At 43.3% G+C, this 72,089-nt stretch overlaps 1 protein-coding gene across 2 annotated transcripts; it reads left to right on the forward strand.

The window, feature by feature from the left end:
- The first annotated feature begins 22,779 nt into the window (after positions 1–22,779).
- On the forward strand, positions 22,780–45,429 carry LOC117545910. 2 transcript variants are annotated; one of them, XM_034215941.1, is made up of 9 exons: positions 22,780–22,808; positions 39,180–39,226; positions 39,308–39,333; positions 41,725–41,914; positions 41,995–42,106; positions 43,900–44,102; positions 44,316–44,475; positions 44,925–45,070; positions 45,232–45,429. In XM_034215941.1, the coding sequence occupies exons 5-9, from the start codon at positions 42,076–42,078 to the stop codon at positions 45,337–45,339; spliced, it is 648 nt and encodes a 215-aa protein (XP_034071832.1). In that variant the 5' UTR covers positions 22,780–22,808; positions 39,180–39,226; positions 39,308–39,333; positions 41,725–41,914; positions 41,995–42,075; the 3' UTR covers positions 45,340–45,429. The 2 variants fall into 2 exon arrangements, with proteins under 2 accessions (XP_034071832.1, XP_034071823.1); XM_034215932.1 differs by lacking the exon at positions 22,780–22,808 and having other exon boundaries at positions 38,698–39,226.
- Positions 45,430–72,089: the final 26,660 nt, after the last annotated feature.

The following is a 72,089-nucleotide window of genomic DNA, read 5'->3' on the forward strand; positions in this document are numbered from 1 at the left end:
CTCTGTCTGTCTGTCTGTCTGTCTGTCTGTCTGTCTGTCTGTCTGTCTGTCTGTCTGTCTGTCTGTCTGTCTGTCTGTCTGTCTGTCTGTCTGTCTGTCTGTCTGTCTGTCTCTGTCTGTCTGTCTGTCTGTCTGTCTGTCTGTCTGTCTGTCTGTCTGTCTGTCTGTCTATCTGTCTATCTGTCTATCTGTCTATCTATCTGTCTGTCTATCTGTCTATCTGTCTATCCATCCATCAGCCTGTCTCTCTCTCTGCTCTTCCATCATCCATCCACCTCAGTCTGCCTGCCACCCAGCAGAATATGCTAATAACATTAGAGTGTGTTAATAATTGATGGTCATATAAGACTTTGCTGTACTTTGCTGATTCGGCAGTATTAGTGAAGGCGGCTGGCCGTGCTAAATGATTTATTGTGGCCAATATTGTTCCTGGAGGGATTTTAAATTCTAATAAGGAAATATTCCTCCTGCGCCAGTGTGTATTTATCAAACAGTAAGCTGTTTTCTGATAGGCCAGCAGGTCTCTTGGTTCCCACTGTGGAGACAATATATGGCTACAGTCGCTGCTTACTCAATATTTTTGGGACTCCATTTTCTGTGTTCCCTTTTGCATGTTGTTTTTGCAAACGGATAGCATTTACCAGCTGCTGACGTTTAGTTTTAAACAAAGTAATCATTGCTGTACACATTTTCAGCTGAACCTGGCACCGTACGCTAACCTATTACCACCCTTGAATAATTTTTTCAAGCCTTACATGCTGTTATTCGTTATCTGAGATATACAAAAAAAGCCCACAAAGAAAGCTTTTAACCTGAAATGGATTCCTCCAACCAATAAGCTGCCAGACAACAAAGCCCGCTCTAGAAAAGTTGCTAATGTTGTGCTTGGCTCTGAGGACAAGCTTTCCTGTTGTGCAGGTGTAATATAGTGTGTGTATTCTCATGACAGGTACAGTATACTCCATTCTTCATCACGGCACAGCAGTGCGCAGGTGTGTGGGGGAATGTGTGTGTTTAGCGCTCTAACTGTAAGTAACACCTCGGCTTGGTTGTGTTTGTTCTCAAGGGAGGGAGGGATGGAGAGAACACAATGATAGATAAAGTCACACTCTGAAAAGAAAGTCTGTCAATGCGAGTCATCATTTTCCCATTGCCCTACGCTGAATTCTGCATGTTTACGATAAGCTTGTTTGCACAGGGAACAAAGGCTTGCGAGTGATATTCAATGACCATAAAAAAGAAATGTTTGGTCAGTCACAGCTCTGTGAAAGCCTCCACTGTGTCGTTCCATCCCTTCAAAACAATTGTTTGCCAAAGGTGAAGTCCCATAGTGCATTTGACACTAAGGCCCCGTTTACATGGAGACGGTTCGGGTCTGCTACTTTTGGTCGTATAGACCAGGCGTGACTCAAATACACAGTGGGCCAAAATTAAAAGATGGGTACTAGTCGAGTTCCGGACTGGTTCAATGTTTATTGCAAAACGTGTTGAAATGAACTTACTGCACATATTAAACCTGGAACTAACAAAGCTTAAATTATTGCCTATAAAAACAACATTAAACATTAAATAATCAGTTGCATTCATTTCTTATTGCTCTATCTGCAGCTTTTCCAGTCATTTCTTATGATTACATTTTCCCACAGGCCAACAACAGCTTCAACAAAACTATTTCCCTCAAAGAACAAATCAGACATGCCCTGTTGTCGTGAGAGAGAAAGTGCAGAAGAAAACATCCATTGAGCTCAGTGTGCTGCTCTGTGATGCTAGTTCAGATACTTGGCATCTCATCTTGGGTGCAAGGTCATCAATGTTTGGGCTCAGGCTCTGAGCGGAGGAGACCCTCAGGATGGAGTGAAGGTGTGTGTGCAATATACCGGCGGGCCAGATCTAATAGGAATTAGAAATTATCCTGCGGGCCGAAATTAAATCCACCAAGGGCCTGATTTGGCCCCCGGGCCTTGAGTTTGACACATGACTTAGACTTAGACATACTTTATTGTCATTTCAACAAGACACAGAGTGTATTATTAAAACGAAATGTTGTTGTACTAATTTTTTTTACATTTTCAACATCGTGGATAAATCCTTATATGCTCCCGGCAACACACTGAATGTCAACTTTGCCTCCTTATTACACTCACCCCTACTTTAGTGGGAACAATGAGTCTGCGTCTTTGATGCGCACAGGCGGGTGATGCAGGGATGCAATGTAGATGCAGATCATCCTCTGGCAGCAGCCTTGACCGGTACTTGCTTTTGATCAAAGTAAGTATTATTAAAATAAAGGGCGGTGCCGGCCGTCAGCGAACCGAGGCGGCCGTCAACAGCCCGCTGACGACCGGCCGTTCTGTGATTCTCCAGAACACACAGATGGCCAGTCCGCCCCTGCCAGGACCAGTCCATGACATTCCTAGCTTCAAATAATCGTGGTCATACTTCCTCCGTTTTCTGCCAGATGCTGTCTCCTCTCTCACTTTAGGTAACTTCACTAAAAATCGATCCATGTTGTCGCTCGCATAATGTTAGCTAGCTAGATTTCACTGTTTCTCGTTATTTTTTTCTCACGCTGCGCCTCTCCTGAAGCTCTCTGGCGCCCCCACGGGGAGGTGCGCCTCACACTTTGAAAACCGGTGGTATAAACGGTTCGTCCACACGAAGCCGACACGAAGCCGACACGGAGCCGCAGCTTCGGAGCCCGAAAACGATACACTTTGAAAACGGCTCCCAAAGTGGGTAAGTCTGGAGACGACACGCTTGCGGCTCCGTGTGTATGCCCTATAGGATCATTTCCTGAATAAATGACGCCATAGCCTGCTCACCCCCGCGTCATTGCTGATGCGTTTCACCAACAACAACAACAATGGCGGATCACAGGGTTGCGTTCGTGCTCGAGACGCTACTGACCATGATACAGATTTTAGTGCAAAAACTACAGCTCCTCGACCACAACCATCAGCAACAACAATAATATAATATAATAATAATAATAATAATAATCTTCATCGGTCTTATTCGCTGCTTTTGGTGTATTTTGTGGCGGAAGTACAGCGCCACTTACAGGCCCAGCATATGTACTACAGCCAGTGGCGTAACAAGGTTGTGATTGGCCCCGGTGCAAATATTGTTTTGTCAGTTTAGCTGTTACATCTCCTTGTTCTCTCTTGTCCTTTCTCTTTTGAGCGCTGCTCTTGTGCTTTGGTTTGCTGTACATTATAAATGCAAGCTATTACATTTGTTATAATGCTACCGAACTTGCTGCTGCTAGCTACAGTACAGTACAGGTTGATTAAACGGTTCACATGACATGAAAGGGAGCAAGGTCATTGGACAGACAAATTACAAATTAATTTAGGTTGCTTGGTCACTTTGAAGACTGCGTGAACCAATCAATGCCATTAGGGCCCCAAAAAAAAAAGTGATAGTAGTGGCGATAATTACGCCACTGACTACCAGCGTTTTCGAGCGTTTTCGTGTGGACGGACACGTTTCTTGAGCCGTTTCCGTGTGGACGGAAGACTTTTTTGAAATTGACTTCAGTTCGAAATCCGTTTCGTCTCCCTTTCGTCTCCTTGTGGTCATAGAGGAGGGATAAATGTGGTGATAAAGTCCTGACATACTGCATGGAACCATTTCATAAACTCCATGCATCTGATCATTCTTTACATAAAAACATCGTAATGCTGATATTGTTTGATTGAAGCTGCTGCTATAATAAATATCAATCAATTTAAAGGTTTGCTTAGCTGAATTTGATTTAATTCAGTCTCTAGTCAATACAAATGTATAAAGATAAAACAAACAACAATAACCTGCTGCAGTACCTTTTTAAGATCTTTGCAATCGTTGTTTGAGTTGAAATCTATTCGAGCCAGCGTGTTTCCCCCCTTTTGCTTTGTATTTGGGAAGTTGATTGTGTGGGTGTTGTTCTTCTTAGTGAGATGCTGCATTCATTATAATCACCCTGGTATAAAATAAGTGTATAAACATTTTTTTTTTTTAAATGATTCTTTTTTAAAGACATCTAAGGTTTAAATGGCAATGTTGGTTTATCCAGAATAAAACATATCAACAACTATATCATAGTACATTTTTGGCAAACTAACTTTATTGGTTTTCTGAATTTCCTCTAGCGTTGTCTGAAGGGTACAGTTGTAAGGTGTCCAATCACTTGGTGTAGGAGCCACAATGCTTAGTCAGCCTGTGTTTATTGTTTTATTATTCTCCTTATTTGTTAACACCACCATCCATCCATCCATCTTCTCCCGCTTATCCGTGGTCGGGTCGCGGGGGTAGCAGTTCCAGCAGAGAGCCCCAAACTTTCTTTTCCCTGGCGACATCAACCAGCTCTGACTGGGGGATCCCAAGGCGCTCCCAGGCCAGCGAAGAGATATAATCCCTCCACCTGGTCCTAGGTCTACCCCTTGGTCTCTTCCCAGCTGGACGTGCCTGGAACACCTCCCTAGGGAAGCGCCCAGGTGGCATCCTAACTAGGTGCCCGAACCACCTCAACTGGCTCCTTTCGACGCGAAGGAGGAGCGGCTCAACTCCGAGTCCCTCCCTGATGACCGAACTTCTCACCTTATCCCTAAGGGAGACACCAGCCACCCTGCGGAGAAAACCCATCTCGGCCGCTTGTATCCGCAATCTCGTTCTTTCGGTCATGACCCATCCTTCATGACCATAGGTGTGGGTAGGAACGAAAATGGCCCGGTAGACAGAGAGCTTTGCCTTCTGGCTCAGCTCCCTTTTCGTCACAACGGTGCGGTAAAGCGACTGCAGTACCGCTCCCGCTGCTCCGATTCTCCGGCCCATCTCACGCTCCATTGTTCCCTCACTCGAGAACAAGACCCCGAGATACTTGAACTCCTTCACTTGGGGTAAGGACTCCACACACACATTGTTAATTGATCGTTTCCAGTAATTGTCACGTGGGTGTGGTTAATGTTATTTAGGGAACCTGGTGTATGTATGTGGTTTGTGGTATGACAATGGGGGTGAGCTTAGCTCAGAGATCTTTTGTTGACCGTATGGTTCCGCTTGATTATTGTTTGTTTTTTTACTTTATCAAAAATCCTAAAAAACGTTACCTTTAGTTTGGACTTTTATTATTTATATGCATCGCAGTGATGAGGAAGGTTTAGCGCCTGAGCGGCTTCATTCAATGGGAATAAAGCACACTTGGGTTTATGAATACCATCAATTCAAATGTGATTCCCATCAGCTCCTGTACACTTTTGGTTTATTATAATGATACTAAATGATTAAAGTTAACATTATTAGATGGTGAGCATGGTTAACCAGTTGGTAAACAACCATGAGAGTTCTCAGCGTCACAGAGCTGCTAGCATGGCTGCAGAATATTTTGGACACAAAGTAAAAGAAAGTGTTTGGCAACCCATGACACACTAGTACCAGTACTATAGCACCATACATGAAAACATATAAAACAACTTCTTATTAGACTTAGACTTAGATGATGATGTTCTATTTCAATTTCTTACAGTATTTTCAATTGTTAACTGTACGCATATTGTCTAAAACACTATCACATTTCTAAGATAATAATTAGCATCATCAAGGTTTCAAGGTTCAAGGTTCTTTATTTGTCAAACGAACATAGCTACAGTGTAGTTATGTCAATGAAAATCTTGTGTCACAGGCTTCTCCAACAGTGCAACACAAAACACAGATAAACATACAAATATAGTGCAAATAATAGTAAAGAAAAATAGTTTAAAAAACTGAAATAGTGAAATAGTGTCTATATGCAAGTCATTGAAATATGATATATTAGGTAAATAGATAAATAATTTTTAAGTAGCAGCCAGATGAATATTGTGGATGTTGTTTCAACAGTTCAGGTGTTTAACGGAACATATTTACTATAATTTAACAGAACATATTTACTATAAGTGAATGAAATGATTATAAATATTTCATTCTAAGCCCTTTGGCTACATTGTCCTATTGACTTTTGTGTTGTGTTAAAGCTGCTTTACCCGCTCTGCCAGAACCCCCCCCCCCCCCCTTGTAATAACAGAGCCCGTCCACTTCTCCAGCTTCACTGTGTGCTGTGTAGTTTGAAACACAGCTGTGTCAGAGTGGATGTAACCCAACACTAGATACACTAGGCTCCTTTTTCAAATGTCCACATCCTCACCTCTCACATTGTACCATGTATGTCGAATTACACCCTAGGCCACACACACACACAATAAACATCCTTATCCAAAGAGTCACATTAGCTTCCAACACTCTTAATAATGCTGCCCAAATACAACAGTGCTTTCCATTTTGAGTATTTTCTCATTTCTGTACATATCATTTTGCACACGCTGTGTATTGCTTTTAAATATAAGCACAGACACATGTTCAAACCCAGAGTATGACCAAGGTTACAGCGTCCTGCCGGGCCCTCCCTCCCCTCACACCTGTTCGTCTCCTCCTGAACCTGCACCCGTCTACACGCTGACTTACAGCAGCTCCATGTGACCTCTGAAGGTCATCACACTGTACATGGACAACTTTTTTCATCAAGGATGGGAGTTGTTGTCATGGATACAAACTGTGTGAAGCACACAGGTGCGCTGAAAATGCTTTTATTATTACTGGTCGGTCGGTACCGATTTAATAGCTTATCCAAATAGTTGAAATATGATCCATGTTTTCTATGTGTTTATTTTTTAGATCTTTTTTGCTATCCATCTCCATCCTGCTTCACTCACCTCAAGCCTTGTTTACTTTCTTTAAAACAGCTGGAATAAAACAGTGTGTGTGGCAGTGCCACTTAGTAGCAGAGGTTCCTTTCTTGCACTTCAAAATAAAAGCATTTCCTTATATCATTTTGAATTGCACTCATGTATTGCTTTTAGAAGCTTATGAACTTATTTCCCACATATTTACTTCAAGTCAAAATTAATTAAAAATGGTGTTTCTGTAAGCCAAAACAACTTATAAGTTAAGTTAAATTAAAAAGTTAAGGGGAGCACATGGTCAGTAAGACACATATTTTTGGTATTATCTCTACAAACTTTAATGGCAATCCCACCAGTAGTTGTTTTAATGCTGACAACAAATCATTATTATCCCTAGAAACATGCTGCTCTAGAATAAAGACATGACAATTCAAGAACATTCTTAAAAACATTTTATTATCAAAATATATGGAATGGTCTATTTTGAAAAATAAGTCTGTTTTGAGGATTCAAAAACGATTCAAAAGACAGAATTTGTTGCACCACCTACTATTCTGCTTTTCCTTTATATCCTCACCTGGAGGCTACTGGGTACAGCCTCAGCTTTCTGTACAAGGTGTATTATAAATGTCTCCTAACAGCTCCCTATACCCATAATGTAGCATGTAAACATATCATTTATTATTATTATTATTATTATGTCTGGCTGGATTGTGGGCTGGCTGTTAAAGCATGAACCAAACGCATAAACCCAACCCTCATTAGATATCTGATAACCTTATTAGTCATTATTCTAACAGTGCTTGAGCACATAAGATGCCCCACTTAATCCTATGGCGTTACAAATGCTATTATTGAAGTGTGTGCAGTTGCATCAATATTCATCCCTCAGGGGAATATAGGTTTCAAAATTGCATAATGAAATGTAACAATAGCTTTTGCCAAAATATGCAAAAACCTTCTGTTTCCCATTTGGATTATGTTAATTCATATCCAGTATCCTGGTATCTGCAGTGTGCATAATGAACCAAATCTGTCGTACAATATGTCCTATGGGTTTGATATGGGAGGAGGCATTATGAATGTGAATGCAAATACAACGGCTGCTGTAAAAACAAAGTGAGGATTACGATTGGAGGAAAAATAAACCTGGCATGGACACACAGCAGAGAAAACAGGGTCCTGAGAAGAATCTGCACACAGGCCCTGTTTGAACGCTAGCTGATTTAAAGGTCAGCATTGAGAAAATATTTAATATTTGGATTTTCCATCCAGCACTTGGGACATGGTATATCTGGTTTTCCATAACAAATACAAACTAATCCCTGATCTTTGCAGAAAAATCTATTTGCCCAGAAAGAAAGGAATGACTAGGGGATATCACGGACCATTTCAGTTTGCTGCAGAAGCAAATATAGCCACACTATAAAGCAGTGGGATGTTTATTTGTATCGTGATGAAAAGCAGAAAAGGGGCAGATTTTTTTCGGCTGCGTAGTTTCAAATTCTACCGCACTCGAGCTGGTTTCTCCATTCTTACCTACCCTACCTTTAATTTCTTAAACATATTTCCATCAAATAAGCCTTGATATATGAACTACTACATGTTAATAATTCAATGTAATTACCATTGATTGATCATTCTTTCCATGCAGATGCAAATCCTAACAGGGCCTAAGCATGTGGCTTCCATGAGTTTCAGCATGACAGGAAGTGATGCAAGATTGACAGGGAGTGATGCTTTCAAATAAATGTATGAACAATGTCAAACAATGTAAGTAGTCTCATTTCCAACTTATCCAACATTGGTTTGCCAGAACGTGGACTTCTCTCAACTGTTTTGTGTATAGATCTCTCTCTGAGAAATCGCCTAGGGGAGGTGGAACACCGGTCTTTTGCACGAGAAGCATCGATGGAGAGAGGATCTGGGGTTGTCTGGGTCAGTGGATACTGGTACAAGGCTGCGCATTCAAGATGGCAGTCACTTCCGCCATTAAGGTAGAGAGCACTTCATGAGTAAGGCGAGTGTTTAGCTAGAGCAGGGGTGGCCAACCCGCGGCTCTCGAGCCGCATGCGGCTCTTTGCCTAGTTTCATGCGGCTCTTCAGTTCATATCGAATTGTATATGTGTGAGTTTGGAGGAGAGACGCTGACTCCTGACTAGTGTTGCACGGTGTACCGATACTTGAAAGGTATACCGCGATACCCTGCCATTAAAAACGTTACGATTCCTCCGTTTCATTAGTAGGCCTATCGGTACTTTAAGAATGACGGGGAAAAGTACTCCGGTGAGAAAGCGCCGTTTTAATAAGAGCCGTGTGTGTTCAGCGCTCTGCTTCCAATCCCTGCACTGCAGCCGTGCCTGCAGTCCCTCCCTCTCAAGCACGCTCTAAATCCCTCCCCTCTCTCATGCACGCGCTAGCTGCCAGAGCATGTGAGAAAACGAGAAGCATGGCTGCAAGTGGGAGTGCAACTGCCGCTGCGCCTCGGCTTGTTGACAAAAAAGACGCCAGAAGCGACATTTTGATGTATTTTAGCTATATCTCTGACAGTGAGGGCAAGCCTACGGACACCATGAGGCCTGTCTGTAAGACATATATTAATTTTTATTTAATACGAATTCTTGTCATTTATTTTATGTATTGTTCTCATTGTTTAAAAGGTTGTGTTATGGTTCTGGTGTGAAATAAAGCACAATAATTACATTTAAGACTGTTTCCCTTTTTTTAAGAAAAGTATCGAAAAAGAATCGGAATCGCAATTCTTGACTTGGTATCGAAACCAAAATGTTGGTATCGTGACAACACTACTCCTGACAGTTAAACCTGATATTTAGTAGGTCTGTTAAGTATTGAATGTTGATAATTCTGACGTAATTTGGCCGGTCAAAGTTGTTTGGGCTCGGATAAAATCGCTCCGTTATTTTCGTCCCGTGTTACTTTCGTCCCGGCTCTCCCCCATCTCCCCACGTATGTGTGGTGTCAGGTAATTTTGATGTGGGCCAAGAGCCAATCACAGTAATACCTGCGATGCAGTGAATCATCAATGATAAATGATATATATTTTTTGGGCGAGGGGCTCCGTTGGTGGGGCGCAGCGCCCCACCAACGGAGCCCCTCGCCCAAAAAATATATATCATTTTTTTTTGTTAAATATATAGCACCAAATTGCAAATAATCTATAACTACTGGCACTTTTCACATTGAACATGTGCTCTTTTATTAAATAAACTAAACGCTTTCATTTTAAGTTGTGAGTTTAGTGTTTTTGACCCTAAGAAACACTGATGCATTAATCAATAACAATAAGCTCCTCTATCTGCTCCAGAGGATTTAAAAAAAATATATCCCAATGCCACAAAAATGCATCAGTGACGTGGTTGAAATCTTGTCTCCAGAAAACAAAAAACTGAAACAAGCAGTATCAGTGACTGTGTCTTTGATGTGGCTCTTTGCAGTAACATAGAAAAAAATGTGGCTCTTAACCTCTGACTGGTTGGCCACCCCTGAGCTAGAGCAACATACAATCCAAGATTCTTCTCGCAGTCCCTATCATTCTTTCCCAACAGCCCCCCATATGGGAGGCGTGAGGTGGTTCTGCGTAAGGTTCATCCCATTTGTGATTTCACCTCCTTCACCCTCAGTGAGCATGTTGACCTAGAGCAGGGGCGTCCAAACTACGGCCCGGGGGCCATTTTTAATCGGCCCTCAGCAAATTAAAAAAGTAAAATGGAATGCGGCCCACAAATTAAACTTGAGCTTGTCTTGTATTGTACTTCTTAAATATACCGTAGTGTTCATGTGTTAATAAGCTCACGTTCAGTCAATTAAAGTCGAAAATATGTTCTAACAAATCTATGAAAAAAGCCCAATAACTTATTTACATAACAACCTTGAAATATACCCTTCCTATTTCCTCTTATGATAAGCAATCTAAGGCTTCTGTTTTAAGGAGTGAGCAGCTAACATATAGGCTGTTAATTTACTTACATTTGATTGATTTTGCTAACTTATAGGGCAATAAACCTGACCTCTAGTGAGCGGCCCAGCCCTTCGAATATTTTTCTGAATGTGGCCATCGGTGAAAAAGGTTTGGACACCCCTGACCTAGAGGTTGGGTTCTACAAAGGACTGCCTCCCATCCTCATGGCTCAAGATCCTGTGATGTGGTAGTGGGAGAAGAGAGCTACTCTGCCCCTCTTCACAAAAGTTGCACACTCTAGTATTTTGTTGGACTGCCTTTAGCTTGGAGTACGGCACCCATTCGCCGTGGCATAGTTTCGATAAGCTTCTGAAATGTCAACCCAGTCTCACGGCATTTCTTGTTATAGTCACAAAATAAATGTAATCTATTGATCCGTGTTCACCAACACGATTTTTGTGTGCACCGCGTCTTTTTGTCCGGTCGGGTCTTGGAAGACCAGAGGCTGTATGGTTCATAAAAAAAATGTCTTACTCAATATCAAGCAACGGTTATTGTTTTTATTTTAAATTGTATAATTTCGGACTTTTTTTGCCATCCGTGAGGAAAATAAATGGGGCTCAGAATACTGAAATCTGTATTTTTTAAATCATTTTTTCCTTCTAATTTGTTATTCTTTTCTAAATAACACACTGTTATTTACTCAACAATTACACACAATTATCCTTGTTTTTATTTATTTGTTTAATTCTATAATGTCGGGCTTTTTTGCCGTCCGTCAGGAACTGAATTTCAAAATAAAGTCATTAATAATATTAAATTATGTTGTCTATTCAGGGGTTGGCAACCCGCGGCTCTCGAGCCGCATGCAGCCCTTTAAAGGTAGGGTAGGTAATTTTGGAGAAACCAGCTCGAGTGCGCTAGAATTTGAAAATACACAACCGGAAAAAATCTGCCCCTTCCTTACAGAGCCCCTCCTCCAACACACACGAACGCGCACATGACCAATGAGGGCACGGAAGTATTCCCCTCACTGTCAAATGATTTTACAGTAATATCTGCAGTACTCATAAAAAACATCAGTTTATCCTTGTTAATTGCACAACATTGATTGGTTTAAATTGCGTGCAATGCTTTAATGTTTTTTCCCTTCGATTCGGAGAAACAAATAGTTTTTTCAGAGTTTAGGATAGCCGAAGACACTACACAGCCATAATCCTCAGCTATCGTTTGGGACTACACCAGTCCGCTTTGCTCGAAAAACCCTGTGATTAGTCCTCAAGCTCTGTGATTGGATGTTGGAGTGGCAGTGCGCCAAGGTTACGCCGAGCGTCAAACAGCACTTTGAGATGGAATGAAGCCCATCCACGGCACGCTATCCAAAACAGGATTCGAACGAGTCCCCCCAGAACTACACATGCTGGCTACTTGTGTGTTTCGCAAGATGTTATATGGCACGTCTCTACTGGGAATTGTAGTTTTGTAAGACGTTTTTGTATTTCCCATAATTAGAAGTTGCCAGTCTTAAACTGTGTAAACACATTGGTGTTATCAAATTTAAAACATATAATTAATAAATGGGTGAAAATTGCTTGTGTCCATAATGGGCAGCATTAATATATACCCATATGACAGCTAAGGTCAGAAGAGCTTTATTTAACAGCTGGTCTTATGTCTGTGACCCCTCCTGTTGAACCTGTTAAGCCCTGAGCCTGTTTTTCAGGTCTCAGGCTCGATAATGAAATGTCCAGAACAAATGACCATAACTACACTTCTAAAAGGGTTAAATTAATCATCTTTTTTCTCAAAGTAATGATAAACCTGTGAGTTGGATGTAGAAGAGTCAGAATCAATATAGATGTTTTTTATTTTAAAGAAAATTCAGATTGAACATAGTAAGAAACTGTAAATGATAGTGTCCGTCCAAAAAATATTTTTTATTTATAATGAAAACTACCCTTGGATGATGGTAAGGTAGAATAAATGCTTTAGGAATCCAAAGTACAACATATAATAAGTACCCTGTATCAAGATTGATGCAAAACAAGTGACATTTGACCTTTTTATAGAGATTTAGCAAAAATAACTCCACCTCTGAGGTGATTTGGGTGGAAATGGGCGTTTTTGCCGTTTCTCTGGAACCCATTGGTCGATTTTGGTGAATTACATCTCTTTTTAACCGTTAGAGCCAATCGAATCGAAGGAGAATTTCCACATACACACCAACGCTTCGCGCATGCAGGTTTGCATCAGAGCGAACCTCACGCTCTGAAATCTGAAACCGGAAAAGCAGGTTTATTGCTTATGGATTATCAGAAATAATTTCAAAGTGACACAGACACATTGGATTAACATATGGAGTAACTTCAGCAGCGTTTTTATCGTTTTAATGCCATTGAAGACAACTTTTGATCAGACAACAACGAAGGTAAGAGATATTGCTGTTTTAGCTACCTAGCGCCAAATGTTGTGATGTCTGTTTTTGTTTATAACATCGTGAGTTCTTATCAGAGTGATGATGTAGGTACCGATCAATTCTGTGTCTTCTCATGATGCTAGTCGATATGTTGGGTGTGCAGCTACGATAAGTAATAAGGGTGTTATGACTGAGTTTCTGTGCAACCGCTATTAGCCTTTTTTCCGCTCGTGGCTAATTCAGAGGCTGAGCGTTAGCTTTGTGGGTTTTTTTGGAGAAAAAAAATAACAATGATCAGTTAGCCGAGTTTCTACCCGTTACATAGATATAAAACATTCATAGTTTATTAAATATTAAGATGCCCTCAGACGCTGTTTCCTGCAGATGATGTGTTTTTCCACCCGGGGGCGGGGGGATGGGGTTCAACAGGTTAAATTATGTGTGTGTGTCTCTGTATTCCTGAGAGAATGATCTCACAGGGCTGCTGATCACCATAAGCTAAACAGTCTGTATATTGCACTACATTTGTATAATGTAAGCTTCGTTGTTACTTTGCCTGTGGGAATAAGAAAAAAATAGTTAGATATACCAACCCAGTCTCATGGCATTTCGTGTTCACCAACACGATGTTCCCCTTTTTTTCGTGTTGCACAGCACGATTTTAAAAACAATGTATTTCTACTGGTAATGTGTTTCGTGCCTGCAGCACGTCTTTTTCTCCGGTCGGGTCGTGGAAGACCGGAAGCTGTGTGGTTCATAAAAAACATGTTCTTACTCAATATCAAGCCACAATTATTGCTTTTATTTTAAATCGTATCATTTCGGACTTTTGTTGCAGTCTGTGAGGAAAATAAATGGGGCTCAGAGCCTCAGGATACTGAAATCTGTATTTAAAAAAAAAAAAAAGTCCTAATTTGTTATTCTTTTCAAAATAACACACTGTTATTTACTCACCAATAACACACAATTATCCTTGCTTTTATTTATTGGTTTAATTCCATAATCTCAGGCTTTTTTGGCGTCCGTCAGGAACTGCATTTCAAAATAAAAATAACCGGAAACAGACGTAGGCATTTCGAGCGATTACCCAAGATCCTCAGCTATGATTTAAGCTCGCTGATTGGATGTTTTAGCCGCAATGCATGCTGGGATTTGGTGTTTATATGATATGAAATCCGGAAAACATTTTAAAATAATACTTAATTCCGAGTGTTCTTGCTTTTCTCTTTGAAAGTCATCACATAACGGCATTGTAATACACGGTTCAGCTGCATTAAAATCTTTATTTATAGAGCCCTGCTGAGAAGACCTTTGGAAAAACTGGAAGAAATGCCGCCGAAACTGAATACTTGACGTGGATCATAAATATATCAACAATTAAACAACATCTTAAATTTCTCTTCACACAATAAGTCTCCTTGCAGTATCAACACTAATTCGGCTGACTTTTCCATTTGATCTAATTCATAGATAGGTTATATTTACACCATAACGGTGCACAGCTGATATAAAAGGACTGTAGTTTTTAAAGATATTACTGATTTTCTTTGAATATAAGAATGTAAATACTGAGTCTGAAATAGTATAGCAATATGCTGTGACCCAAGATTTTCATTCATTGCATACACCGTAGTTGTGTATATGATATGTCAATAAACCTTTGGAAATCTTGAAATCTTGAAAGGGATGTGCAAAATAGCCATAATATACAGTCTTTAATTAACTATTAGTTGTGGTGACACCATGTTTGACCATAATTCACCTTTTGTATTGTGTTGCCACACGGACCCTTTAGTGGGGACACTTAGCTTTAGCTCGTCATTCCTGCCTAGCTTGTCATACTGAGCAGACGTGTATTTACTTTCTTCATGTTTTCCGATAATAAAGAGTGGAACTCTATTCTCAACTCACCACCTCCGACTCCCTTTCATCGGCACTACACTGGTGACCCTGACGTTCCGAGAAAGTTTCCGGAAACTTAACGAACATGGCTGAGCGCGATGTCTTCGTCATACTGCCGGAGTTCTGGGAGCACGCCGCGGAGGCATGGTTCGCCCACGTGGAGGCACACTTTGCCTGCAGGCAAGTCCGCGATGGGGACTTAAAATATTACCATGTGGTGGCAGCGCTGGGAAGCTCCACTTCATCCAGGTTGGTGGGATTTGTCGCTGCTCCCCCACACTATGGCAAATATGAGGCAATTAAGGCCCTTCTCCTTAAGACATTTGGCTTATCTGCTAAGAAGAGGGCCCGCCAAATTCTGGACATTCAAGGCCTAGGGGACAGCAAGCCATCTCAACTCATAGAGAGAATGCTAAATCTGCTAGGGGGGGAAGATCCCCGGATTTTATTCACGGAGATTTTCCTGCGTCACTTACCTTCCCGGGTCCAGACGGCGCTGGCCAACACGCCTGTCACGGAGCCCCGTGCCTTGGCTGAGGAAGCGGATCGTTTTTTCCTGGCTAGCACAACAGCCCGGTGCAGAGACGTTAACCGCGACGCTCAGCGGCCCATCTGCAGTCAAGAAAGCATGGCGGAGGCCGGACACGGCAGTATCGAGCCGGCGTGGAGACACCGGAGAGTGCTTTTTTTTTTTTTAGGCAGAACGTATAAAAGTTAGCGCTGAGCTTCAGTCTGCAATGTTCAAAACAACAGATAAAGCCAGAAATCTAGGTGTAGTCATGGACTCTGACCTGAGTTTCAACAGTCACATTAAAACAGTTACTAAATCAGCCTACTATCACCTAAAGAATATATCTAGGATTAAAAGACTAATGTCACAGCAGGATTTGGAAAAACTTGTCCATGCTTTTATCTTCAGTAGACTGGACTACTGCAATGGTGTCTTCACAGGTCTCACTAAAAAATATATTAGGAAGCTGCAGCTGATTCAGAACGCCGCTGCTCGAGTCCTCACTAACACTAAGAAAGTGGATCACATCACTCCTGTTCTGAAGTCTTTACACTGGCTTCCCGTGTGTCAAAGAATAGATTTCAAAATACTGCTGCTGGTTTATAAAGCTTTGAATGGTTTAGGCCCAAAATACATTTCTGACCTCCTGCTAAATGATGAACCATCCAGATCTCTCAGGTCTTCAGGGACTGGTCAGCTTTCTGTCCCCAGAGTCAGAACTAAACATGGTAAAGCAGCGTTCAGTTATTATGCTCCAAATATCTGGAACAAACTCCCAGAAACCTGCAGGTCCGCTGCAACTCTGACTACTTTTAAATCCAGGCTGAAGACTTTTCTTTTTGTCGCTGCTTTTAATTGAACTATTCATATCTTAGACTACACTGTAACTTTTATCCATATATTTTTTCTTTTAATGTTTATTTTATTAGCTTTTCTTTTTAATGACTGATTTTAAATGCCATTTTCTTAATGTCTTTCATTTTTTGTAAAGCACTTTGAATTGCCTTGTGTTGAAAAGTGCTATATAAATAAACTTGCCTTGCCTTGCCTTTTACCACGCACGTTTCGGGACAATGGTGAAGAAATGCATCGCTCCGTGCAGCTACAAACCCCCGGGAAACGGAGGGGCCGGCGCTCAGTAGTGGCCATGAGCGTCGGCGGCATGTGCAGGCTCCTCTTCGTCAGCGACAGTGTTTCGGGGAGCCTGTTTCTGTGTGACACGGGCGCTCAACGGAGCGTAGTTCCCATATCGAGTGAAGACGTCACCCGTGGTGGGCACGGACCGCGATTGACGACGGCTAACGGCGGTCCCATTCGCACGTATGGCGTGAGGCCTATGTGTTTATGCATCGGAGGACAGCGTTTCAGCTGGGATTTTGTGACAGCGGACATTTATTTTCCCCTCCTCGGGGCGGATTTTTTGTGTGCTCATGGACTCTTAGTGGACGTTAAGAATATGCGTTTGGTTGATGCCTTAACGTTTTCTTCCCTCGTGTGCACACTTGGCAGCGCAGCGTGCGACGGGCTGTCGGGCTCGCTGTCGAGGGCAGACACGTTTCTCAGACTGTTGGCCGAGTTTCCAGACCTGTCGCTGCCCACCTTCTCTGCGATTACCACTAAGCATGACGTGGAGCACCACGTCACTACCGAGGGGCCTCCTGTCTATGCCAGGGCCCGGTGGTTGAACCCTTCTAAGCTAGCTGTAGCGAGGGCGGAGTTCGCAACCATGGAGCGCCTGGGCATTGTCCGCCGCTCCGACAGTCCTTGGGCTTCACCTCTGCACGTCGTCCCCAAACCGAACGGCGGATTCCGCCCGTGCGGGGAAAACCGCCGACTCAACGACGCCACTACGCCTGACCGCTATCCGGTGCCGCACATTCAGGACGCACCGGCGCATCTGGCCGGTACGGGGGTGTTTTCCAAGGTGGACCTGGTGCGTGGATACCACCAGGTGCCCACCCCCTGGACATTCCCAAGACAGCAGTGATAACGCCTTTTGGACTTTTTGAGTTCCTGCGGATGCCTTTTGGGCTCAAGAATGCCGCTCAGACGTTCCAGCGCCTGATGGATTCGGTGCTGCGGGACCTGCCGTTTGTGTTTGTCTACCTCAACGACATACTCGTCGCCAGCGCTTCTGTGCAGGAGCACCTGTCCCACCTCCGAGCCCTTTTCACGCGGCTCAACGAACACGGATTAATCATCAATCCTGCAAAGTGCCAGTTCGGGGTGTCTGACATTGGTTTCCTGGGGCACTGCGTCACCAAGGGCGGTGCGGCACCTCTGCCAGTGAAGGTGGAGGCTGTTGCGGCTTTTCCTCGCCCGCTCACAGCCCGGTCGCTCCGTGAGTTTCTGGGGATGGTGACTTTTTACCACCGTTTCATCGCCCGGGCCGCACACATCATGCGGCCGCTGTATGAAGCGTTGAAAGGCAAGACCCCCGTCCAGGCGAACGACTGGACAGCAGAGGCAGACGTCACTTTTGCTGAGGTCAAGACCGCGTTGGCTCAGGCGGCTTTGCTGGCACACCCATCATCTACGGCTCCCATCTCCATCACCACGGACGCGTCGGACTACGCGGTCGGCGCAGTGCACGAGCAGTGGGTGGAGGGCGCTTGGCAGCCGCTCGCCTTTTTCAGCCGCCAGCTGACACCCAGAGAACGCAGGTACAGCGCCTTTGACCGTGAGCTCCTGGGTCTTTAGTTGGTCGTGCGGCATTTCCGTTTCATGCTGGAGGGCCGGGAGTTTACGGCGTTTGTCGACCACAAGCCGCTCACCTTCGCCATGTCAAAAGTGGCGGAGCCTTGGTCGGCACGTCAGCAGCGGCAGCTGTCCTACATATCAGAGTTCACTACAGACATAAAGAACGTGGCTGGCAAGTCGAACATGGTTGCTGATTGCCTCTCCAGGGTCGTCATCGGTGCCGTCCAGTTGGGTCTGGATTATAATCGCATGGCGGCGGACCAGGTCGCTGACCCCGGCGTCCAGCCTCTGAAGCTGGAGAGCACTGGGTTGTGTTTGGAGGACGTGGTGTTCGGCGATGCAGGCATTACTCTCCTGTGTGGCGCCTCTACGGGCCTGTCGCGGCCTATCGTCCCCGCCAGCTGGAGGCGTTCAGTGTTCCAGGCTGTGCACGGCCTGTCACACCCCGGCGTCAAGCCTTCAGTACGCTTGGTGGCGGCGAAGTGCGTGGCTTGTCAACGCGCTAAGGTGCACCGCCACACGAAGGCACCGTTGGAGCGTTTCCTGGTGCCTGAGAGGAGGTTTGATCACGTCAACATTAACCTGGTTGGTCCATTGCCTTCCTCTCAGGGGTTTTCCTACCTCCTCACCATGGTGGACAGAACGACCCGTTGGCCGGAGGCGGTTCCGCTCGTTTCGACGTCAGCTGCAGACGTTGCCCGAGCCTTCATTGCAACGTGGGTGTGTCGTTTTGGCACCCCATCGGACATTTCCTCGGACAGGGGCTCTCAGTTCACATCCAAACTCTGGAACGCAGTGGCAGGCGGTTTGGGGGTTAAGCTGCACAGGACTACCGCTTACCACTCTCAGGCTAACGGCCTCTGCGAGCGCTTCCATCGCTCCATGAAGGCGGCCCTCAAGGCCGGCCCTCAAGGCCGGCCTTACGGACGGTAACTGGGTCGACAAGCTGCCCTGGGTGATGCTGGGCCTGAGGACCGCACCTAAGGAAGATCTGCAGTGCTCTACAGCAGAGATGGTCTACGGTCAGCCGCTGAGAGTTCCAGGGGATTTCCTCCCAAATGCATCAGCTCCCTAGTCTGCCACGGCCCAGCGGGTTTTCCTGTGAGACGCAGCGGAGGCTTTTGCTCCAGTTCCGACTACTCAGCACGGTGCGCCAAGGTCTCAAGTTCCCGCGGAGCTACGCTCGGCTGGGCACGTTTTCATCCGTCACGACGCACACAGAGGCCCCCTGCAAGCCCCCTTACGATGGACCTTTCCAGGTATTTCCACCGCTGCGTCTCATTCTCCCTCTCCTGGGGAGAGTGAGGCGAGAACGTCTGTGAGTCATCCTAGTGGCTCCGGACCGCGTCGGGGCGCCGTGGTACTCAGAGATGACACAGATGAAGGTGGGCCAGCCCTGGGTGTTAGCCCTGAGAGCCCTCCATATCCCGGGACTGGAGAACAGGGGGCCGGCCTCATGTTGAGGGGCGGCCCCCTGCCAGGCGAATGGACGCTTCACCCAGAGGTGGTGAAGCAGATCTGGGCCCAGTTCGGGAGAGCGGAAGTGGATCTGTTCGCCAGCCGGCGCAACGGCCACTGTGCCCTGTGGTTTTCCATGGTCCTGAGCGACGACCCGCCTTTGGGGGTGGTTGGGGGTGGTTTCGCGTTTGCACACGAGCCATGGCCGAGGAAGCTGTCTACGCCTTTCCACCGTTGCGTCTCATTCGCCCTCTCCTGGGGAGAGTGAGGCGAGAACGTTTGGCAGTCATCCTGGTAGCACCGGATCGCGTCGGGGCTCCGTGGTACTCAGAGATGACACAGATGAAGGTGGGCCAGCCCTGGGTGGTTCCCCAGTTCCGGGGGGCGATGTCTCAAGAGGCAGGTGCAATCGGAGCGTTACCCACTCTCGGCCAACCTCTCGAGGCTTGGCTGCTGAGAGGGACAGGCAGAGACAGGGTGGATTGTCTGACAGTGTTATTCAGTCTATCCAGGCAGCTAGAGCTGGATCCACCACAGCCTGTTGCAGGCCAAAGTGGCTAGGATTCCAGCGATGGTGTGAGGAGCGGAGAATAGAGCCCCTATCTTGTGAGTTAGGCTCTATTTTATCCTTCTTACGGTTACTGGTGGACAGAGGGCTTGCGCATTCAACAGTGAAAGTATATGCAGCAGCCATCTCGTCCTGCCATGAGGGATTTGGCGGTAGGTCAGCCTTTAGGCACTCCTTTACAAATTCACCATCTGAATGAGGCTTCATTTTTTTGGCGATTAGCTCACTTAAAACAAAACTAACATGCGTGATGTTGTCTTGGTTAGCCTGTGGTCTTGCGAAAACCGCTTGTTGGGACACCAAACTCCGCCGAAGAGCATTGAGCTTATCCAAACGAGCTTGTCCTTTCAGATCGTCCATTTGTGCATGTTTCGTGCCGTAATGCCGCTCGATATTAACATTACATTACATTGCATTTAACTGACGCTTTTATCCAAAGCGACTTACAATAAGTACATTCGACCAGGAAGAAACAACCTTTAAGAAAACAGAATCATATAAGTACATCAGGTTTCATAGAGCCAAACATTTCAAGTGCTACTCAACTGGCTTTAGATAAGCCAGTCCTTTATTAGTATATAAGTGCTTTGTTAATAATTATATCGCTCGAAGTGGAGTCGAAAGAGATGAGTTTTCAGTTTGCGCCGGAAGATGTGCAAGCTATCTGCTGTCCTGATGTCAATGGGGAGCTCATTCCACCATCTTGGAGCCAGGATAGCAAACCCACGTGTTTTTGCTGATGGGAACTTGGATCCCCCTCGCAGCGAGGGTGCAGCGAGTCGTTTGGCTGATGCAGAGCGTAGTGCACGCGCTGGGGTGTACGGTTTAACCATGTCCTGGATGTAGGAAGGGCCAGATCCATTTGCAGCATGGTAAGCAAGTACCAGTGTCTTGAAGTGGATTCTAGCAGTTACCGGAAGCCAGTGAAGGGAGCGGAGGAGCGGAGTGGTGTGGGAAAATTTAGGAAGGTTGAAGACCAGACGAGCCGCTGCATTCTGGGTGAGCTGCAGAGGTCGGATGGCACACAGGTAGACCAGCCAGGAGGGAGTTGCAGTAGTCTAGGCGTGAGATGACGAGAGCCTGGACCAGAACCTGCGTCGCTTTCTGTGTCAGCTGGGGACGTATCTTCCTGATGTTGTAAAGCGTGTATCTGCAGCAACGGGTTGTAGCAGCGATGTTTGCAGTGAAGGACAGGTTGTTATCTAGGGTCACACCCAGATTCCTTGCAGTCTGAGTCGGGGAAACAACTGAGGTGCCGATGTTGATTGTTAGTTCAAGAGTGGGACAATCTTTTCCCGGAAGGAAAAGCAGCTCAGTCTTGTCAAGGTTGAGCTTGAGGTTATGAGCAGACATCCACTGAGAGATGTCAGCTAGACAAACAGAGATGCGTGCGACGACCTGGGTCTCTGAGCGGGGAAAGGACAGAATTAATTGGGTGTCGTCAGCGTAGCAGTGGTATGAAAAACCATGCGGGCTAATGACTGATCCGAGCGAGTTTGTGTACAGGGAGAAGAGGAGGGGACCAAGAACAGAGCCCTGAGGGACCCCTGTAGTTAATTGACAAGGGTCGGACTCAGACCCTCTCCAAGTAACCCTGTAGGTGCGGTCTTTGAGGTATGAGGTGAGGAGGGAAAGTGCAGAGCCTGAAACTCCAAGTTTTTGGAGAGTGCGAAGGAGGATCTGATGGTTCACCGTGTCGAATGCAGCAGACAGGTCCAACAGGATGATGACAGAGGAGAGGGATGCTGTTTTGGCAGTGTGCAGTTCCTCAGTGACAGCAATGAGAGCAGTTTCTGTGGAGTGACCTGCCTTGAAACCAGACTGGTGCGGATCCAGAAGGTTGTTCTGATGGAGATAACAGGAGAGTTGTTTAAAGACAGCGCGTTCAAGTGTTTTAGACAGGAACGGGAGTAGAGAGACAGGCCTGTAGTTTATAACATCTGATGGGTTGAGAGTGGGTTTCTTTAGGAGAGGGTTTACTCTTGCCTCCTTGAGACTGTTAGGAAAGTGACCAGAAGTTAGAGAAGTGTTGATGAAATGGGAGATAAACGGTAGAATATCAGGAGCGATAGTCTGAAGGAGGTTTGAAGGGATGGGGTCCAGAGGACAGGTGGTAGGGCGGGCAGAGGTAATGAGGGTGAGAACCTCACTTGGAGAGAGAGGGGAAAAGGAGGTTAGTGTGTGGGTGGAAGGTGTAAGAGAATATTTTCAACTGATCTGTTTATAGAGTTTCTTATTGTTTTATAGAATCTGTGATACTGCAAACATCTGCTTGTAGTCAGTCAAAGACCCCTGTGTAGGTTGAGGCTTGTCTGGATCTCTTTGAGACAAGTAGACTATTGTCTCACATCTGCTACTAATTAGGTATACGCGGGCTTTCTGGGAGCCCGCCTCTCCTCGTGTTGGTTAGATGTTTTGTGTCTTTTGGGGCAGAGATTACCTTGGTGGAGCACAAGGACAGTGTGAAACTAGGATGATCTCCCCGGCCGTATGTAATTGTCTGTCTCTCAATAAATATCACTGGATTGACAGGTGAATCCAGTTTCCCTCCTTTGATGATGCGCTCAACATTGCTGCAAAGAAGTTTTAACTTCACAATTGGCGTCGCGAACAGTTACCAACAAACCGTCGAGCTGGTGAGTGTAATTTCAAATCTATATTTTGACATTGCCTCGCCAGACTCTGTGATTGACAGTATAAAATTACCTGTGGAACAGATAGATGCAATATTTTTGGTTTCCTCTGTGTGTGTGCACGGCAAATATTCGGAGAGACCTTAAAGAGGGCATCAGTAATGTGGAACTTCGGTTTAAAAGCAATGTAAAGATTTGTACTGAAACGAATCGCCGAATTCTGGAGATTTCAACGGTTTAACTAGTTAAATCAACTCGCCTCGAAATGTTCCTGTTGCTGCTGTGGGGTGCAGGGTGTGGGTAATTCCCCTCCCCCCCCCCCCTGTGGGGAGCAGCACACACGGGGATAAACAAAGCACAGTGTCGTATCTTCTTAAATCGCACCATTATGAGTTTTGGAACTAAACAGAACTCTTATTAACGGGAAACGTGATACGAAATATTACGTCACGCTGTGTTTCATAAACTGAGGGGTTGTTGAATTTGGCTGTTGTTAAAATAAAGGGTACTGAATTCATTAAAAGTCTCTGCTCTCCGGATCGGGGAGGGCAGAGCACCACTAAATTAGCATAGTGGTTGTTGATTGAGAATAATGTGGTTATTACTCTTCAGCAGATTCCGTTCTTAGAATTAATTAAATTAATTAATATCTCTGCTCTCGGTCGGTTGAGCAGTTTTACCACTACATTTGCATAGTGGTTTTGATTGAGAATAAGGTAGTTTATTTCTCATCAACTAAATTAATGTTTAACAACACAGACTTGTATTTTTTGTTAATCACACCATAAGCTCAAGAACTAAATTGAGCTATTAAATGGGAAGGGTGGTGGCAGAATATTACATTCACACTGTGTTTAATAAACTTACGGATTATTGAATTGGATTTTGTTTTTTAAAAAAAAATTAAAAAAAAAAATAAATTAAAAAAAAAACAATAAGTAAAAATAAGTACTGATATTTCCCTACCCCCGCTGAAGTTTCCCTAATTCGGATTAAAATTAAACTGGATGAGTTTAGCTGTCACCTGATATTTGTTGCGGGTTCATGTTTGTTTGTATAATTGTTTCGTGTTTGTTTGTATACCTGCCGTCTTGTGCATGTTTTTGTAACAACTAATAAAATGAATCAGTCCACAGCCAAGGTAAAATGAATCTAAATTTCCGCAAAAGGAAAATAAATAGCAAAAAAGCCTCTGTTTTACACCCGGGAACCTCAGAGGCATAACTGCGGGTCATCTGTCTGCTCAAATAGGTCAATGTTATATTATTTGTTTCATTTATTCTTAATCTATGTATTGTATGGTAATAATACAAATAAAATGACCTAATGTATTGAACACATTCCGAAACAAAGCAGATAAGACAAGACTTAGACACAATGGTGATTGAACCTTTTGCACGATTGATGCAAAATGAAAACTTTGTCATTATCTGTTTCCAACTGGCCACTGGAATCAGATAATGGATATGAGTTGAAGTTCAATTACAGTTTTAAATATAGTTCAACATCCTTTTCTATACTCTGCTTGGTGCGGCAGAAGAAGAAAATAAAATAAAACGCAAGACACGGGGTCAGAGACAGGCGTGACCTCTGGAAGGAGAAGATAATCTGAAGCAGACCACGGCGCGACCCATTGGAGGTTTTATGACCACAGCACAAAGGAAGATCTAATTTCAGCAGTCAGTTTTTTTTGGCAGAACTTTTGAGCATTTTTAAAATGTCTTTTCCTGCCTCTGTGCAAGGCTTAGTCTTTCTATCTGTATAGCCACTGGTGTAAAGTAACTAAGTTCATAAACTTAACAAGTCCTATACTTGGGCACAATTTTGAGATACTGGTACTTTATTTGAGTATCTAAAATGTTTTGCTGCTTTATTTTTCTACTCCACTACAGTTCAGTGGTAAATGGTGTACTTTTACTCCACTACATGTATTTAATACCTTTAGTTACTTTCAGATGTGGATGAATGATGTGAAATCTAATCAAGTGTTTAATCAGACTTTAGTATGCAGTATACAAAGTCATTCAAACTAGCTTCTCCTTTACCAGCTTTGAGAACACTTTCATGATCAATCATTATAAAACATATCATATATAGTATTCTGGAATAAACCAATCTGCACAAGGACTACTTTTACTGTCGCTATTTTCACTATATTTTGATGACAATACTTTTATACTTTTACTTGAGTAACATTTTGAATGCAGTACTTTTACTGTAACTTAGTATTCCTACACTCTGGTACTTCTACTTGTACTCAAGAACAAGATCTGAGTACCTAAGCTAACGTTAGCCAGAAACCTTCCATTTTGACACAAAGAACAATGGGGTAATTTCAAAGTAATTCGAAGTAATTCACACAGCCTCTTCCCTATGGGAGGAGCAGCAGTTTCAGCTTCATTTAAATATGTCGCGTGGTTATAGATGGATTTATTTTTTCCTCTAAAAGAGAGAATGTGTATTTTATGTTAGTATTTCAAAAATCTCCTGGGGGAGAATCCCCCAGACCCCCTGCGGGGGTTGGGTTTTCAGCATGTGAACTCTTTCACTTGTGAGGAAATGGCAGGATTGGCTCCAGGTCGCCTTTTTATTTACTACAAGACAAATGTTTTTATTTTATTTTAATTTCATACAGTTCAATTTGGATTGAGACAGGGAAATATTCTAAACCTCACGTGTGGCGTTTCACTGACAAGGGGGCGATATAGCGTGTATGTAATTACATTTCAAATACTGATTTGAGCCCCACCACTGTATGGGTTAGCCCTACCATAGATTATCTAACACAAATACTCGGGAGCCGATAAGTCAATAAGTTGCTTATCGCGACAGGCACACAATAAAACAGTGGAAACAAACATGTGTTTGACTTTCATTATTTAATGAAACTGTGTGCCCTTTATAGTCTGTGTCCAATATTGTGTATTTGTATATATATATTATATATATATATATCCTAAGTATATGCTAAGGTCCCGCTACGGACACGATAGCAGTCGCTTCGTGCGCATGTGTGTAATTAAACCCATGATATCAAAATCTCACTCCAGCCAGGTACCCAAAGTTAGCAACCCTGTCCATACCCCAATTATATTTTATTGATGACAAGTTTGCATCCCTGCCTGTTATCGTTTTCATCACGGAGCTAAAAAAAATGGTGTATTGATTACTGATCTGTGCAAGTCAAATTTGTTAACTGACTTTGGTTCTAATGTTAATGTTAATTTGATTTCAACCCATAAGTAATTATTTAAATTAACTCAACATTCCACATGATGGATTAGTGTTCCACATTTTTTCCCACTAATTTGTTTATGATTAGGCCAATGGTAAAGAGAGACATTTATGACCCTGTGTCCTTTTTGTTAGCACGTGGTTCCATTTTGTCTAATGGCGTTGGACAGCTTCACTAAGAGTCACCCAGTTCTACCCTGCTACAGTCCGGCTGAGTGCAGTCACAGAGATGCTATGGCTGCTCTACATGACATTAATGGTTTGGTCCGAGAATGGACACCATTTCCTGCTCCCAGAGAGAATGACGCTCCTCACACTGAACAATACAGCCATTGACACTGTCTCACGTGGGTCTGCTCCCCCCCACCGAGCCATGAACTGGAAGCTGGAACACTTGGAACTGTCACACCAGCACCAACCCTTGGGTCAGTTAGATGAGACTAACGGCTTCACTTAGGGCATATGGGTCAGAAATATGACTCTCGTTACCACGGAGTGGGTTGTTTGTTTTTTTAAGGCTATTCATACTGCTATGCAGAGTGAAGAGCCCCTACTATTTTAACAAATAGACCTGATGTCAGGGGCCTCTTACCGTCTACTTCTGCATGTATTCACATTATATGGACCATGTTTCCACCTGTTGAAACTAGGGCTGCACGGAACTCAGGCTACAATACAACCATTTTGTTCTGCTCTAACGATTCAATTTATAAATTCTACATCAAAATAGTTCGTTTTTATTGTTTCCAATGATAACGTCACCTTAAGTGGAGGAATGCAAACCTGTTTTAAAATGTAAGGTTTTGAATTTCTTTGACATTTCTCAGTAATGACACCCTCAGACGCCCACTATCATTTATGCCAGTGGTTCCCAAACTTTGTTGTGCCCAAGGCACACCAAAGGACAAGTAAAAAATCTCAAGGCACACCTATTGTGAAAAGATAGCCCTTATAACACGTGTTATCACTCATATTATGTAAAGTATCTGTAAATGTGCATAATTATTTACTAATGCCAAATAAAATGTGACAAAGACAACTATATTACGAAATATTTCCGAAATTAAATTTGAAACTTTATCAAATTAGGCTTCATCAAACCAGCAACACACTCATTTACACCAGACAGGTCACAAAATAGAAAATGAGGCAAAGGAAACTCAGCAGAAATTCAGCACAGACAACTGTCAATGCAAGGAAGCTGCATTGTCCATGGTCCGGAACTACAAATTATAAATGTATTACTTTAAAAAAATGTAATATATTACACTACTTCGTTACTATCTACATAAAGTAACTCGGTACTTTACTCGTTACTTTCCTCGCCGAGCACGTACAAACTGTGCATGCGTGAGTGGCAATAACTTTCCTTACCAGCAGGCGGCGGTAGTCAAGCCCCAGGTAGTGCGCCGGACTCAGATGAAAATATGCGTGCTGGCCAAACGGCGGTACTACACTTCCGGTTTGGTTGCCAGGCCCGAAAACACTTTTCCCATTGACTTACATGGGGAAAGAGTGGTCTGTAACTCGTTGGATAATTTTTTTAACTAAATAAACTACCCAGTATGAACACTTGTATAGCCCTTATTAAAAAAAACATTCGTTCCTCAAGTTGTAAAACATTTGCTAATAACGTTATTCTGAGAGTTATTTCCCTCTGCATTATGAACGCGCATCTAATCCACGGGACCGCGCAGCCCGGCACGTTCATGTTACGTGTCCCGACCAATCAGAGCACACTGTGCTCACAGGGAGGGTGCTGGAGCCAGGCTCTGGCTGGAGCTTTTGGAGCTACAACGAGCGTTAAAGGCAGAGAGTGAAATTCAGTGAATACACGTAGTTTACAGAGATGCTGTATGAGGAACCAATGTGAGTTGCGTTTATCTTTACCCATGGATGCACAATGGGAACGGATCCATATCGTCTTACTGCCATCCCACGGAGCTGTAATAATGGATATATTGCACATGTTTGCTGTAATTCATTGTCATACTACATGGGCTGTATGATTGAATCTTGTACCGTAAATGTTGTATGGAGTTAATATTACCGATATCACTAGATCATTACTAGCTAGCCGATAGCTGCTAACTGCCGCCTCGTTCATATCAAATCCATGGCGGTAGTGTGTATTTGTCATTTAATACAGGCAACAACCGGAAGACAGAGAAGAAGAATAGACTGCGTGATATAAAATAATGGGCATACCTCCACCCCTCGATAGTTATCGCTGACTCAGCCATGTTTATGCAGCACTGCACGTGGAGATGTGGACGCGCAAGTCGCGCAGATTACGTACATAAACCTACAAAGTACTGATATAGTAAATGAAAAAAATAAATGATTATTTTTGTGTAGTTGTATATTGAAAAAATAATGTATGGTTGTCACAAAATCCCACGGCACACCCGGACTTGCCTCACGGCACACCAGTATGCCGCGGCACACCGTTTGGGAACGGTGGTAACTCAGATGCTTACATGGACTTGTATGTTTTTCCTTCATATCTAACAGAAATAAGAGAGAAAGAGATGGGAAAGTGAGTAAAGAGGGATAGGAAGGAGGAGAGATATTTGCGAGTTGCATACTCACTCTGAGTTTTCTCGATTAATAGCTTATATAGACAATACCATGCTTAAATAGACTCCTGAGTTATTATTTCATATGTGACAATATGTAAGAAAAGAGGGGAAGAGTCAAATTATATTGAGAAATTGATTTCATATTGGAACATTCATTTCTCAAACCTATGTTTTATGGAAGAGGAAATGTACTTCTGATAAACTAATCCTTGATCAAACGGTAAATGGTGAATTAATATAACATTTATAATCATTGAGAAAGGGTTATTCCACAGGGACTAGCTCACATTTAACTTCAAATAACATTTCTCTGCTTTGGACTGATGAGTATATGATTCTTGCATGTTAAATGACTAACACAAACCTTACATTTATAATGTGCATGTCTCAGGAAGGCTCCCAAATCATTCTGAGGGGGCCTATCCTATTTTTGTAATTGAATGATAATGTGCTAATCCATTACCTTGAGTTGTCTGCACTCAGGAAAACATCCCTATCAAGTGTTAACCCAATAACTAGGATAGCTCTGAAGGCCAAGGGTCAGAGAGAGAGGATCACACTCTGCGGCTGCAGAGAGCAACTTATCCACGGGCAAGGAGGTCGTTCGAGATGAGAGGATTCTAATCTTCAACTTTCTGATGAGATGGGATGCTTCTTCATTTTCGCTCGCAGGACGAGCGATGGCTTCAGAGGTCGTCATACAAGGTTTCCATGTTTCATTGGAGGAGCAGATGTTTTCATAACCTCTCCCATCACGGGGGGGGCATCTGGATGTGCCACTTGGAATAGGCAGGTGCACTGCTCTCAAGCAGATAGCAGAAGGAATGCAGGCAGATGAGCCTCTGTTTCACTGGGAGATCATAAAGTGCTCACTGAATTGAGCCACAAAAGCAGAGCAATTGGGGGGGATTGAGATATGGCGCTCTGATGAAGAAGAGTTTTGAGCCAATCAGCACCTCAGTGCTAATCTACAGTATCAGGATGCCTTTACACACCAGACATTCTGTGTCATAAAGAGAGGAGGAAAACATGTCTTCTAGCTCTCGTACAAAGATAACATTTGAATTGAATGACCAGATGATTACAGATGTACAATTAATGATTGTTTTTGTATTCCCAATGAACAGATATGTGTTAAATAGTGGTGATAAATATATTTTATCAGATTACACTTTCACACTAAACTAATTAATTAATTGATATTTTCAGATTTATAAGGTATTGAACAATAAGATATTTCTAATATTATAACAGACAATGTTACTATCCTTAATCATTACCAGGTAAAACAGATGTTTTGATATTGATTACAGTTGATGCTCTGAATAAAGAACAGATGTTTTGATTTTTTCCTTTTCAGGTTGTTATACAATAAAATGTTTGATTCTTCAGATTGTTAAACATTTTGAGAATTGTTTAGCTTTCCCTTCAGATTTTGAAATGACATAATGATTGATAGTTGAAGTAATGTAATTAATTAAATATCATGCCTTACTCTTGAATAAAGCGTAATGAAGTAAACGTAAAGTAATGTTAAAGATTGAGGACACTGTAACTTTACAGATTATAGATTGATCGATTCATCACTGTGAATGTATACCTTAACTAGGAACCTTAGCTGGATCTCTCATGATTCTGATTTATACCTCAATTGGATTTATTATAAATCCTAAATTCTAATTGTGTTTTAATAAGTAATTGCCTAAAAGTAAATCTTTGAGATGTAAGATGATTTAGAATTTGTGTTTGATGAATGAGATTAACTGAGTGATAAATGATAAAAGATCTTATTTTTGAAACATATATTTTGCTATAATATTTTGTACCCCATGTGTTTATTATTGTACCTTTTGACAAAAATGCCAAGCACTGAAGAGAGATGATTTTTATTATGATTGACTGTGTTCAATCATGGTGATTGAAGTGTTTTTCAATCTTGTTCTATTTTTAATGTAATGAATGTATCTGAGCCCACCCAACTCTGAAGACGCTTATTGATTTTAAGTATTGACTGAAATATTCTTAGACTAATGTTAATTGGTTATCAATAGATTGATAAAAGGGTGAATCTGTAAGAGAATATTTTCAACTGATCTGTTTATAGAGTTTCTTATTGTTTTATAGAATCTGTGATACTGCAAACATCTGCTTGTAGTCAGTCAAAGACCCCTGTGTAGGTTGAGGCTTGTCTGGATCTCTTTGAGACAAGTAGACTATTGTCTCACATCTGCTACTAATTAGGTATACGCGGGCTTTCTGGGAGCCCGCCTCTCCTCGTGTTGGTTAGATGTTTTGTGTCTTTTGGGGCAGAGATTACCTTGGTGGAGCACAAGGACAGTGTGAAACTAGGATGATCTCCCCGGCCGTATGTAATTGTCTGTCTCTCAATAAATATCACTGGATTGACAGGTGAATCCAGTTTCCCTCATTTGATGATGCGCTCAACATTGCTGCAAAGAAGTTTTAACTTCACAGAAGGAGGGTCTGGTGACCCAGCGGTGAGTAAAGGTGAGTCAGAAAAAGAAGAGCGAATATCATCAACCTTTTTTTTCAAAGTGGATAACAAAGTCGCTTGACAGAAGTGAGGAGGGGGGAGGGGCTTTGGGAGGGTCCAAGAGGGTGGAGAAGATGGAAAATAGTTTTTTGGGATTGGAATAGGAAGATTGGATCTTATCTTGAAATAAAGTGCTTTTTGCCTGAGAGATCGAAGCAGAGAAAGAGGAGAGGAGAGCCTGATAGGTTAGGAGGTCGTCACAGTGTTTGGATTTCCACCGTTTCCGCTCTGCTGCCCGAAGGACGGTTCTATTAGCACGCAGTGCATCATTTAGCCAGGGAGCAGGAGGGGACTGACGAGCCTGCCGAGATGTGAGAGGACAGAGAGAGTCCAGAGTGGATGAGAGAGTAGAGAGGAGAGTTTCTGCAGCAGAGTTTGGAGGTAGTAGTTGGAACGAGTCCGAGGAAGGGAGGGCTGAGAGCACTGATGAGGCAAAGGGGGAGAGGGAACGAAGGTTACGGCGGACAGGTGCAGGATGAGAAGAGATTAGTTTGTTATGTTTGGAAAGGGGTAGAGAGAATGAACTGAAGAAGTGATCGGAGGTGTGGAGCGGGTTTACAGAGAGGTTAGAAGTAGCGCAGTTCCTTGAGAATATGAGATCAAGGACATTGCCAGCTTTATGAGTTGGTGGGGAAGGAGACAGTGAGAAAGCAAAGGCGGTTAATAGAGATGTTAGTTCGTCTATCTTCCCTGTCTGGAGGTTGAAGTCTCCGAGAAGTACAGCGGGAGGGCCAGTTTCAGGGATGTGTGAGAGGAGATTATCTAATTCCTCCAAGAAGTCCCCCAAGGCGCCTGGTGGACGGTAGAGAACAACAATGGTTCATTGTATAGGATGGGTTACTGTGACGGCATGCAATTCAAAGGTGGAAGGAGTGAAGTTAGATAGCTTGAAGAGGGAAAAGCTCCATTTGGGAGAGAGCAGGAGACCAGTGCCACCTCCTCTGCCAGTGGGTCTGGGTGTATGGGAGAAGGAATATGCTGTGGAGAGAGCTGCTGGGGTGGATGTGTTGAATGGAGTAATCCAGGTCTCAGTGAGAGCAAGGAAATCCAGAGACTGCAGGGAGTCGTAGCCAGAGATGAAGTCAGCCTTAGGAACAGCTGACTGGCAATTCCACAGGCCACCTGAAACTAGATGTTGGATCTCAGTGGAGCATGTGGGATAGATGAGAGCAGGCCGGTTATAGCGATTAGGAGATACACAGGGCCAGTGATAATTGCGAGAAGACACATGAACAGGAATGGAGAAAATACACATGATTATAGCATGAGGGGCTAGCAAACTAAAGAAAAGAGAAATAAGACACCAGCGGTAATTAGCTCAATCAGAGTAGGATTTGCCTCCTCTTTTTCTCCCGCAGGACTCCAATGTCTTTGTCAGTCTTACTCCAATGTCTTTGTCAGTCTTACTCCAATGTCTTTGTCAGTCTTACTCCAATGTCTTTGTCAGTCTTACTCCAATGTCTTTGTCAGTCTTACTCCAATGTCTTTGTCAGTCTTTGTCAGTCTTACTCCAATGTCTGACGCTAAAGCTGACGCTCCAGGAAAGAGCTACATATAATGGATGCCTGATTGCTGAGTTCTCACAGCTGTGGGGCCACGCCCCTCTAATTAGTTAACTCTCTACAGCTGATGGTCGACAGCAGACTGGCCCTGTCTATATTGTAATGCAGGCTTGAGTGCCCCTACTGAGACCTGTGTAACAGGTTTCGCTTGAGCAGATCTGAGATTTAAAATCTCTCAAAAGCGCCGTTTTAGCTACAATAACTACAGAACAATTATACAGAGTAGAATAAATGAAACAGAGAAGTCTAATTAAACAAGAATATAACTTACAGTCAGGGGCGGCGCCAGGGGGTATCTTGGAGTTGCTATAGCAACTCCAACAATTGGCCTAGCAACGGCTTAGCAACCCCATTGTTTTGATATGAAAATGTATCATATTTATACACATTCTCGCAGCCCGCGAGAATGTGTATAAATATGATACATTTTCGCGGGATCTATCAGGGGCGGGTCGTTGTAATTTACTGTGTGAACTGTTACTTGGCTAATTCTCAGTAGATCGAAAATGGAAACATTTCTCACAGTCACAAGTCAGCGTAAACGACCGCGATCTCCAACGGAGCCGGTCCAGCCGGACAACCCTGCTATCCACAAGGATCCCGATGTTCACTATGAAAACCGGGAGGATTGGGACCACGAAGAACAGGTGCCCCCGCCAACTGACCCGCTGCACCCGCAGCAGCAGGACCAGCTAGCTGCTACCACAAGCTGCAGTGGAACTAGTGGAACTAGCGCTGCTCCTCTCCGCACCGTAATTGACATCAGCCAGTCAGCCTGTGATGGACCAAGACGTCCTATGCTGAGAAAATACCCGTCAAAGAAGTACGGACTGCGAATGTGATCATTCAATCGCCGAAGGTACGAGCAATATACTTGGCTAGAGTACTCAATGACTATGGACAGTGTATTATGTTTTGCCTGCAGGTATTTTGCTCATGAAGGACGCCGGTTCCATAAAGAAACCGCCTTTACCCATGACGGATTTAGCACCTGGGTGAAAGCTACGCAGTCATTCATTACTCATGATGTGAGCAGTGGACATAAATGTGCCATGGATGCATGGTCTGAATTTAAATTAAGGAAAGAGAGTGGCTCAAAAATCAGTACCGCACTCAGCGAGGGACATTCAAAAACTGTATGTGAAAACAGGGAATATATGCGGGCAGTTGTGGAAGCATTGCGTTACACTGCGTGTCAAACCATTGCACAACGAGGGCATAGGGAGAGTGAAGCATCATCAAACAACAGGGGAAACTTCATCGAACTTTTAGACCTGATTGGCAAGTTTGACAAAACTGTGGCAAAAAAAATATCCGATAATCCGAGAAATGCAAAGTACACACACCACGACATACAAGATGAGCTAATTGAGCTGATGGTCAGGGACATGGGCGGCGCCAGGATTTTTTTGCTGCAGTAGCTTAGCAGTTGCTATATGACTGTGTAGCAGGGAGTTAGGGAGAGACCGCCCCTTCCAAGTGTGTGTATGTGTGTGCGTTTTCCGGTGTGTGTCACGTGAAAGTCATGAGTGTTACACTATTGATTGGTTCTGTAAATAAAGAGAACGTTTTCGACATTGAAGGCTTGAGTGATCTTGAATAGCGGTGAACGCTACAATATGAACAGGCTCGTGCTTGGCCCACTGGTATTGTTTGTTTATTTTGAAAATTAACTAGCAACGCCGTGCTGTCATATAGCAACTGCTAAGCTACTGCAGCAAAAAAAATCCTGGCGCCGCCCATGCTTACAGTGGTTGCTGCGTCAATACCCAGATAGCAAGCGGATGTGGCCCACTTCAGGCAATGATGCGGCACTGCTGGCCTTCTTCTGGCCCGGACCAAATGGATGTGTGCCTAAAGTGGCCCACTTGTAAAATAGCAAATATGGCCCACATATCCCAAAGCAAATGTGGGCCTTTTTTGGCAAAGATGCGGTGCTCCTGCAATGTGTAATCTGGATGTCACCCTAAAGTGGCCCATATGGGAAATGGTGAATATGGCCCAAATATCACAAAACAACTGTGGGCCACCTTTGGCAAAGATGTGGCAGAATGGACAAAGGCTAATCTGGGTGTAAACCAAAAGTGGCCCATATATGATGAAGCAAATGTGGCCCAGTTATCTTAAAACATATCTGGGCCAGTTTAGGCAAAGATGCAGCACAGTAATCCGGATGTGAACCTAAAGTGGCCTACATATGACATGGCAAAAATGGCCCAAATACTTAACAACAAATTTGGACCACTTTTGGCAAATGTAAGGCACAGTCAGCACTGGCTAATCAGAGTGTGAGCCTAAAGTGGCCCACATTTGACATGAAAAATATGGCCCAAATATTCAAAAACAGACGTGGGCCACTTGTGGTAATGATGCAGCACAATTGGTACCGGCAAATCTTGATATGAGCCTGAAGTGGCCCACAACTGATGCAGCAAATGTGGCCCGGTTATCTTAAAACATATCTGGGCCACTTTTGCAACACTTTTGGCACAGGCTAATCTAGATGTGAGCCTTAAAAGGCCTACATGTGACATATAGTATCAATTGTGGATTGGACTGCCGTGTGATCCGAGATAGGGTTAGGGTAGGGGTCAGCAACCTTTACTATCTTAAGAGCCAATCTGCCCTCACTTCCATCAAATAAATGTTGTCTGGAGCCGCAAAACATATTTATACTACACTATACTTTATACTATATGTACAAAAACTAAAGTTTGTTGCATTTATAAAATTATAGAACAACTATAAAGAGAACTCTTGACATGTGTGTATTTACCCGTTAAAACAAATCAAATCAACAACTCTTATGAAGAGAAAGTTTGCAATAAATTATACACTTTCCAGAACTTTCTGCATATTTGTGAAATATTAATACAATAGAAATTGATCACTTACAAAAGTATCAAACTTATTTTACTGAGACTTTTCTTATTCTTAGTAAGTAAAGAGAAACATTAATCCAGGGTTAGCTCACTGAGCCGCTCTGGAGACAGATGTGACGTGTATTTCACTCATCGTAGGCCGGATACTCAAACTCTTTTTTACTTTCAGTGTCACAGTATCACCTAGATGTTCCCTTTGAATGTTTGTCCCCTGCTCAAACACATATCAAATAACTGAGAGAGAGACATATGCAGCAAAGCGCCTGGGCCGGATTCAAACCCAAACCACTGTGGCTGACATGGTACGTGCTATAACATATGTATGTATGTAAGCAAACACACAGAGATAATGTAATGTGAATCTCGCAATCTTTGACCCCAGGTCAGTGTGACCATTATTGTTTTGGGGGGGCTTTAATGTGCTTCTAAATGGCAATCTTGTTTTTATTAATATACAGTAGCTCTTGCATATGCTATAGTCAGTTGACTTACTATGTTTTATATTGTGTAAGTGAAGTGTCTGAGTGATTAGGTTCAGACTTGTGAAGTTCACTGTTTTATGGTCTTGATCTTTGAATGTATATTTGGTTGAGATAATTTGGAGTTGCTGTATGTGCAAAACTTGATTGCAAGACAAATGTCTTCTTGGGACAATAAACTGTGCCATATAAGTAGGGGTGCACCGAATGGGAAATTCTTGGCCGAAACCGATACCGAAAATAGGAAACAGTTGGCCGAAAACCGAATGCCGAAAATGATTAATAGAAATATATATATATATATATATATATATAATGTATACATTTTTTACCAATGTTGTTCAGCTACCTGATTATGGAAATAGACATGATTATGGCAAAACTTAACTTAAATAATAATCACTATTATGGGTCCATAAAACATTTATTCAGCACTTTTGAATGCATACAGTACATTTATATATGTCATGTATTATTGCTAAAAAAACATTATATCGCATTCTTAGTGTCGCCAACTCGTTTCTAATATGCAAAGACAACAAATGCGTCTATGATGTATTTTCGATCAGACGAGATCTCTCTCCCCCGTCTGTGTGCGAGGGGGCGGGGCAGTTTACACACACGCAGCTGCTACATGCAGCGGAGCACACTGCGGAGATGGCGGAGAGAATGCGCTCCGAGGTGTGGTTAAACGTTACCCGTCTCGATGTGGAGAATACTTGTTACCATAAGTGCAATAAGAGTTTAGCATGTAAGCACGAGCAATTTGTCTAAACATTTAGCAAAAGTGCACCGCATGCAGACGGAGGAATGTACCGGGTTCGACCGTCTTTCTAGCAGCTCTGTAGCCCCATCCAGGAGTAACGTTTCCACGTCAGGTGTTATGTATGCTAGCAGCTACACGGAGTTAACTACATGATACAAACATGGGTTAATGATTAGAGGAAACTGAGTTATTTAGTTTGTTAAAATTGCAGCTATTCTGTTTACAGTTCTGTCATCAGATTATTTAATACGATTTGTTAAAGGCTCAGGGCAATCTCGATGACAAAGGTCAATGTTCCCCCCCCCCCTGTGAGCCAGCCGCGAGCATGGTCGCCGCGTCTTTATTACGTCATCACAACAACACGTTAGGTTACCAACGTAAGCCTGTTCTGACATTCGGTGATATTTTTTCAGCCGAAAGCCGAAAGGGCCTTTTTAACCATTTTCGGTGGCCGAATATTCGGTGCATCCCTACATATAAGATGGTATCAACGAGCCAAACTGGGTGCTAACAGGCCATGTGTGATCTAACTTCTAGATTGCTCCACAAGTGTGGGTTGGAAGTGCGGGCAGCAGGGGATACAAATGCAGTCAGACAGGCAGACTGAAGCAGTGCAATGTTTTATTGTAAATTAGCTTACGGCAGATGCAAGTAGGCAAACAGGCAGGCAGGTGAACGGGTAACGGGTAGATAGACAATATGCAGGGAGGTAAGTAGGTTCTGGTCCAGGATCGGGTGACAGAAGTTCAAAAGCAACAACTCAAGACAGCTATATAGCAGCTGGAATGAAATGGCAAAGAAAAAAGGATCTTGACCAGTACATGTAGTGAGTGGCTGATGAGAGAAGTGAGAAAAGGTGAGCAGGGGAATGATGAAGTCTGGTGAAAAAGTCTGAGGGCATCAGATGGCTCGAGGATGGCAGGTCTAGGGAGAAAGTTCATGGCCTGGGAGGTGAGCAGGGGCTTGAGACAGGGACAGATCGTAAAGCAGAGAGCAGGGGATGAGAGTGTGGCTGGAGGAAGGGACTTGGAGGCAAACTGTGACCATTTTTGTATCCTGATGGTGACATTCTAACACCAATAAATAAAATAAATAAATAATTCTTAATTTGTCTTACATTTGGGTTAAATATTGTCATTTAAATAACTACTATCATTTTTATTAATAATGAATAACAATATCTTTCTTAAAGAAAACAGTTATTAATATGTTTTTCAGGTTATTTCTGACATTAACTTTTTCATCCCATATTTAAACTATGCTGCATTCGTGGGAACTAGGAAGTCCCAAGTTTGAGTTAGAACAACCCTATGAATAGCCTTCAAGTTCTTTGTTAGAAATACAGATTTATTTAATTTTTTTGTTCAAATCAAATCAAATATTTTCAATACTACTATGGGTCTTTAGCCTTATTGTATTTGTAGTTGTATCTTCTTGCTGTCTTGTGGTTATGTATCCGTGGGAATTAGCATAATTTCAAGTTGGAGTATCCCATTTTCAGGGCCTTTTGAACGCAGCATGTCTGACTTGAAACAAGCGCGAAAAAAAGGCGCACTGTCAGTTGGAAGGATTGTCGGTGGAAAACTGTGCAAAAGTCAGTGGAGTCGCGGTAAATTTGAAATGAAATTATAAATATGACTTTCTGCTGGCAATCGGTATCTTACTAAGCTAATATTCTCAGTTGGAGCTAACTCCAATTAAGCTAATATTCTTAGTGGGAGCTAAAGATAATATTCTTAGTGGGAGCTAACTCCAGTTAAGCTAATATTCTTAGTGGGAGCTAACTCCAGAGTTAGCTACAAACTGAAAATCCAACAGGTAGCCTAACGAGAGTCCCTTAACACTATAATCGTTTTTTATCCCCCAGAAATATGTGTAATTCTGTGAATGTAAAACCCACACACCTCAAACTTTCAATATTCCTGTGTTATATTCCAAAATTAATGTAAACGTTGGAATATTGTAGTTAATCTCCTGTTAGCTGTTTGTTTAAATGTATCAGTCATGTTGTTTGTTTGTTGAGGCGCACCATTTATTGATTTGTTGTAAAAACGAATCAGAACTGAACTTGATCACAATAATAGATACAATTCATACCAATTTTGGGAGGGAGTAAGGCATCACATGTTTTTATTTGTAGGAAGTTGTTAAATGATAGCAAAAACCCTGTTACCTAAGATTTATTGCTCTGTATTATAAATTGGATTTTTATTATCCCCTAGGAATTGTAAAATTACCTGTCCCACATTTTGGTTTTGTCATGTTTGTATCATGATGTTTTTGACCTTAACAGTCATATTCACACTATGTTACAGATATTTGAAGGTGGGCAGAAAATACAGAGTGGCAAGTCACCATTAAGGTAAGCTGCTTCCATGTGATACACTTCGCTAACTATATGAAGTATCAATGTTAAATGTTGTTTCTTCTTTCTTTTTCACAGTAACTGGCTGTTGACAACCTATACAGGTTGGCTAATTCTCAAAGAGTAATTGTTGTTGTAATTGCTGTCTCATGGAGAGGGAAAAGTGGAATATCACTCGCAGCAATTTAAGGAAAAGGGCTGTTAAAAGAGTCAACCAGTTGTTAGAATCTTTTGGTGACGAGGATAATGATGTTGAGGATAATGCTGAAGAGAACTATAGTGTTGAACATGGAGCAGTCGCTTCAGGATCGGATTTTCCACCAAACTGTCAGTCAGAGAGTAATGGGGAAAGTGAATTAACTAGTGACGAGGATAGCCATGTGGATGAAAGAGGGGATCTTCCTAAAGGTGATTTAGCGGGTTGTTTGAGAGACTGGGCAACACATTTTGGTGTTTCATTGATCGCTTTGTCTGCCCTCTTGTCTATACTGAAACCCCATCACCCCTCTTTGCCAAAAGATGCAAGAACATTCCTCAAAACACAGACGTACCATAGTGTTGCTTCCTTGGCGGGTGGATCTTTCCATTATTTAGGTATACAGAATATGTTCAGCCAGATATTTCAGAAGCTTACATCAGTTGTCCCGAGTCATCACAGTTTCAAATTACAATTAAACATTGACGGTCTTCCAATTTTTAAAAGTTCAGCTGTTCAGTTCTGGCCAATTTTGGGAATCCTCCAGGGGTATTGTAGAAAACCTGTGCTGATTGCTCTTTTCTGCGGGAAGTCAAAGCCTCAGTCATTGTCAGAATATCTGAAGGATCTGGTCTGTGAGTTAAAAACCATGAGCAGTGGATTTGTTGTTAATGGTAAGACCTTCTTCTTGACTGTGTCCTCAGTAATCTGTGATGCTCCCGCGAGGGCCTTTGTTAAGGGTATTAAGTCACACAATGGATACAGTGGCTGTGATAAATGTGTACTGTCAGGCAATTACATTAATCATCGCATGACATTCCCAGAAGTTGATGCTAGAGCAAGAACTGATGTATCTTTTTCAAATGCAGAGGATGAAGACCACCACATACAACATTCCCCATTTTGTGAAACATCTGTTCCTATGGTCAGTGGATTTCCACACGACTATATGCATTTAGTGTGCTTAGGTGTGGTGCGTTGTCTGCTTGATTTATGGATGGGCACAAGCGGCAAGTTGCATTCCCGTATTTCATCCAGGCAAGTCTCTTGAAAAAATTGCTTGCTCTCAAAAGTTACATACCCTCAGAATTTGCTAGAAGGCCAAGGGCCCTTACTGAGAGGTTACGATGGAAGGCAACAGAACTTAGGCAGTTCTTACTTTATACCGGTCCAGTCGTTTTGAGGGATGTGCTGACTACTGAGGTTTATCAAAATGTTATGCTGTTGTCTGTGAGTATATACATTTTGGCAAGTCCAACATATTGCTTGCTGTTAAATGACTTTGCAAACACGCTACTTAGATCATTTGTTAAGCATTTTGGGGAACTCTATGGTCAGGGGTTTTTAGTTTACAACATACGGTTTGACTCATCTCAGTGATGATGTGAAGGTGCATGGCCACTTAGATTTAATATCAGGGTTTCCTTTCGAAAACTACTTAAAAACAATTAAAAGAATGGTTAGAAAACCTAGCTCTCCACTGCAGCAAGTTATACGCAGAATTTCAGAACTTGATTCAACAAGTTTAAAAGATGAGGAAACTTTGAAAACCCACAAAAAATTCAAAAGGCTACACTCAGATGGACCTGTTCCACATGGCTTTACAGGACATTTCTCCCAGTTTAAAGAACTGGCAATAGATGAGTTTGTCATCAGTTCATCAGAGAGAGACAGATGTATCAAGAGGAACAATAACATGCTCTTGGTTCAGAATATAATTGTCTTTGAGGGTGAGGAATACATTGTCTGCAAAGAATATAGACACATTGAAAAGTTTTTTGACTATCCCATTGACTCCACATATTTGGGAATTTGTTTTGTGTCAGATCTGTCACCAAATCTGATGTGCTTCAAGTTAGATACCAATGTGCAGAAGTGTGTCCGGTTACCTTTGGAGGTTGGTTTTGTTGTTCTGCCACTTCTTCATGCAGACCCATCCTAAATTGCAGTCTTAACATATCTGGTGTGGTAACAGTCATTGGGACTGCTGAATTTAACCAAGCTTTTTATCTTGAGGAAAATGATTGATCATTTGTGTGCATAACAGCGGTGACAGTGTCCAGCCTGCCTTCACTTATCTCTGTAGGTGCGTATCCCATATTATTATGAACATGTATTAATGATCAATTAAGCCATCATTCACCTTTTATAGCATAAGGATTATCATAAAAAAAGCTTTCTTCTAATTTAAAGACTTCTTATTATGTGAATACGTTTGCAGTTTTGAAAAAACATAAAAGGTTACTGTGTTTATAGTATACTCTTAAAACTAGTAACTTTGTGCCTCTTTCTGTTCTAGGCCATGTTTCACATTGTTGAGTTTCTGGAAACCCAAGAGGTTGAAGTAGTTCCAGCACTGTGGGTTGCAGATGATATCTGTCAGTGGCCAGCTCACTACAAGCACGACGACTTAATTAAAGCCATAAGAAATGAGGAGCAGCCTGAACACATCTGGGATGCATTTAGTGTCCGAATTCTATATACAGCTGGTATGCAAATAACATATTTACTGTGAGGATTCACTGATTTGAAAAATCATAATATAATGATATTTCTCTTGTTTTTACAGAAAACTACAAAACCGCTCGTCTAAAACTCCCTCAAGCGGAAACCCACACTGATCTTCAAACAGCAGAGGAAGAAGAGGAGGATGTCCTCCCAAAAAAAAAGCGTAAAAGGCTGTAAGTATTAAAGTGCAATTCTACTACTATTGTTATAGATGTAAATGTTATGGAAAAATCAACATGTGTGAATTTTTTCAGTTCTCAAATCTAATATACGACCTCTCAATAATTGAGACTAATATACCTTAATAGAGAAGTGTTTTTTTTCATAACTTAAGTATTTAAACAAATGTGTTAAAAACACTATTTAAAAAAAATGGTGCTCTGAAAACAAAATGCAGTGGGTTTGTCCTCGCCTCCAAACTATCCCTACATACTAATGAGTCATGGTAGATATACATTTTATCTGATATACATCATCAACACATCATTTATGCTGTATTGTTTTTCCTTTGTAATCTTTGAAATTCATTCTGCTTTCATTTCCTGTGTCGTGTCCCCCCCCCCCTCCCCCCCCCCCCCCCCCCCCCCCCCAAACACACTCACGCACAAGACCGAACATTCGATTTGAGAGTGACAGTGATAATGACGTTACTGTCAAACAAAAAAGGACATTGCCACCAGCCCCAAACATAAAAGGGCCAGGCTTTGATATACAGTCTGCATTAAAAAAAAGTAGTTATGAGCACAAAACCTCACAAGCAGATGACAAGCCCCCCGACGGTCTGCGAGAAGCCCAGAACCCCAACGGTCTGGCTCTTTGAGAAGCCCAGAACCCCAGCGGTCTGGCTCTTTGAGAAGCCCAGAACCCCAACGGTCTGGCTCTTTGAGAAGCCCAGAACCCCAACGGTCTGGGTCTTTGAGAAGCCCAGAACCCCAGCGGTCTGGCTCTTTGAGAAGCCCAGAACCCCAACGGTCTGGGTCTTTGAGAAGCCCAGAACCCCAGCGGTCTGGCTCTTTGAGAAGCCCAGAACCCCAACGGTCTGGCTCTTTGAGAAGCCCAGAACCCCAACGGTCTGGCTCTTTGAGAAGCCCAGAACCCCAACGGTCTGGGTCTTTGAGAAGCCCAGAACCCCAGCGGTCTGGGTCTTTGAGAAGCCCAGAACCCCAGCGGTCTGGCTCTTTGAGAAGCCCAGAACCCCAACGGTCTGGGTCTTTGAGAAGCCCAGAACCCCAGCGGTCTGGGTCTTTGAGAAGCCCGGAACCCCAGCGGTCTGGGTCTTTGAGAAGCCCAGAACCCCAACGGTCTGGGTCTTTGAGAAGCCCAGAACCCCAGCGGGTCTGGGTCTTTGAGAAGCCCAGAACCCCAGCGGTCTGGGTCTTTGAGAAGCCCAGAACCCCAGCGGTCTGGCTCTTTGAGAAGCCCAGAACCCCAGCGGTCTGGGTCTTTGAGAAGCCCAGAACCCCAGCGGTCTGGGTCTTTGAGAAGCCCAGAACCCCAGCGGTCTGGGTCTTTGAGAAGCCCAGAACCCCAGCGGTCTGGGTCTTTGAGAAGCCCAGAACCCCAACGGTCTGGGTCTTTGAGAAGCCCAGAACCCCAGCGGTCTGGGTCTTTGAGAAGCCCAGAACCCCAGCGGTCTGGGTCTTTGAGAAGCCCAGAACCCCAGCGGTCTGGGTCTTTGAGAAGCCCAGAACCCCAGCGGTCTGGGTCTTTGAGAAGCCCAGAACCCCAGCGGTCTGGGTCTTTGAGAAGACCAGAACCCCGACGGTCTGAGAAAAATCCTGGAACTCAACGACAAGATGAAAGCGAAGGGGGTCTTGCTCGTAAGTGATTTCACAATTTGTTATTGCTTTGTCTGTAAATGTATATGTATGTGTATATACACACACACACATATACTGTATATGAGTAGAGGAGAAATAGTGTGATAAAAGATGCATTTATATATGTTGAATGTCCTTATTTTTAGCTCTTCTGCATAGACTTCTTACGAATCAAGAGATGATGATGGATCAACTCAAAGTCATTCAGATGACCATGCAGAAAATTCCTGGCGAACCTGCTGGTGGGCCGGATCCCCTTGGCAGAGATATACTGCCGCTAAACGATGTAACCTCCCTGCTGGCTCTGGAGAAACGTGTGAGGGAAGAGGCAGACCTTCAAAACAAAATGGTAATAATTGCCCTTACCAACTTAAAAGGATGGGGGACCCAATTTGAAACTATTGTAAATATTTTACTTGCCACCTAAGTTGTATGTTGGACAGCAGTGATGCTAAATACCAGCTATGGGAAAAGGGAAATAATGTTTTTTTTTAAAATTAGGTTATTGTGACTAGTGTTTATATAATGCATGGATCCTTAGCTTTTAAATGATCTTTTTCAGATTACTGCATTGAGTGTCATTGGAGGACTGGACGTTAAGGATTGCATTTGGCGAGTGATGAAACACTGTTTTACCAACTCCCTTGCCAAACAGCTCAACTGGCGTGGCATCAATGGGAAAACAGCATTCCACAGACTGCAACTTAAAGATGTCATTACTGGTAAGTGTTACATTGCGCTGTCATCAGTCTAATAAGTCCAGTCCCCTTTTCTTGCATGTTTGACACTCAGTTAGTACTTACTGATCCTAGATTCAACCAATTCAAATTACTCTTGGTAGAAAAAGACATATAAAAGAATAATTTGTTTAACATGGTTTGCCACATAAAAAGTAAAAAAATAAACTCTGAAAAGAGGCTGGAAGCACATCTACTCTTTCTCCCTCATTGAGAAATTCTGGATCAGCTGCAGTCCGATTTTACTAGCAGGCGTCAAGCTGTTGAGCAGAGGCAAAGGGCGTCCTCTGCCATGGCCAGAATGTTCTCAAAGTGCCGTCACCACTGAATTGGTCAGACACAGCACGCCATGCACTTGGCTGATCCTTAGGTCCCCAGATTGGGTCCTAAATTGTGCAATCCATCCAAGGCTTTACAATGTTCTCTATTTTTAGGGACTGTCAGAAACAACAGGCTCACAGCGACAGCAACAGACCAAGAGGTAGAATCCTACATAAAAAAATGGCTTCACCTTGCGGGCGACCGAGATGGAGGTAGAAGAGAGAGAGAGAGGAACGAAGACGAGCTGTCCAAGAAACCTGTAAGTCAGTTACAATATCTATTTTGCAATATATGTATAATAATTTGTAATATATAATATAGCATATACATAAGGAATTGTATTTTGTTTGCGGTTTTGTACGTTTGATTGTTATCTGTTACTGAGTCAACAGAGTTTATTTGTTTGTGCATTCCTTATAGGCCTTCAAGATTCTCATGGGCCCAGTCAAGGAGGTCGATAAATCCATCGATAAAATGTCCAGGTTGTTCCCTTGCCAAGGTCGGCAAAAGTTTGTTAATTTTGGTTGAGCAGGGTTAGGTTTAACCCTATGGTTCTACAAGTATTCTGTTCTAGTTCTGTTTTCACAAGAAAATCAATAAAATAAATCTGAAATGTCACTGAGTCTGCAGAAGAGTTTGTTTATTTGGGGAGCTAAGCTTTTTTTTTAGAATTGCGTGTTTTTTTCAAAGTTGCTTTACTATACAGCTATTTTGTTTTTGTTTATTATGCTGTTATTTTGGCATGGTTGGATTGTATCCCAGTTATTTTGAAAATGTAATGATGCAGTGGCTAGTTCATCACCAATATTAATAAATGATGATACAATCATTAAAAAAAACGTTTGGTTCATCTGTTGTGATTTATTGATGCAACTTTTGGGAGGCCATTTTGACATTTGTATTTACTGTATGTTGAATATTGCTGTTGCAGAATACACAGTGTCATTGATATTCAGTCATTGAGTCACCAAAGTTGTAATGGCTTTTAAGGGCTAGGTCTGGTTTATTTGGGTCATTCTTGGCTGACATGTGGCCATGCTTTGACCTGTTTGTGGCACAGATCTGGTAAACATCACCTGACCGTCAAAGTGCCATAATTCCATGCAGCATTTGGGCCGGATGAGGATACGGAATGTGGGCCGGATCTGGGCCAGAATGAAAACTAACTGTGGCCCAGATTAGGGCCAGTTCTGGTTTATGTGGTTCGTTTATGGTTGACATGTGGCATTGCTATGGCTTGCTTGTGGCCCAGATCTGGCAAACAGGAGCGGAGCGCCTAAGTGCCATCATTCCATGCGGTATGTGGGCCAGATGAAGGTGTTTTGTGTGGGCCGAATCTGGGCCAAACCTTTTTTGCTATCTGGGTAGGTATTGTCGTCACCCGGTCGAGATGCACACTGAGTTCATCAGATTTTAAATGCGGTATTTAAATACTTTTTTAGCTGAAAGATGACTGAGTCACGCTGTTGTATTTCACGCAATCAGCAGACTGGCCCTGCCTATATTGTAATGCAGGCTTGAGTGCCCCTACTGAGACCTGTGTAACAGGTTTCGCTTGAGCAGATCTGAGATTTAAAATCTCTCAAAAGCGCCGTTTTAGCTACAATAACTACAGAACAATTATACAGAGTAGAATAGATGAAACAGAGAAGTCTAATTAAACAAGAATATAACTTACAGTGGTTGCTGCGTCAATAGGTATTGTCGTCACCCGGTCGAGATGCACAACCTTTTTCATTACAGCAAGCGCGTCCCCCGCAAACGAGGCACGAGGCACTGGTTATTAACTATGAGTGTTATCTGAGTAGGTGTGCCTCAGGGTTTCCGTTAGCCGGTAATTACCGGTTTTTAGCTGGTAAAATGTATTAAAAACCGGTAAATTCAAAACCTGCCGGTCAAAATGTCTGGTAATAATTAGGGATGCTCCGATAGATCGGCCGCCGGTCATTATCGGCCGATATTCACTCTTAATAGTTTGATCGGTGCTCTCTATAAAGCCCGATCAGGAGAGCTGGATCTGATCGATATGGACATAAACGCGAGTGAAGTATAACCGGACACGAGAGAGAGATCAGATCAGCTGCTGAGTCTGACAGAGACACGCAGCTCTGCATAATCACCTGAAGCCCCGCCCACTGTTTAGCGAGCTGCAGGAGCTGCATGAGAAACTGACGGGCTGTCAGGAGAGAGAGGGAGGGAGAGAGAGAGGGAAAAGAGAGGATCCGTTTCTCCCGTGTTATTATTCAAAGTTAATGTACACTTTTGAATAATGTACTTCATCTACTACAAGTAGTTTGTTTGAATGTAATAATTATGTTGTTTGTTGTTTGTGGAATCATTTATTGAAAAATGTATCTGAATTGTTTCGATCTGTTACGATTATAGACTGAAGCAATATAAAAATGAGCCCCGTGAACTGAGTTTTAAACATCAGCATATCTGCTCATAGTCCGCTAATTACCTGCTAACGGAAACTCTGCTACACAACTCTTATTATTATTATTGAAATATGACCGGTAAGTTTCAAATGTATCCGGTAAAATAAATTCTGCCCGGACATTTGACCGGCGAGAAAAAATCCTAGCGGAAACCCTTGTGTGCGTGAAGGGTATTTCGAGGGGAATTTGCTTACCAGCGCCCTCCTCATAGCCGGTGAGTTTGTCCTTTTCCCGGACATGCGGCATGCTGGTGACCCGGACGTCCACAGTAGAAACAGCTTCCCTCCTGTAGTCGGCGCTGTCTTTCCTTTGGGGAAATCCTGGTTCTTCCCAGCTGCATGGGTTCCTCCCGTGCCTGTGGAGGCGCTGTGCCTGGAGTTGCAGAAACCGGCGGAATCCAAGAGGAAGAATCTCCAGGAAAACGCCTCTGGTGGCTTGGAGGTCTAGGTGTGGCTCGACGCCTCTCTCTCTCCCTCTCTCTGAGGCGATTATCCACTCGAGTGGCCATGGAAATTAATGTTTCCAAGTCTTGAGGAAATTCCAACGGAGCCAGGCAATCCTTTGTGGGATCTGACAGTCCGTTCATAAATGCGTCTATCAACGCAGGAGTGTTCCAGCCACTGTCTGATGCTGCAGCGTTTTTATCGTTTTAATGCCATTGAAGACAACTTTTGATCAGACAACAACAAAGGTAAGACATATTGCCGTGTTGGCTACCTAATGCTATGTGGTGTGATGTATTTGTTAAATTCTCATGTCGCGAGTTCGGATCGGTCAGTAATGATACCAATACCTGTCGATTCTGTGCAATCTTAGCTTGCTAATCGATATCTTGTTTGTGCAGATACAATAAGTAATAAGGGTATTTTAACGTGAGTTCTGTGCTAAGTGTGTTAGCATGTTTTCGCTCAGGGCTAATTCAGAGCCTTTGTTATTACCCTTATGTTTCGTTTTGCTAAAAATTGTTAATATTGTCTGATAGCTGAGTTTCTTCCCGTTAAGTGGGTATGACACATTCATAGGTTTTTAAATGTTAAGGAGCCCTCAGTCGCTGTTTCTTGCTGATGTTGCGATTTTACCCCCGCCCGTGGGGGAATGGGGCTTAACAGGTTAACAGAGTAGGTAGTGCAAATAACAAAAGGCGCTCACAAGGAGGAAAAAACTAGTGTAACAAAAAGAGGACTTAATAAAAACTTAAGCCAACAAAAATAAACAAAATAACAAAACCTGACATGAGTGAAAAGCGATCCTTTCTGGGCTTGAGGCTTGGCACAACCATTCGGGGAAACAAACAAGACGAACTGACACAGGACAGGGGAGAGACAGGACTATTTAAACAAGAGGTGAGTGGGAACAGGTGGAAACAATCAGGGGCGGACACTGATGATGGCAGGAAACACACACAAGGGGAGGAATAAACAGGGCCTGAAATGAAAGACAAGAGGTAAATACAAAATGAAACAGGAAATGACAGACAAAATACATAAACATAACTAACACATTTGACGAGACACAACAGGAGATCGGCTAAGCTAACGTTGTATATGCTCCGACCGTCCACACTCACAACAACGACCTATACAGACATAAATAAACCAGCGACTGTATTCACCATGACACAGACAGTCTGTGGTTTGTACTTGTTTAACTTTTGTCTAGTTTCTGAACAGATTTGAGGAGCTGTGAGCTCTGAGGGCTAACAGCTAATGGCTGATGTTGGTTTTGTGTTTCACATTGAAGATGAGGTTACGGCTCCGCCTACACTGTGTTACTATAGTTATATCTCTCACAGGCTCCGCCCTCTACTGGACTCTATGGGTACTACATTACCCTGCGAGCATTCTCCCATTGAGACTTCTATAGACGTAGCCGGCCTTGGGCGGGCCTACCTGAATGCGCGCGCATCACACCGTATAAAAGGAGGCCTCGCCTCCTGACTATCATCTTTTTCTCTTCAGCAGCGGAAGTGATTCCACGAGAGACTGAGACGTTTGAAAGAAGAAGAAAGAGTTATCATACCTCCAGGGAGTCGCCACTGCTAGAGACCCGGGCCTGTCCTTCGTGCCCTGGCTTAAATAGCGGGCGCCGATCCCCACCACCTTTGCTTCGAGTGTTTGGGGGACCAGGATATGGCAGAGGCGGTGCCATTCACGTTCGCCATTCCTTCCGGGTCTGGCGTCCATGGAAGTCCACCGCCCAGGGCAGTACTCTCCCTGGGTGATGATCATGGCGGCGGGTGTGTGGGCTACTCACTCATTGCTAGAGATGCCCCCGCCTCACAAGGTCAGAGCGATTATTGGGCCGCAAGGCCGAATAAGTAGCTTGGTCCACGGGCCTTGCCCCAGGCCCGGTTCCCCCGGGGACCGGTGCTCGGTGGCTTCATATGATATAGGGTCGACCTTACTTCATCACAGGCCGCCGCCGCTGCCCGCCGTGTGATGTCCCTGGGATATCACGCCGCGTGGCACTTTCCAAAGAGTATCGTGTTGATCTCCTGGGAGCCCCCGTGTTTACGGAAGGACTCTTTGGATCGATCTCCTTGCTCACGGGATGAGGAGTAGTCGCAGCGTGGCTGCTTCTTGCCCATCCCCAGAGGAAGAAACACTGTCCTACACTCCCTGCCCCTGCTGTAAACCCCAGTATAGGGAGCCAGCAGGTGCGCGTGTGCACGTGAGTGGAATAAACCGAGTGCTGTAAAAGCACTGTGCGGGTTCAAGAGACGCTATTGCCGGCGTGCTGTTGTCAGAAAACACACCTTGCCTGGTATAATAGCTCTGATTAATGCATTTCACCGGTACAATGGGAAATACAGCGTTAATACGTGGGCGCGCAGCCCTCGTGAGAGTGGCCGCGGTGCGTTCAGGGACCCCCGCAGGAGAACGGTGGTTTACGTTTGTAAACTCTAGTTCTAGTAACAGTTAAATATTATTTTGATAATAACATATATTTCAATGTTGATGAACTTCATACTGTTCATTCATAATCTGATTGTCTTTGTAGCTCATTGTTGAAATAAAAAAAAACATTACAATTACAAAATAATTATATCTACAGCCCCTAAACACACAAACACACCGCTTTCATAAATAACACACTTGTTCTTCAATAATATGTTTTATGTTTCCTGTCATTTTTGTTAGGAAAGGACATGCCTGAAAGACACGACATGTTCTCCTTCTCTGAGGGTCAAGAAGAACATCCAAGAGGAACATTAAAAGCTGATGTTATGAGATTTTAAGACCAGTACAGGACATTCACTAAGAAACTACTTTTATTGTAAAAACAGTCAGCTGATCGAATGCAGCTATTTCCACATCTACACTCCATCAGCTGATTATTTCTATTTGCCTCACTTTATGAGCTTCACAACATGTACCTTGTTTTGCAACGTCACAAATAAATGGGGCCAATCTTCAGACAGATGTGAATGTGTAATCTAACATTTTCAGTAAGAATAATGGACAAAAGGAGTGCAAATACAAATACAATTTATTGAAATGTGAACCAAAAGTTAATCAAATGTTTTAAATAGAAAGCACATATTGACAGAAGGTGTAAACCTATTAAATGTATAAGTAAACACATTTAGTAGATAAAGTGACAGACTAGGCCTGTGCAGTTGGTATCAGCTTTGCCCAGCATGGGCTCCTCCATCAGGCCTGGTCCTCCTCGCAGAGGAAAGACCCTCAGTCCTCTCCAAACCAACAGACAAGACGTCCATCACACGGAGGTTTCTCGCTGAAATCTCTGCAGCTCTCTGGACATCACACTGTCTCAATCCGTCCACACTGAATATGAGAGGGGAACAATGAAAATAATAAATGCTTTAGACCAGTGGTTCCCAAACTTGTTGTGCCCAAGGCAAGTAAAAATCTCAAGGCACACCTATTGTGCAAAATAGCCCTTATAACACGTGTTATCACTCATATCATGTAAAATATCTGTAAATGTGCATAATGATTTACTAATGCCAAATAAAATGTGACAAAGACAACTATATTACTCATGAAATATTTATTAACGAAATATTTCAGAAATTAATTTGAAACTTTATCAAATTAGGCTTCATCAAAGCAGCAACACACTAATTTAAACCAGACAGGTCACAAAATAAAAAATGAGGCAAAGGAAACTCAGCAGAAATTCAGCACAGAGAACTGTCAATGCAAGGAAGCTGCATTGTCCATGGTCCTGAACTACACATTATAAATGTAACATTTCAGCAATCAGCATTGAAACATGTGCTATTGTAAATATTTTGCCGACTTACAAATTAGTGAGATACATGTGCCTGTCGGGGCGCGCAGAATTTTGTAATCCTTGGTGGCACTGAGGAGAGGGGCACTCGCAAGTCCTGTTCAACAGAGAGCCGTGACCTCCTGTTGTTCTTCATGTAAATCAGAGTAGAGAACGCCAACTCCAGAGATGGGGTCGTTACTAATTTTTTTTAATATATTACATATTACTTTAAAAAAAGTAATATATTACACTACTTCGTTACTATCTACATAAAGTAACTCGTTATTTTACTCATTACTTTACTCGCCGAGCACGTACGAACTGCACATGCGTGAGTGGCAATAACTTTCCTTACCAGCAGGCGGCGGTAGTGAGTATTTGTCATTCAAAACAGGCAACAACCGGAAGACAGAGAAGAAGAACAGACTACGTGATATAAACAAACAACAAATAGCTTGCGGTAGCTTCACCTTAGCATGTGTTCTTTGCAGGTGCTTGTTGAGGTTTAACGTGGTGTTTACAGCAGTGGATAACAGCTGCTGGCCTGGACACAGTTTGCACCTCACCGTCACATTCCTGTCTATTCTACCGACGAACTCAAAATAATGGGCATACCTCCACCTCTCGAAAGTTATCGCTGACTCAGCCATGTTTATGCAGCACTGCACATGGAGATGTGGACGCACAAGTCGCGCAGATTACGTACATATAAACCTACAAAGTACTGATATAGTAAATTAAAAAATAATTATTTTTGTGTAGTTGTATATTGCAATAATAACGTATGGTTGTCACAAAATCCCACGGCACACCCGGACTTGCCTCACGGCACACTAGTGTGCCGCGGCACACTGTTTGGGAACCACTGCTATAGACAATAAGAAACTCGCTCAGTTTTTTTAGATTGTCAATATTACTGTATAACTAATATCTCAGGTTAAGAGGCACATTCAAATAAAGATTGGTCTTTAAATACATTTTGTCTTTTGAATTGTTTGTCTAAAGTCAAGGATCTAGAACTAGTACTTAGTTTTAATGATACAGTCTGGTTATTATGCTGTTTGGAGGAGGCCTCACAGGTAAGAGCACTAACTAGCTACCATCACATGTACCTTAGCTTGACTTAAATGTATTAAACGTATAGTTAAGTGATATCAAAATATAAATAACTAATGTCATGCAAACATATTAATATTTGCTTGATTCCAGTGTTGAATTTAGCACAATTGCATACAAAGTTAAGGGGTTTTAAGATTCTGAAGTATTATGCTAAAAACTCAATAACTTAGATTATTATTTATAGTTTTGCTGAATAGTTTCATGTCCGCTTACCTTAGAAACGTAAAATGCGACGGCAGTGTGCAGATGGGGAGCATGTTAGCTTAGCTTGGTAGCTTCAGCTAGCTCTGGAACTTCCAGCTCGGTGGCAGCAGGTCCCGCCTCGGCTCCGCCTCTTTGCCCTTATTTGGTGCAGGCTGGAGAAGGCGGGAGTTGAACTCTGACGTCACTGTTGAGCCGTTAGTAGCCGACTCCGCCTACTAAGGGCTTCACGGCAACTCTGCAGAATCCTATGGGTGACGTCACGGACCCTACGTCCATTTATATATATACAGTCTATGGTGTAATCGGTAAACAATGTATGTAAGACAGAATAATAACCTATGTAAGAGGGAATAGTATTTCATGTTAATAACAATAGTCATGTATGTAAAATGGAATAGCAGTGAATGAAAGGCCGAATAATAGCGTATAAGAGGTAATAATAGTTCATTTGAATGACTATAGGTGGGTGATTCTCACGAACTTGGTGTAACATGAGCCAAAACAGTTCGATGCAGATTTTGAAAATAATTTTTCTCATTAGTATCAACCAGGTTCTAAATGAACTAGCCCTAGTAAAAGAAAAGTTCTGTATATGTTTTAAAACACATTTTTAGAGAGTTTTAACGAGTCATTGACCAAATAAATTCATTACCGTAACACATTTTCAATTGATGATAACTAAATATTTGAGTAAATGTTTGGCATTTTATTTTGTAACGTATGCTGCTGTCAATAGTCACAAGTAGTCACATAGTGTAATAATTCAGGTAAATATATAATAATATAATAATTGTAGTTATTAACTTCATTACCGTAACACAATTTTATGTTCCACACATTGACTTTTACTGTGGTGTAAATTGTACAATTGATTGAAAAAAGACAATTTTAAAATATGAACAGACATACCAAACATTTCCTGTACAAAATGAAAATTTGAAGGTTTTCCATATTCCTATCAAAATATTAACTTATTAAGGAAGTGTTATGGTAATGAACAGAGCATGTCGGTAATGAAAAGCTTTTGTTATGGTAATGACCTTACATGGAGAAGAGATATACTATTGCTTTATAAATACTTTCGCTTTATGTATATATTCACACACACACAATTTTGAATTGCACCGTTACTTTTATATACTGTCTCTTTACACACACAATAGACAATAGTAACGTAACGTTTGTTACATGATACATAATGTACCTGTATAAAATCACCGCTGCCTGCAGGGACACCGCTCCTTGCATGGTCCTTGGAAAATGCGGCAGTGTTTTTCCACTCTAAACTTTTCCAGGGCTCTGTAGAAGTCAAACTGTTCAATGGGTGGTCCTTCAATGCAGATTCAGTCGAGATTTTCTGCTGTTATTCTTGCCCTGCCCTTGGTCTTTATGCGATTTTGAATGCTGAATCCACGTCCGCACCGCACCGTGCTCATTGGAATGACCGAGATTGCAGCCAGGAGCTTTGTGGTTTCAGGTAGGAAGCCAGCATGTTGTGTAGCCATGATCTTCACCAACTCCTGGAAGGAATTTTTGCTGTAGTTTGCATGGACCTTAAAAGGTGACCACTCTGCGCTGCAGGTGTCCGTGTCAACGATAGGTTCCCGTCCCGCTGGGCACAAGTGATCCAGGATGGTCTGCAGCTCATCGCGTCCAAATCGCGCACGTTCAGTGTTGACACCATGGGTCAAATATGCGAAAAGCGGAAAAGAGGCCGATGTCGGGGAAACGATCTTCAATATTCTGGATGAGGGTGTCGAGGAAGCGCTGCCTTACACCATCCACGGCCTGCCGCATCGCCCTGGTGGCCTTTATCTTTTCTCCCTTAAAATACATCTCGCCGTTTTTTTCCGCAATGTTGGCCAATAATTCTTGGAATTTTAGGCCGCCTTCATCTCCAATCTGCATGGCTCACAGTGCATTGATCGTTGAGGTTACAGCAGGCTGAACGTCATCAGTGTCCAGGATGACATGCATTTCTTTAAGCCGTGCTTGCCGAGAGCTGCTGTTGGAGAAGTATCCATAGATGCTGCCCACCGTCCTCTGGTAGCGCTGGAGGGATGGTATCGCCACAGCAGCCTGCTGGGCACACAAGTTTAGCTTATGTGCAGCGCAGTGTGTGCCACCGATGGCTGGGTTTTCCCTTTTTAAAACGCGCCACGAACCCATTTTCTCTTCCAGTCATAACCGCTGCTCCATATGTACGGATGCCAGTTATGTCGTTCAGGTCGATGTTGTAATTTTGCAACTGCTCCTTAACGGTTTGTGTTACGGTAGCAGCGTCGCATGCATTATCTTTGTGTTGCACAAGTAGTGGGTTTCTAAGTCACCGTCATTTATTAGGTTAACATATGTGCAAAGAATCTTTTCCACCTAAATGTCCGTGGACTCGTCAGTCATGAGCCCCTTGAATGTTGAGTTATTTAACTTTGCAATGAAATCCTCCTTCAGCACATTACGGCACACTGCATGTCCTGCACTATGTCGTTGTGAGGGCGTTCTCTGAAACTCGCAGTTCTGCCAAGGTTTCACATCCCTGCAGAATGCACAGTTCATTCAAGCTTTTGTTTTTGTGTGTCAGCAACAGTTCTTTTGCCAGGTAATACACGTTCCTCTTGGCTGCAATTACCGCCTTTGATCTGGCACAGACCATTCGATTAACGGCAACTTGAACGTTGTTTCTTCGTAAATGCTGTGCATCTAGCACTGCTTTGTGATCCACCCCCTTTATGTGCATCTCTATAGTCTTCACCCTGAAGTTGGACGTCCCCGCGGTGAACACGTTGTGCTTTTTTTTCCCTTACACATAGTGTGCAATACATTTTATGACTTTGTTTGTTATAGCACAACCACGGGAACTTCATTTTCCAGGTTCCGACAAACTTCCTTTTGTTGTGGCTGACCGGTTTCTCTTCGTGGCTTACGGGTGTAGAAGTGACATTGTCAGATGGCGTAGGCTCTGGATGGGGTGGGAGGCTAGATGACGACAACTCCGGGCCCGGGGCACCTGCACGGGCGGGGGATGCTGGCGGAGACTAGGATGGCGGCAACTCAGGCTCGGGCTGAGAGCCAACGGCAAGGCTCGCTGGCAGTACACTTTTTTCCATCACAGGAACCGGCTTTGCTGGCGGCGAAAAAAATCCCACCAGCCTCCTTTGCCCCTCCAACAGAGGGATGTCATTTTCCTTTTTGTCATTTAAACCAGGGGTTCCCAAAGTGTGGGAAGGCGAGCCTCCCCTCAGAGAACATAATCACAGCCGCGCCCCCCCTCCCAATTATTATTGCTATTATTATTGTTGTTGTTGCTATAATGCAGGGGTATTCAATTGCATTTCAAAGAGAAAATGTAAGGTGAGAAAATGTCATAAAATGCTCTGTTTTCGCTACCTTCCTATTTTTTGATTGGCTAAGCGTCACCTCCTTAAAACATTAAACAATAGCTTTTTTAAACCTCTTTATCTTTATGTTTTAAACATGTTGAGGTTAAGGATGGCAGCTTCCTCATACGTTGCACTCGGAGAGAAATAGTTGAGACGGAGATGTCTTTAGCAGCAGGGAGGAGTAACGTTTCACCAATGATGTGAGGTTTACCTGCCTTAGCTATCCGTAACGCCACTCGGTATGATGCTTCGGTTGCCTTTGTATTCACAGTGCTAAATGTGTCAATGACATTTTTCTGTGACTGCAATTCCTTGAGCTTCCGGTCAAAAAAGTCCTGTGGCTTGGTCACCAAACATGGGTGTTTCGTCTCAATATGACGCCGGAGTTTACATGGGTCTCATACTGTCATTAGCTAGCACCTCGTTGCAGATAACACACTGTGGCAGTGGAGTGTCATCAGGACCGGTCCATGAACATCCTAGCTTCAAATAATCATTGTCATACTTCCTTCGTTTTCTGACAGACGCTGTCTCCTCTCTCACTTTAGGTAACTTCACTAAAAATCTATCCATATTTTGCAGCTCGCATAAAGTTAGCTGAAGTTAACTAGCTAGATTTCACTGTTTCTCTTTTTTTTTCTTCTGGCGGCTGCGCCTCCCTTGAAGCTCTCTGGCGCCCCCCAGGGGAGGCGTGCCTCACACTTTGGGAACCCCTGATTTAAACGATAAAAATTGTCGATCTTCTCTCGGATACATCTTTTTTTTGGGCCGCCTCGGCTCGAGTTGAGGGCGCTCCGAGCTGAAAAAGGGCATCCAATGACGGCAAGATGGCCCCCTGGCGGAAACACTGGCTCAGTCCCTCTCTCTCTCTCTTTCTCAGTCTCTCTCTTTCTCTGTCTCTCCCTCTTTCTCACTCACTCTCTCTCTCACACACAATGTGAAGATGTCCTGTTCTAACCTCTCTCTTTCCTTCCTTCTGTACTCTTCCAGCAGCTCTGGGTTGCTGTACACTTTCTCTCTGTGCTTCACCACCCTCACCTTGGAAGCTGCCCTTTTCCTTTCCACCTTTTCTGGACTTAATTTCAAGAGGGATTCAGTATTCATTAAATAAATTAGATTCAAATAATATATATAAATTATTTCTTTATAGTTAAAGCTCACCATACATAGCTGCACACATTTCTTTCATTACCGCAACAATTTTGTTCATTACCGTAACAGCCTCCTATATGACATGGTAATGAATGCAGAGCATTACGGTAATGAATGACCATAACACTAGCTAGCATAATAGTTAGCATAGCCATGATGCTACAAAATAAATATTTGCACTATCATTCTGGCTCTATAAAAGCTACTTTTCTATTGATTTTGGAATCAATAACTTTAACGGTAATGACAGTTAGTAGTGTACACTGGGGTGTCAGTAAATGGAATCTTTAACATATCTATAGCTTGACCTTGAAAGGACATCTTACCTTGGAGCCATCTTGCATCTTCTCTTCCATGCAATGCATCATGGGTAAAAAAAAACCTAATTTAAACAAACAGGAATTGTAATGGGGCCAAATAAGCAGTGCATCGGTAATGAACTTCACATGCTCCGGACACACATATTAATCCAAAAATATTTTTATTCATAAATCTTAGACCCAAAATAATTATATTACCAGTAAGAATGTACCATTTCAACAATTTTTTGTATTTATGTATGTATTAAATTGTGCAGATTTATTGTGATATTTTGGGGTTAAATGTAAAAAAATAAACTCCGGACGCATTACGGTAATGAATTTCTACGTGGAAAAATGGTGAAAAAAATATGAATTACTACCTCAACTACAAAAATAGCAATAGTACCACATACAATACACAATGCAGTTTGATATAGAATTGATTATTTTTGTAATTTTGTCTGTCAATTCCTCACAGACATGACCAAAGGTGGTTTCGTGAGAATCATGTAATGATAGGGTGTGTGCATAAGAATAGTTGTGTGTGTGAGAGACTATGATTGAAAAGGAAGTGAGTATGATTGAAACGGAAGTTGGACTAAATTCTCAGTTCCTGATTGGCTCTCTGTTTTTTGTTTGACGGACTCCGCCCACCCCCACATAGCGCCATTGTGAGATGAGAAAATGGTGGAAAGGGAGCGACTTAATGAAGCCATAGGTCTCTTAACTAATATTTTAGATAGGCCTTCTCCAAATGTTGTCACATCGCTGTCAGGAATGATGGATCAAAGACGACAGTCGATGTCGTCCACAGTAGGCAATTCTAGTGCGAGTGTTGACGCGGAATTGCAGCGGGCCTTCAGACACGGATCAGGTGCATCAGGGAGTGGCGGTGGAGCCTCATTAGGTGCCAACCTGAACCAAGTGCTGCAACCCCGATATCAAACTCAGCAGTATTTTGGGGGATGGACTTCAAAGTCAAGGAAGAGGTACGTTTATTTTTTAAATGTTAACCGTGGTCATTTTAATATGTATGTTGTTGATTGAAGCCTACGTTTTCTTACTGCTTAAGCTAACGCTTCTTAGCCTACTATAGCGGGGCAGTCAAATGTTTGAAACGAGACTAATCGCAGCGTTCCCGCGGGGTCTTAAAAAGTCTTACATTTAATAATCAGAATTTAAGCCCTTAAATATGATTTTAAAAATCAAGAAAGGTCTTCAATATGATTTAAGGTCTTTAAACGGATTTGGAAGGTACTTCTGTGTTGCAGTTCCCCCCAAATTATTTATATGAAAATAAATCAACATGGAACCAATAACTTGCTGCAATAACTTTGCATCCCCTGGCCCCTTATTAGAGAGCACCCAGCTAGTAACTAGCAACCAAGCTTTAGCGTCAGTCAGAGCCGGAGGTATCTTCACATCTTTTTACGAACATTATGGGGAAGTGTAAGTTTAACCGAATATGGTTGGAGAAAGGGGAATTTAGTGCTTGGTTGAAACTAGTGGAGGGGAACGTGTTTGAAGCCCGCTGCACCTTATGCTAGTGTGTAAAGGCTTTTGGAATCACACACGCAGTCAGCGAAACATAAGACCCAGGTAAGGAATAAACAACAAACGCCTGCCATGTCCTCTGTGTTCGCCAATCCTTCGCGAGCATCACGCGTGTCCAGTGTAATGTTACGCTCATCTTATGATGGATTGGAAATGGGGGACCCTGATGTAAACAAGACGAAAGTCTTTCTCTGGTCTGCATCCCCTTAACAATTGTATGTTTTGAGCTGTACTGTACTGTACCCAATATACAAGCTGTTAATAAACTTTTCAATCAATCAATCAATCAATCACGCTGTAATTCAGCTCCCGCAACAACACCGGGGATAACCTTGGGTCTGCGTCAACCCTAAAAGTGGAGGTGCTGTGGAGTGTGGACGCTAAATACCGTAGCCAAACACCAATCATACAATTATATTGAACGTGAATAAGTTTACTTATTTCTTCTTTCATTGCAATTTTCCTTCATACTTTCTTGCCGTGAAATAGGTATTACATTTTATTCAAAGTGGTCTTGCATTTGAGTTTTTGAAACCTGCAGGAACACTTATTCAGACCATAAGCTTAATTTCGATACATTAACGGTTGGGGATAACAAACGGTATGCCCTTGTAACTGCGACTGGTACTCTTACTACTAATGATAATACACTCTCAGGCCCTGCTGTATTGTTTCTCACATACCGTTTTCACTTAATTGTTACAGATTTAATTTAATTTTCAGTTTCTCAGTTCTCTTTTAGTATTTTGTTTAATCTAATATTGCAAGGGTTTTTATTGTTTGGGTGTGGGGGGGGGTGGGTTGTTGTTTTTGTTGTTTAGTTTGCATGTATATTGCTACTGGATGTCAACATTTGCCTCAGGATCTACAGAGTATCTATCTAATCTACAGTATCTATCTAACAATGATGATGCTTTCTTTTTTAGGACCACTGGCACTGTCCAAAATCACCCCACCTTCACCAAGGATGTAATTCTGTTACCTCATCCAGAATGGGATGCAGTTTGTAAGCACAAAACAAAGAGAAGGCTTCATCAATAAGGCTTTATTTTAAATGCCTTCGAGATGAATACAATCTGGGACTGCAGGACAGTCATTGCTGAGCTAAGGGAAGCATTCAATGACAACATTCCAGAGGGAGTCAGGTATTGTCTGAATATTTACACTATGTCTGGTAATGTTCATGAGTTGATTGCTTCAGAATAATTGTATGTATTTATATTTTCTTGTTTTTCCAATGAACTTAACCCCTTATATTATGTTTTTAATTATTTGTTCACATTTTTGTTTGTATGTTTTGTTTTAGTTGGACAGCTCAGATTCAGAGGATGGTATGATGGCAGACACACAATCCACATCCAGTGAACAGCACATTTCCACTCAGGCTACCCCTGACTGTGTGACAAGGGCTAGAGGAATACCAAATTGCATCAGCACCACTGGTTTCTAGTTATCCTTTCACAAGAAGTGGCAGAGCAAACCGAGCCGGGGCAGAGCAGCAATCTTCAAGTGGAAGAATAACGTCGGGTTACGTATTGTAACCCTTGTTATATTAGCACAGGCGGAGTCCTCTACTGGACTCTATGGGTACTACCTTATCATGCAAGCATTCACCTACTGAGATTTCTATGGACGTAGCCGGCCCCGGGGCGGGCCTACCTGAATGCGTGCGCATCTCACTTCCGTATAAAAGGAGGCCTCGCCTCCTGACCACCATCCTACACCACTCTTCAGCGAGCGGTATAGGACAGACAGTGCCCCAAGGTAGAGGGCTCCGCCTGTGCTAATATAACAAGGGTTACAATACGTAACCCGACGTTATATCTCTCACAGGCTCCGCCCTCTACTGGACTCTATGGGTACAGTGGGCAGAGCCCCGATGTATGCACGCACTGTCGTCCAGCACACCGTTCCACCTCATTGTCCCTGACCGGCTTTAGCAGCCACTGCGCCTCACTCACCTCTCCCTCGGTTGTAACCGTGGAGAAGTCTGGGCTGCGGCCGATAGAGCACACCCTGACGCGCTTGCCTCGCGAAAAAAAGTGTGCTCGAAAAAAACAGTGCTGAGGGCTCCCCTGCGTCCGCTTAAGCCCCTGTCCCACTGTCCCGAAATTGACACCCGATGGACACACGATAAAGGAAATGTTCAAATTCGGCCGTGATCGTAGCAACATCGGGCCATTCGTGAGGGCATCTAAGCCATCGTATGACCGCCGGTGGAGTTTCTCAGGCTCCGGCAGCAACTTCGTGAGCGGCAACTTCGTAAGGCACTCGTGAGGGCATCTTGTCAAATCGTGTCATCTTCGTGTTATCATCGGTGCATTCACCCTCACTCTGATCGGGGCGAATGCCCAATGGCACCGATGATAACAAGATGCCCTCACGATGGCCTTACGAAGGGCAAAATTGACACACAAATTCAGCACGAAAATGATCCTTCGCAAGGTCCTTTGGCAATTTTTTGGCATGCCAAAGATTTTGCCACCGCTCACGAAGTTGCTGCCGGAGCCTGAAAAACTCCACCGGCGGTCATACGAAGGCTTAAGATGCCCTCACGAATGGCCCGATGTTGCTACGATCACAGCCGAATTTGAACATTTCCTTTACCGGTCACCCCGAATCAGTAAACAGCTCGGGTGCACCGACAGAGCGGTTAACTCGGACACTCTTTTGGCTGACGTTAAGGCAAGAAGCAATGCTGTCTTCCACGACAGTGCTTTCAGGGAGGAGAGCTCCAGAGGCTCAAATGGTTCTGTGACCAAAGCCTCGAGTACCAGCGGCAGGTCCCACTGTGGGGTGGAGGCGCACACTACTGGGCGCAGCCTCCTGACCCCCTGTAAAAACTGCAACATCAGTGGATGAGAAAAGGCTGACCTGCCGTTGAATCCCTCATGACAGGACGAGATGGCTGCTGCATACACTTTTATAGTAGAATGAGCTAGTCCTCTGTCCACCAATAACTGTAAGAATAGAGCCTAACTCACAAGATAGGGGCTCTATTTTCTGCTCCTCACACCATCGCTGGAATCCTAGCCACTTTGGCCTGTAACAGGCTGTGGTGGATCCAGCTCTAGCTGCCTGGATAGACTGAATAACGCTATCAGACAATCCACCCTGTCTCAGCCTGTCCCTCTCAGGAGCCAAGCCTGGAGAGGATGGCCCAGAGTGGGTAACGCCCCGATTGCACCTGCCTCTTGAGACATCGCCCCCCAGAACTGAGGAATCGCCCAGGGCTGGCCCACCTTCATCTGTGTCATCTCTGAGTACCACGGAGCCCCGACGCGGTGCTACCAGGATGACTGCCAAACGTTCTGGCCTCACTCTCCCCAGGAGAGGGAGAATTCCTCGGCCATGGCTCGTGTGCAAACGCGAAACTACCCCCAAAGGCGGGTCGTCGCTCAGGACCATGGAAAACCACAGGGCACAGTGGCCGTTGCGCCGGCTGGCGAACAGATCCACTTTCGCTCTCCCGAACTGGGCCCAGATCTGCTTCACCACCTCTGGGTGAAGCGTCCATTCGCCTGGCAGGGGGCCGCCCCTCAACATGAGGCCGGCCCCCTGTTCTCCAGTCCCGGGATATGGAGGGCTCTCAGGGCTAACACCACCTCTGAAGCCCATAACCACAGCCTGTCCGCTGTGGCCAACAAGGCGGCGGAGCGGACTCCGCCTTGCCTGTTCATATAAGCCACTGTGGTGCTGTTGTCGCTCCGGACCATTACATGTCTCCCTTGAATTAGGGGCATGAAATGCTGGAGGACTAACACTACCGCCCGTAGCTCTAGGAGGTTGCTGTGTCGAAACTCTGTTAGAGCCCAGCGCCAACCTATAGCCCTCTTCAGGCAGGTCCCTCCCCATCCTGTTCCCGTGAACAATGTGATGTAGGAGGTTACCCGTCCCAGTGGAGACCCCCTCCGGAGGTGCCCGGGAGACCCCCAGAACCGGAGGTTGCCCTCCACTGAGGGGGGGGGGTGGTCACCAGCCGCTGTTTGTGCCTCTTGGGATCCAAACGCAGGCTGGAGAACCACCTCTGCAGGCGGCGCATATGCAGTAACCCCTGCGGGACCACAATGTGAGCAGCCGTCATGAGACTTAAAGTCTGCATGACAGTTAAAGCTGTCACTGTCGCCCCCTGTCGCAGCCTGTGAACCGCCCGGAGAAGGGACGCACTTCTGCTCCCTGACAGGGTGGCGCGTAGCGCGCCTGCATCGAACACCACTCCCAACTACAACGCCTGTTGGTGAGGTATGGGGGTGCTCTTTTTTCAATTGATCGCAAAGCCTAATTCGGTTAGGTGTGTGATCAATTGTGCTTTGCAAAGCATTGCCTGTTCCCTGGACCCGGCCATGACTATGAGGTCGTCTGGGTAAAAGAAAAACTCTCATGCCATGGGCGCGCAGCGGTTGAAGCGCAGTGGCCACACATTTACTGAACGTGCGTGGGGATAGGGAGTAGCCGAACGGTACTCTGTTGTACTCGAAGGCTATCCCCTGGAAGGCAAAACGCAGACACTTTCTGTGCTCCGGAGCAATTTCCACATGAAAGTATGCGTCTTTCAGGTCGATGGTAGGGCTGCACGATTTTGGGAAAAAATCTAATTGCGATTTTTCTGACAAATATTGCGATTGCGATTTGCGATATTTGTTTTTAAGCGACCCAACGGAAGTTTATTGTAAAATGCGGCCATAACTCCGGCTAGGAAGGTCGTATCAACGTACTCCCGTCTCTAGCACCCCCGCAGCCCGAGCTACGAGTGAAAAAACTAAACTTACATGAAACTTCCGTTGGGTTGCTTTAAAGTCAAGCTTCAGTTTAAGATTCACCCTGTAATAGAAACATGTGATGGAGCATTACTAACCTGACCCAGGTGGTTTGTTTCACCAAACCATTCGAAGCCATTTGGAAAGGGCAGGCACTTTCAGAAGCACTTGGCAGGTGATTGGATCAATTTCATTTCATTTCAAACCTTTATTTATACAGATAAATCCCATTGAGATCATTGATCTCTTTTTCAAGGGAGACCTGCTCAAGTAGTTCCACATGAAACAAAAAAACATAAATAGAACAACAAAAGGACATCATTCAGCATCATTTACATAATTATCCACATAAACAGGTACCAATAGCTTCCGATTGACTAGCATCCAACCGAGCTTTAAAAACATTTAGTGGCACCAGATTGTTCAGTTTCCATTTAATTAACAGAGGAGCTGCGCATCTAAAAGCTGTCTTCCCTAAAACAGTCCTAGCAGTTGGCACATTTAATAAAACCACAGCATTCGATCTCAGGCAGTAGCCACTTACAATTTTCCGTGAGATCAGGGAGCAGATATAAGATGGAAGTTTCCCTAACATGGCTTTGTATATAAAAATGTACCAGTGACTGAGCCTCCGTACAGTTAGCGAAGGCAAACCAGCCCTTGCATACAGGGTACAGTGATGGGTTAATGCTTTACAGTTTGTCACAAATCTCAGTGCACTGTGATACGCAGCATCTAACTTGACCAGGCAATTGGCAGGTGCATTCATATACATCAAATCACCATAGTCCAGCACAGGTAAAAAGGTCACAGTGACTAGCCTTTTCCTGGCCTGTCTATCACCTTCTATCATGGGCTACTTCTGATTGATTAACAATGGCTGGTACATGTAGAGCACAGCACTTCGGATTGGTGTGGATGACTTGAGACACAAGAAAAAAAAAAAAAATTGTTAAAAAATCGCAGGCTTTGCGATTTGATAATCGCATCATTTCAAATCGCGATTTCGATTTAAAATTGATTAATCGTTCAGCCCTAGTCGATGGTGGTCAACCATTGTTTGCACAAGCCCCATTAACTGTTTTTATAGTTAACATGCAGAATTTTCTGCAGGCAATGTAGCGATTCGGGCTGCTTCCCCTGTCTTCCTGAGAACCAGGAAGTACATGGAATAAAGACAATTTTCTCTGTGCTGAGGGTGCACAACAGACACAGCCTGTTTCTGCACCAGAGCCTGAATCTCTGCTGAGAGGAAACCAATCTCCTCCTGGGAAGACAGATTTCCTCTCGCATGCCCATAAAAGGAGGTGGGATGCTGCAAAACTGGAGTGAATAGCCCCGTTTCAGCGTCCTGTCCATCCACTTTGTTAGTACACAGCTGAGTTTCAATTCCCCATAACATTGTGTTAATGGAAAGCACTCAGCTGTGGGGCCGCAGCTACTGTGGTACTCTCTGGTGACCCGTTCCGCCGCAAAACTCCCCGTGAAGGGAAGATTTGCCCATGGAGGGTCGACACGGAAAGGGCCGATTATTTACTGAGGTCCCTGAACGCACCACCGCGTGCTCCACCATAATGCTGTTTTTACCACTACGGTAAACAGCATTTAATCTGAGTCTTTATAGGCGTAGTGTGTTCTACTGAGGTCCCTGAACGCACCGCCACGCGCTCTTGTGTGAGTGCGGGCTCCGCCATAATGCAGCCTTTACCACTATGGAAAACTGCATTAATTGGAGTCTTTGCTCTAGGCGTAGTGTGTTCTCTGACAGCAGTACGCCGGCCATAATGTCCCGGCACCCGCATAGCGCTCTTCTTTAGATAGCACTCCCTGCGGTTCATCCCTCATCTGCGCATGCCCACTAGCCACCTCCTTTACAGGAGCGACAGCTGGGGCAGCGAATGGGGAATTTGTACGGTTAACATTGTGTGTAAGTGTAGCATTTGTGGAAACAAAAGACACTCAGATTTGGATACAGATCAACCTCATTCTTGTTAGAAAACGTAGTGATCTGTGCATTATACAGGGAGGAGGCAAGATTCGCCCTCTCGTTCCGGGCGGAGAGATTTTCTCCCCCCGCCAGGCCAGTCAGATCCGTGAAGACGGGCAGCCCGTCCCCGTGAGTGCCGGCACGCCGGTTCCACGGGGTGGGCTGAAGAGGTGGAGGGCGCCGCGGGCACGAGATCTCGCGCCGCGCTCCCTCGTCTGCAGAAAAGCCTGTGGAGCAGCGCGCGCTGCGGTGACTCTTCTCTCTACTGAGGTCTTTGAACGCACCGCGGCCCGCCCTCAGGAGAGGGGGGGCCGCGCGCGCCGTCACAATGCCGTCTCTTCGAAACGAGCATTTTTCCCACACACACATCACTCTAGAACTAGAGTTTACAAACGTAAACTACCGTTCCCCTGCGGAGGTCCCTGAACGCACCGCGGCCACTCTCACGAGGGCCGCGCGCCCACGTATTAACGCTGTATTTCCCATTCAACGGTGAAATGCATTAATCTGAGCTATTATACCAGGCAAGGTGTGTTTTCTGACAACAGCACGCCGGTGTTTTGCCGTAGGTTGAAGCCTTGCCGTGGATTGAAGCCCTGTTCGCGGGGACGCGCAAAGGTGACGTCATCTATGGAGTCAGATTTGGGTCAATATTCTAGCACGTAAAACAAGCTACTCACGCAACACATCCTCACTCCCTGGTCGGCCTATGTTGACGTTATGTCAAGTCCCCTGTCGGCTTTTTCCAACGCAAGGGGGGGGCCTTAGCGTCCATTTTCAACGCAAGGGGGGGGCCCTTAGCGTCCATTTTCAGCTTTCCGGGATGTCCATATGCTTCTATGGACGCTCATGGAAGCACGGCATTCGTTTGTGTCGGCTGCCCTTAAAGGCAATGTGAGCGTCCATTCTCATTGGATAACGGAGAATTGTACACCCGGAAGTAAGTATTCCCCTTACTGTCGATTGATTTTACAGTGATATCTGCACTACTCATCGACTAAAAAACACCAGATTATCCTTGTTAATTACACAACATTGATTGGTTTAAATTGTGTGCAATGCTTTTGTATTTTTCCCCTTCGATTCGGAGAAACAAATATGTTTTCGGAGTAAAGGATGGCAGAAGACACTACACTACCCAGAATCCCCAGCTATCGTTTGGACTACACCATGTGCTCTGTTTGACGTCACGTGATCTTCAAATTTCTCCCTGCAGAAAAAAAAAACATGGCCGAACTTCGTTTTATTCTCGATGTAAAATGCCTATTTTAAAGTTAGTTTGGCCATTAAAATGCGTTTTGATGTCATTTGATGCGAGAAATATGAGTTGTTATTTCAGATTATGTGTGCAGTGGATGTACATGATCTTTAGTTTGCTAGTTATTACGAATATTACTTCAGGAAATTGCGTCCATAACGTTTTCATTGTTACCAAGGTGGTTGCTAGGGACGCTGCTATCGATATTATTTCTGTTATGTTGTGTAACTGTTTAATGGTGTTATCTTTATTGCTACCCCCTTCCCCGTCAATGTATAGTGTTGGTCCACAGCGCAAACGTATTAGTTTAACAAAATCCGCATCTAAAGATACGTTATTTTCCCCTGTGCAATTCCAGTCTCACATCTCACAGCACATCGTCATTAACAAATAACGGAAACAGACCGAAAACATTTAAAAAAAAAAATACAATAATACTTTATTCCGAGTGTGCTTGCTTTTCTTTTTGGAAGTCATCACATAACGGCATGGTAATACACGGTTCGGCTGCATTAAATATTACATATCTGCCGTAGTTCTGTATTTATATAGCCCTGATGAGAAGACTTCTAGACAAACATGAGGAACTGAAAACGTGACGTGGATCATAAATATATCAGCCATTAAACAACATCTTACATTTCTTTTCACACAATACGTCTCCTTGCAGTATCAACACTAATTCGGCTGACTTTTATATTTGATCCAATTGGTAGATAGGCTGTATTTACACCATAAAGGTGCACAGCTGATATAAAGGGACACCTAGTGGTTAAAGCATGTTATTGAATTTCATTATTTTTATTATTAGATATTAATAGGATCCCTATAAAGTATATTAATTACTCGTTATTCTCTACTAATAGTTAATTAAAGACTGTATATAATGACTATTTTGCACATCCCTTTCAAGATTTTCTAAGGTTTATTGACATATCATATAGGCCCACACAACTATGGTGTAGTTATGCATTGAATGAAAAACTTGGGTCGCAGGTTCCTCAATAGTGCATTACAAGACATCTATCAATATTTGTGCGTACCTCCAGCAATGTTAACTATGTTGAAGCACTTATTTTAACTGATATTATACATAATGTATTATACTCTTATAAGATTTATGTAGATATTTCATCTCCGACCTTGTCAGGTATTGAACAATCAATAAATAAAGAACACAGAATTGTTGAATATAAAACACATAATTTGTGTGATTATACTAAATGATTTACAAATAAACACCACTGCATATTTAACTGTAACACATGCTGATGTAATGCAAATGTTCCAACTTGAGATCAATAAAGTATATATTATCTTAAGCTGATCGATGGCTACTGCCATATTTGCAAAATGTGCCTCTGAACCTTAACAAGTGCATGTTTCAGGCTTATCAATTAATGTAATGTAATGTAATGTTATCAATTAACAACAGGGGTCACAAACATAAGACCAGCTGTTAAATAAAGCTCTTCTGACCTTAGCTGGCATGTGTGTATATATATATATATATATATATATATATATATATATTAATGCTGCCCATTATGGGCACAAGCAATTTTCACCCATTTATTAATTATATGTTTTAAATGTGAGTGTTTCCTATCCCCTAAACCTCCAGGGATGTACACAGTTTAATACTGGCAACTTCTTATTATGGGAAATACGAAAACGTCTTTTAAAACTACAACTCCCAGTAGAGACGTGCCATAGATACAGAACATGTTGCGAAACAGAATAGCCAGCATTTGTAGTTCTGGGGACGGGGTGGGGGGGGGGGGGGACGCGGTGGACCCGTTCAAATCCAGTTTTTGACAGTCTGCCGTGATTCCATCCCATTTCAAGTGCTGTTCGAGGCTCGGCGTAACCCTCGGAGCACACTCTCCAATCACAGAGCTTGAGGACTATCACGGGGTTTGTCAAACAGAACACATGGTGTAGTCCAAACGATAGCTGGGGATTCTGGGTAGTGTAGTGTCTTCTGCCATCCTTTACTCCGAAAAAACATTTGTTTCTCCGAATCGAAGGGGAAAAATACAAAAGCATTGCACACAATTTAAACCAATCAATGTTGTGTAATTAACAAGGATAATCTGGTGTTTTTTAGTCGATGAGTAGTGCAGATATCACTGTAAAATCAATCGACAGTAAGGGGAATACTTACTTCCGGGTATACAATTCTCCGTTATCCAATGAGAATGGATGCTCACATTGCCTTTAAGGGCAGTCGACACAAACGAACGCCGTGCTTCCATGAGCGTCCATAGAAGCATATGGACATCCCGGAAAGCTGAAAATGGACGCTAAGGGCCCCCCCCTTGCGTTGAAAATGGACGCTAAGGCCCCCCCCTTGCGTTGGAAAAAGCCGACAGGGGACTTGACATAACGTCAACATAGGCCGACCTGGGAGTGAGGATGTGTTGACTCACGAGCGGAAAATGTCCTTTTACACGCGCATAAAATGACCCTCGCGCGCAGATTAAACCCCCGCGAGTGGCTCTGCGCCCTCTTGCTCGCTCGCGGGAGTATCAGCCTCGCGGAGTCAGTCTACGTGCGCGTGAAAAGTTTCTGGCACTTTGGGGCGGAGCCACTGGACTTTGATTGACAGCTGCCAGGAAACCCGGAGTTGCCAGGTTTGATAAATGCCTGAACTACCAAGAGCCGAGGAGTCAGACCCGGCGCCAGAACAAATCTAAAGGGAGGGCCTATGATTTTCATGGGAGGGCACACAAAACCGTCACGTGCTGCGGGCCTGCGGCACAATATATATCAAACAGCAAGGCCAACAGCATTGCGTAAAGACGCACACTTATCGCAAACATACACAAATAAAGGGCAACATAGCAACCACTTTGAAACATTGTGTGCGTGGCAGCACAAACACTGGTAAATCACGAGCAAGGTTGACAGCTAAAAAAGCTATAATATAAACGACAGCTGACACGTAATAACGGCTCCGTGCAGCTGATCTGCACCAAAGTACTCATTTCCTTATTTGTTTCCTCGCGTATCTGTCTCTCTCTCCACAAACTCTCACATGAAATGTGTTCTTTTGATGCGGCATGCCTTAGCAGTCCTTTATCAGTCTGTAATGCGCGTTTCCAGTCGCAAAAACCTTTGACAGTAAAAGCCGCATCAGATGAAGACGTATTTACTTTAAACTGTCTACAGGGGAAACAAAAGGCTGCGTCTGCTTTTAACGAATATTCAAGCCATGCTCTGTTGTGTACCATGCAGCGGCAAAAGTGCGGTTCTTTCCTGAAAACAATCTCCCTGGATAACGATCCAGCTTCACCTGCTTGGGTTTATTAACCCCAAGATCATCGCTAACTCAGCCCCGGGGTTTGTCGAGGTCAAGCTTGTGACATTAAGGCGTGCTGCTGCAACGGCAGGTGCAGGGTCGCCAGCAGCACCATCGGCTGCAGTTCTTTCATCGCTATTTCGTTTTAATAAATCCTTAGACCTTTTGAGCCAATTTCTGATGTCCATTTTGTAATGCAAACAGAAATGGGAGTCTACAGAATGCACAATAAACAAATCCAGAATAGGCGGCAGAGTGTGACGCTGTGATTGCTCTAAATGGGGACGAATCACAGACACATGCATTTATTTGACGTAGCCTGCGATTTTTTTTTTGTTCTGACATCACATACATCGTAGCATAAAAGTTCACAGTTTATTTATAATTAAAAAAATAAAATATATATTTATTTTTATTTTTATAAATAATAAAAAACGTGTTTATTGGGGGAGGGCAGGAATGTCAAATGGGAGGGCCGGGCATGCAAGGAGTGACGGCAGCAAAATCAGTTGGACGAGATTGAATGGTAAAGTTGTCCATAAAAAACTATTATATTCGTAAAGTGTACATCTAATATATATATATATATATATATATATATATATATATATATAAATTAATTTTATATAAAACAATATATTTTTGAGTGGGCTGTATCTGTCGAAAATTGCATATATATATAAATATATATAAATATAATTGGTTGTAAAAATTGTTTTTTTATTTGCTTGATACAAAAGGACATTCTTTATAACCAATTGCTTTATTATCACGCATTTGTAATATTTGTATGCTAGAACTGTTGTATTCTTTTTGAAAAATAAAAAATAAATAGCTCACTTGTCATTCATTTTTATCCTTAATTATCCATCCAACACTGAAAAGGTGGTCCTTGTGAAGAATCTCATCACTATATTCCCTCAGCTGAAAGTCATTTACAACAATAGTTTGCTGAAGATTAAGTTTGTTTTAACCAAGGTATAAGGTTTTTTTAGGTGTGATTTTATGAATTATCTATTCTGTCAACATTTGATGAATTAGAAAAATATTAATATTTTTAAATGTTAACAATTATTTTCTTAATGACATATTGTGCTAATGAAATCCTTGTAAATAAATGTCCAATGAATGTATTCTTGCATTCGATTTTTTGAATGAAAACCATATCCACCCCCTGGTACTTCCAGTAATCGTCATTGACACACAATGTGCAGATATAACACAATCAAATGTTAATTCTGGTTAAAGAAATATAACACAAAATGTGCAGAAATAACAAATGAGTGTGTTCATCTTGGTTACACATTTATGACACACAATGTGTAAAATGTGCACATTTTGTGTGTAAACATGATTTACACATAAATAAACACAACATGTGTTGTCCCTGAGCACACTCTGTAGTTGAAATTCAACACATGTTGTGTCATTTTTGACACATCCCTTCTAAGAGTGTACAGCAGACAGTAGCTAGCAATTTTCGACAGATACAGCCCACTCAAAAATATATTGTTTTATATCAAATTAATTTATATATATATATATATATATATATATGCAATTTTCGACAGATACAGCCCACTC

This window comes from Gymnodraco acuticeps, unplaced genomic scaffold (assembly GCF_902827175.1).
Source record: "Gymnodraco acuticeps unplaced genomic scaffold, fGymAcu1.1, whole genome shotgun sequence".
NCBI classification, from domain to species: Eukaryota; Metazoa; Chordata; class Actinopteri; order Perciformes; family Bathydraconidae; genus Gymnodraco; species Gymnodraco acuticeps.

Bases quoted from the DNA above. Each gene is read 5' to 3' on its own strand.
- LOC117545910 (XM_034215941.1), top strand. From the start codon at position 42,076: ATGTCCTCCCAAAAAAAAAGCGTAAAAGGCT. The intron at 42,107-43,899 runs GTAAGTATTAAA...CCTTATTTTTAG, and splicing joins AAAAAAAAGCGTAAAAGGCT to CTCTTCTGCATAGACTTCTT. The intron at 44,476-44,924 runs GTAAGTGTTACA...CTCTATTTTTAG, and splicing joins ACTTAAAGATGTCATTACTG to GGACTGTCAGAAACAACAGG.